Source organism: Paramacrobiotus metropolitanus, unplaced genomic scaffold, assembly GCF_019649055.1.
Source record: "Paramacrobiotus metropolitanus isolate TYO unplaced genomic scaffold, Prichtersi_v1.0 Parri_scaffold0000118, whole genome shotgun sequence".
Classification (NCBI taxonomy): Eukaryota; Metazoa; Tardigrada; class Eutardigrada; order Parachela; family Macrobiotidae; genus Paramacrobiotus; species Paramacrobiotus metropolitanus.
The window spans coordinates 1-58,668 of NW_026570338.1; the positions used below are offsets into that span (position 1 = coordinate 1).

General features: G+C 44.7%; 4 protein-coding genes and 1 long non-coding RNA gene across 6 annotated transcripts; 1 reads left to right on the top strand and 4 right to left on the bottom strand.

Annotated features, from left to right (window-relative positions):
- Window positions 1-26,655: 26,655 nt before the first annotated feature.
- Window positions 26,656-30,265, bottom strand: LOC129598234 (uncharacterized). Of its 2 annotated transcripts, none has more exons than XM_055496054.1 (4): window positions 29,778-30,265; window positions 28,800-29,267; window positions 28,031-28,459; window positions 26,656-27,334 (listed from the first exon to the last, which is right to left on the bottom strand). In XM_055496054.1, the coding sequence occupies exons 1-4, from the start codon at window positions 30,030-30,032 to the stop codon at window positions 26,735-26,737; spliced, it is 1,752 nt and encodes a 583-aa protein (XP_055352029.1). In that variant the 5' UTR covers window positions 30,033-30,265; the 3' UTR covers window positions 26,656-26,734. The 2 variants fall into 2 exon arrangements, with proteins under 2 accessions (XP_055352029.1, XP_055352030.1); XM_055496055.1 differs by having other exon boundaries at window positions 27,194-27,334; window positions 28,128-28,459.
- A 6,885-nt stretch (window positions 30,266-37,150) lies between these two features.
- On the bottom strand, window positions 37,151-37,887 carry LOC129598266 (uncharacterized). Its single transcript, XR_008691679.1, has 2 exons — window positions 37,659-37,887; window positions 37,151-37,600 (listed from the first exon to the last, which is right to left on the bottom strand). It is a non-coding gene; the product is annotated as an uncharacterized LOC129598266 (long non-coding RNA).
- Window positions 37,888-43,790: 5,903 nt separating this feature from the next.
- Window positions 43,791-45,463, bottom strand: LOC129598241 (uncharacterized). The gene is made up of 4 exons (XM_055496062.1): window positions 45,372-45,463; window positions 44,933-45,042; window positions 44,604-44,856; window positions 43,791-44,482 (listed from the first exon to the last, which is right to left on the bottom strand). The coding sequence occupies exons 1-4, from the start codon at window positions 45,403-45,405 to the stop codon at window positions 44,028-44,030; spliced, it is 852 nt and encodes a 283-aa protein (XP_055352037.1). The 5' UTR covers window positions 45,406-45,463; the 3' UTR covers window positions 43,791-44,027.
- Window positions 45,464-46,105: 642 nt separating this feature from the next.
- LOC129598237 (uncharacterized) lies at window positions 46,106-48,686 on the bottom strand. The gene is made up of 3 exons (XM_055496058.1): window positions 48,303-48,686; window positions 46,868-47,120; window positions 46,106-46,797 (listed from the first exon to the last, which is right to left on the bottom strand). The coding sequence occupies exons 1-3, from the start codon at window positions 48,438-48,440 to the stop codon at window positions 46,379-46,381; spliced, it is 810 nt and encodes a 269-aa protein (XP_055352033.1). The 5' UTR covers window positions 48,441-48,686; the 3' UTR covers window positions 46,106-46,378.
- Window positions 48,687-51,306: 2,620 nt separating this feature from the next.
- Window positions 51,307-55,531, top strand: LOC129598244 (uncharacterized). The gene is made up of 4 exons (XM_055496066.1): window positions 51,307-51,413; window positions 51,537-52,650; window positions 52,794-53,452; window positions 55,411-55,531. The coding sequence occupies exons 2-4, from the start codon at window positions 51,541-51,543 to the stop codon at window positions 55,529-55,531; spliced, it is 1,890 nt and encodes a 629-aa protein (XP_055352041.1). The 5' UTR covers window positions 51,307-51,413; window positions 51,537-51,540.
- The last annotated feature ends 3,137 nt before the right edge of the window (window positions 55,532-58,668 follow it).

Here is a 58,668-nt window from a genome sequence, read left to right on the forward strand (position 1 = left end):
GACTTCGGTCTTACTTAACGACCCGGAATGCCGACAAATCTGGAATTACTGAACGCAATCCGGAACAGGATACGGAATGCTCAGAACCGAGCTAACCTGTATCCACAGCTTGCCCAGAACTTTGACGCATGAACGTCGGTCAGAAGCTGTACAAATGCCCACATTGGCAGAGGTACAGGCCGCTATCCGAACGGGAGATCGAATCCTCGACGAAGTGAGGATGACGCAAGGCGGAGACTTGATCGCCGTAACCAACAGAGCAGCATTGGTAAACGACCTTTACCGAAGTTTACGGATCGCCCGCAGACTTGCCGAACAGGACGGCGGCATAACCACAGATGATCAGGCCATTCGACTAAACATGCACTACCGGAGGATTCGACAGATAATCCAGAGCCAAACAGGAGGAGCCGGACAACAGGTTCCCCAGCCCCGGTATCATGCGATGGCATTTCAGATCGGACAGGATGATCAGACGACAGAAGTCTGGAAAACCATCCTTGACGGCAAAGACGCTCTCCAAGGAATCTACGGACGTATAGCTGACGGAATCCGGGATTCTACCGAACTAGATCCAGTTCGGAAAATTAATGATCTCATAGCCCACATAGGACTAACTGAAGATCTTACTCGGTATGGTTTGCCCACCACAGAGGTGGACAAACACCGACTCCGAACAGTTATGGATCAGGTGAAGACGGCTATCTCGGCGGAGAAACTTCCGTCCTTACTGACGGATAACGTCCAACCGACGACGTTACTACCGGGAGCCGTTATGACTTCACCGATATCATCGCCTCCGCCGACGACCACACAGGTCGTAACGGCGAAATCTCCATCATCCGACCGGATAATCCTCTACGGCGGATCCGCTATACAGGAGGCGGAAGACATCCTTAAACGGATTCAGCAACGCGCCGAAAGAGGACTTGAGCCGAACGTGCAGAGGATAACTTCCGAGTTCGCCACTCACATACAACTTGTGAGGAACCTGATACAACCAGGCACGGTCGAACCGGGAGTTCATTTCCAATTCGTAATGAACGGCATAAACCAGCTGCGGGAATATAGCCGAAGCCAGCGCCGACCAGAGTCACGGGGTCAACACCGACCACCGGACTCCGACACGGAAACCTCGGACGCATTACCGTCGACCTCATCGGCGGCGGAGACGCACTCGGCAATGCGGAAAAGCCGCAGAGAAAAGATGTCCTCCATAATCAGCGATGGATGGGACTTACTGGAAGACCTCCAGCGAACGTTCGTACAAAATACGCCAACGGACGGCGAAACTCTGAGAGTGGCACGGCAGAAGATGAACGACTTGACAGCCTACTTGAAAAAGGCAGACGACTTACCCTGCAAGAAGAACCGACCGAAGTCGACGAACGACAACTTAGGTCGGTAGTTGAGCGGATCACAGAGATCCTCAACGCGGAACCCGAGTACACTCGGATCGCCACGCCGTCGCCACTCGCCGAGCAGCACCGACTACGACAGCGGTGATGACTCTAGTCGGCACGACACCAATGGAAAACTTGCCGGTAACTTGGACATAATTACAAGCCGGACAGGATTTAGCCGACATCTTTCACCACCGACTTAGTGGAACCCTAACGGAACAAGAGGAAACCGACCTCACCCGGATCGACCGAGCACTACGACTCGAGTTGGATTGGGCCGATACTCTAGGCTCATGGGGAATTCCACCGCCGGGTCCGAACCGGGACCGGCTAATTGAAGCACTTCAGTCGGTGATTGACCATGTCAAACAGTACTTGGCAAACCCGAACAAAGCGGGAGCGCCAGTACCAGCTCGTGAGAAAATACCCTCTCCAGTCCCATCACCTGGACTTGACGTCGAACTTCCATTCGCCGAGGCAGCCGAACCAAAGGCAGTCGACATCGGTGAAGTTGAGAACCAGTACCGAGAAGCGGTCGACGTCATGGAGAAGCTCGGAAGACAACTCCGAGAACTCGACCCGAATAACGCCATGGAGAAGCAAATGCGCGACGCCTTGGACCAGCAGTATAGCATCTGCTCAAGGCGGGTCGAAGATTTATGGAAAATTTTGGAGGCTAACCCACAAAGGGTCCAGCCGACCTCTAGTCAGCCGCAGCCGACTGCTTCGCAACAACCGCTCGAGCCCACATTGGCAGAAAAGCGCGAAGTCCTCAACGACAAGTTGGCTCGTACACAAAGGATTGCCGATAGCTTGCAACGCCAAGTCGACAACATGGACGGAACAGATCCGACCATCCGTAACATCCGGACGGCAATCGAAGACCAAATAAGAGTCTCTCAGATGCACATTCAGGACGTGCAAACCGAACTCGAAATCTTACGGCGAAAGGAACTCGAGGAACAACGGAAAGCGGAACAACACGCACCCGGTTCGCAACAGCCGAACACCTCGAGTCAGCCGACTTCGACAACAGCTCGGATTCAACCTCAGCCGACCTCAACAGCAGGCTTGGCCCAACCGAAACCGATGGAAATGGCCGATCGGCCCATGTCTCCGGCCACGGAAGCCCGAATCATGGAAGCCATACCGGACACGGACGAACTGCCGAGTACGGTCGCGCCACATATAGTCAAACTATTGGCTAGAGTAGCGGAACTCATCACAGAGATGAGGGCCCGCAGAAACTTCTGCGTCGACAACAGCCAAGAAGCGAACGACTTGGATCGAGACATCTTGGCGTGGGGAAACAATGCCCGGTTCATACGACGACTTTGTCATCCGGACGCCCCACAAACGATGAGGACTCGACAACACTTAATCCGAACGACCTCATGGTTGGAAACAAGGGTAAACGAGTACGAGGAAGAGAAGGAACGGGACAAAGAACAGGAATCGACCAACCTGGCAACAAACGCCATGACTGAAGGTCGACCGTCTCGGACCACAAAGATCCAGTCGGCTCGGAAACCGAGTTTCGATTCTGTCCGACTTCCACCTCCAGCCCCACCAGCCAAACCCGACCTTGAATGGGTAAAAGCAGTTAACACACAGTTACTGCGAGCGGACGCTGTCATCGTCGAACTTCGAAAGATGATGGACGAGACCGACCAACGGAGTCCGCAATACTGTCAGATCGATATCAATCTCGGACACTTGGAGAACAACGCCAAGGAAGCCCGATTTATCCTCCGACCAACAACAGTGTGGTCGGTAAAGAATCAGGAACGGCTGCAAACCCTGACGGCCATGATTCAGTCCTTCGTAGACGACTTCTACAAGCGGAAGGAAGCGGAAGCGCAACGTAAGCCGAAGAGGCCGCCCTCCGCTAAAAAGCCAAAGGTACAACCTGTCAAACCGACACAGGTAGTCCCACCGGCGAGTCACCAAGACGAGCCGATGGACGAAGTACCGGTACCTGGACTTGAAGGCGAGGATGAACCGATGGATACTTCGGAGGAAGTCGGAACAACAGAAGTAGCCCGACCTAAACCTTTTGGAACGACCTACAACTTTACCTGGGCTCTCACAAAGAGAACCGCAGAGTGAACGAACACCCGACGGTCGACTCGTTCTCCAACCTGGCGGATCAAACTCACCGAAATTCGCTAGGAAGCCGAAACTGACGGACAACATTGAAGAGCACGGTCCACGCAGGCGTCTCTTCCCGTCAAAGTCGCCATCACCAGTCAGGACCAAGGAACGACTCTTGGAAATCCTGAAGGCGACTCCGTCTTCTCTACCACCGGCTGAAGAGAAGCCGAGCCCGTCACGGAAAGTGATGGGAGCGAAGGCCTTATTCACTCCCGGCATCCACAAGAAGTTGGTCAGCCAAGCCAAAACATTGGATCTTCAACGGATACTTTACGAAGCACAACTTCAAGGAGGTATCCGAGATCGGACCATGACGGACGAGCAACAGACTCAGACGGCCCAGAAGATTCATGCTACGATCCAGGATAGGGACAAAGTCCTGCGACGGTTGGTGACTCTAAGATGCGGAAAGCAGGAGTTACGACAACTCCCGCTGGACTCTAACATGATCCAGACGATCCAACGTCTCCGTAATCCGAGCATCAACCCGGGCGCCTACACACTGGAGATTCAACCTCGGCCCGGAGAAGAGGTAACCGAGAAGATTCCGATAACAATGTCGGATAGTAGTGAAGATGAGGAGAACGCGGACGACGTTGACTCCGATGACTCCATTCAACGGAAGGCAGAGGCACCACCGAAGGGATCCACGCCGAAACGAGGCAGATCGCCGGTAAAACAAATTTCGCCGACCCGATCAGCATCCCAGCCGACTAAGCTGCCGAGTCAACCGATAGTGGAGAAACCACTTAGGTTTACACCACGGAATACTCCGACGAAACCGAAGAAAACCGAAGACGCGATGGACACAACATCCCCTTCGGAAGCGCGAGTCGAAACGACGGTCGAAACGTCACCACAAAGGGACGAACCGACCTCGATACACTCCGGCCCACGTCTAACAATTGACGAGTCTCGAACGAACGAGTCGGCAAAGGAATCGGTAAACATACCGACCAAACGGAGTACGGCTAAGGAAAAACCACCGCAGGACTCATCGCGCGAATTCCATGATGACCCAGCCTTACAACATGTGAAGGACCTGACAAGGTCGGAACAGGATGCCTGCATCGACATGGCATATCCGGAGGATAGGGAACTCTGGCACTCGTTGAGAATCCGACGTGCCAGCATACTCGGAAACACCACGGAAGCTCGGCGCGACCACGACCGGCTTACCGAGAAGATGGCCGACGTTATGAAACGTATGGGAGAACATTACCGAGCGGAAAAGAGTCGACCTAAAGCCCTACAAGCGGCTACGCCGACTCGACATAAAGTCACCGCCCCGGAACCCAAGTCGACCAAGAAGACGGCACAGCAACCCGTCAAGATGAAAGTCCCCTCCAACCAGACAACCTTCCGTCCAGATCAACGATGATCTGGACACACGGGTCATCAACTCGGCCAATTCCGCGAAATCCCACAAGGATAAACGGAAGGCCAAGAAGGAAGCAGCGAAACAATCCGCTAAGCCGCAACCGACGGAAACCCAGAAGAAACCAGTAAAGCCGGAGGCCAAAGAGACGACCAAACCGAAGTCGGACTCTACGGTGAAGACGCCGAAGCCTAACCCGGCCAAGCGGCATAAGTCATCCGATGATCTGGATATTTCGATGCCGGCCCACAAAGGACCGAGCAGAAGGAAAAGGCTCAACAACCGCACGACAAGGATGCGGTGGAGCGTAAATTTAGAGAAGTCATGGAGCGAACCGGCACAAAGCCGGCTAAGACTTCAGGAGGTCGGCTACGGAACCCACCAAAACCGCCGACTCCGACCGAACAACCCCAGCCCTCCACATCCAAGCAACAGTCTGATGTGGAATCCGACCAGATCTCGGACATTGAAGAAAAGGACTCAATCTCCGACCATGGAGAAGGTGATCCCTATGAAGGATTCAAAGGCGACCTGAAAGAAATGTTCGACCATGGAGCGGACACTGACGAATCACAGTGGCCAGCCCCAGACGATGTACGCGAACGCCTTCCGGACGAACAGCCGGATGACCCGGTCGATACATTAATCCGTACCGTCCGAGTACACGTCGAAGTCGTCAGGAGCATCGAAAACGCCAGGAAAAACGGCGTGGACATTTACCAGTCCTTGGTCCGAGACCTGTCCAATAACATCCAAGTCGGAGGCGAAACCGGAAAATGGTTGACGCATCAACTCATGATGCAGATCGTCGCCTGGACTTTGGATTTCGGATTAGCAGTAGCCGTTCACCGACAATGGGGACGGATGGCCGAACTGCTTCCACCGGACCTCATCAAAGCACTTAAAAGTGCAGCCGCAAGAAATGCGGACGACACACCGACTAGAATTGCACGGTGCATCGGATACAGTAGGAATCCCCGCGGATCAACGTTGGTCCAAATCGCCCGTGTATATAACGTGATGTACATGGACAAGAAGGGGAACATCGACGAAATCATCACGAATAGGATAAGCGACCGGATTACGTCCTTGGTCGAACAACACACTCTTCAGACGACTAACGCGGAACGCGACGTACCTGTACGGTACACCGTGCCTAACTTCATACCGGAACAACATCGGCGTGAGTTTAACCTCCGGATGTCTTATGTCAACACGGACAAGCCTCCGGCCGGCACGGAACCTATCGAAGAATATAGTGACTCCAACGAACAACCGTCGGAGGATGCAGCCGCCTTGCTGCATATAGCTCGTACGGCTGGACAGTCGTCACAAAGACGAGTCCAAGTCTTACCCCGACCTCGAGCACCCCATGAACCGACAACATATGTCGGCACGGCAGCAGCTCCAGGGGGACGAGCAAGTACGGCAAAACCGACTCGAAGCGCGAAAGGACGGTTCATTCCGAGGGACGTACAATCACTCCCGCCGTCCTCGCCCATGGAAATTTCCCCGGAACCGGAAGACTTGACCCAACAGAAAGGAAAGTCAAAGTCGACCAAGACGAAGTCGACTAAGCCGGCCAAGAAAAAGGAGCCGAAGTCATCGGAACCGACCTCGTCATCCGAGGAAGAAACCGAGGATGATGACGACGACGACGATTTCCAAACACCTGGGAACGGATCGCCGAAAGACGATGACGATGACGACGACGAAAATGGTAAACCACCACCACCGTCGAACCCGGCACCCCAACAGCAGGGCGAACCGGAGATACCGGATAGACAACCGGAGGAGAAGGACGGCAGCGACAAAGCTGAAGAATCCAAAGGAAATGAAGACGATGGTGGAGTGTATATCCCTCGTCAGTACGGTAAACGGATACCGATAACCCCTGATACTGACGAGCGGCCACTTCTCTCCGAATGGAACGAAGACACCATGGAAGTGTTGCCGGACGACATCCCTCCGTTGACCAACGTTAGGGTCAAGTATACGGGAATTAAATCGGCTTCAAAACCGAAGCCGAGTGTATCGGAATACGATGCGGGATGGATGTACACATTCGCCGCCCTGAAGGCCTTGGCTACCCGTGGACCGAAATTTGCCACACCAAGAATCGCCTTCAAACTCCTCCAACATTGGAAGGTAGACGAGACGGGCGACTGGCGACAACTGAGCCAGAATAATGTGCGACATTACTGCGACCTGGGATACCATGCCGGGAAGATAATACGTACGTACACCAGCACAAAGCGGATGTACTACGAGTTCCCACCGGCTAAAAAGGATCCGGCCCCTTCAACATATGAAGGATGGACACACGCCATCGAAGCGTGCATGGAAATGTCCTGGCATCCCGATGGACTTACCCGTGGAGAAATACTCCACCAACTTACAGCACGGTTTGAGTTCGAGTGGACAGCAGTAGAACCGCAGTTGGTCGACCCTAAATACAAGGCCAAACCGGACGTAATCGCCGGACGCAAGAAGTATTCCCTGGAAGACGAATTAGAATTCGTCCTATCGAAGGCACTCTACCAACAAAGATTTGCCACGGACACCGATAAAGCCCAGGGCGGCCAACGGTTCATCGCCTTAAATCCATCAACTCACCGGCACGGACACTTACCGAAGGAACGATCCACCTCGGCACAACCAACCGAGCTGACCGACTCGCACCAAGCAAGTCGGCCGGAGCCGACAGAAGCACCTACACGGGAGTGAGGGAACGCAGAACGCGTTGGAGGAGAGGCATAACCGACCTCCCTCCAGTGACACCACATAGGCGTCACCGACCAACAGAAGTCGATTTACCTCATTAGACGACCACAAAGGCGTCTTGGACCAGTTCGAGGACCGACTTGGCCCGACCGTAGTAACTATAGGGTGTAAATTATAGGATGCAACCGAGAAACGGTTTGCTTACTTTTGTTTTGACAGAACCGAACGGAAGCTTACACGGTGGACTGCCAACAGTGCAGGGATAACGCGACGAGGGACAACAACAGATTGCCTTGCGCGCAATGTATCGTATCCTTCACGAACGAACGAGTTACCGGCACAGGACCACAACACCGAGCTCAGGCGGCGGCACTTTACATTAATGTTGTCGCTGGTAACTTGAGCGCATATCGGTACCTGGCCGGCAGAGAATACCTTGTCGACCAACTAGAGTCGCATGAACAGGATAACCTGGCTACACTCCAGCGGCAACGAACCCGCGACCCGAGATGGGAAGGAACCCGACCACCAGTCTTAACGGACAGACTGTGGGAGTATCGCCAGCTGCAAGACGCTAACCGTCAATTGGAGGACCAAAGGAAGATCAGAGAGGTCGACAAACGAATTGCCTCGATGAAGGTCCATCCACCACCGACCGACTATGAACCAGAAATAAAAATTCGGTTACCGGCACCCACACAGGGTCGCTCGGATAGCGAACAGCTGATCCACGACGTGCGCGACGTCTTCGTCGGAGACCCACACCGACCATTGACGAGTGCATCGGTAACAATGATAATGAACATGCCGGACGGAACCCAACAACCGGTTACCTTTACACCGGCATCTCAGGAACAGTTGATGGCAATCCCACATAGGGCAACGCCAGTAGTCACACAGGCTCGTCCAACTGTTTCCCAGCAGATTCCCCAACACGGAACCCATGGAACTCGGACTCAACCGGCAACTCAACAGCAGCAGCGCCGACCGAGCAAAAACTTAGCGGGACACGACCTCCGACACAGGATTGGTCCTGTTGATCTTCGGGACAGAATCGAAGAACAACGTGCAGTCATTCGACAAGTCGGAAAAGAGCCGACCAGACCTCCACCGGGAAAACGGACTGGATCTGGAGAAACGGGAATCGGACTTACGGTAGACTTAACAAATTAGTCGAAACGTAACTTTGTCCCACCCGAACAGCAGCCGGAAGCCCATCAGGCGGAACCGGCGGCTGAAGTCCTAGCTGAACTGGCAGCCCAACCGGAACAAATGGACGTCGAAGTAGCCGACCAGATGGCGCAACTACCACAAGTAGAAGTGCCGATCCGAGAAGACCCTCGCTACGACCGCGCTCGACAACAAGGAATCGAGGTCGTCATGCTACATCCCACCGAACGGACAAACCACATTATGAACGTCATGAATTACGAGGAACGGAATCGACCACAAGTTTGGCGCATGGTAGAAAACCTTCGTCAATTCCTCGTCCGATCTGGATACCAGACGTTACTGGAACAACATCAGTGGCAACCGGACTTCAACATGTCTGCGCACACAGCACAGAATGTTGAACATCCGTACACCAGATCGAATGCGTTACCGTCGATGACCGACCCGGTCTTGCTGAACGTACCACTTTATAGTCCGGACGGAACGCGTGCAAGCCAACTAGGAGCTCGGGAATACCCCCACGACGAGATGGAAAGTATTGCCCAGTTCGTCATCACGGACGCCCACCCAGCCTTTGTAATAACCGCGGCTCGGGCAGCACTGGACTTGACTCAGTACCTCCCAGAAGGGGAAGTTGACATGGCCCAGGACGGAGTCACCGCATTCCTGCGATTCATCTTCGCAGCTCGGCTCGGCAATTACTTTTGCCACTACACCCTGTACGGCCTATACCAGAACGAGATGATACCAGCGGCTGTGGAGACCCTCGTAGCCCAACTTGGCACACCAATGAGAAGTGTTATCCTCGCCGTCTGGATGCGCGACTTGCTGTACACCCACGAACGGTATGCGACAAAGTATGCCTTTCGTGAGGATCACATAGATCCCAGCGACGACGCGACCAGATTTATCAGCTGGTACCGACAAAAGAAGACTTTGCCCAGCGGATTCAACTCATCGCCCTACGAACCTTGGATGGCGGACGACATAGCACCCGGCGCACGACCGTATGCGCTGCGGCTCCGCAAACAGGCGGCCAGGGAATCGAGGAAAGGCAGAGCGGATCGCCTCGGCCAAGAAACGGATGAGACTGACGAGATGTCTCAACGGAGTGGCCCGGCGACTTGTAAACCCAAGGATCCGACTATCCGGCCACATAACCGACCTGGCCCGGATGATGAAGATGAAGATGATTACTTCGGCGGCGACAAACCCGTCGAAGTCCCACTCAGTTAAGATCGAGTTCCCACATTGGAACTCGATCCCCCACTCGGAACAAACCGAGGGGACTTAACGCCGAGAAACGGCACGGTCGAGAACCGACCTGACTGAGAACCAGTCTAACGGACAAATGGCACCGTCGAGAAACGACCCCGGAATGGACATTTTTCTTCAGTTTTCTCTCCCCCAGAAACCGATCAAACCATGTATACAGCGGAAGTCAACGATGACTTTGCCAGAATGCTGACTACACAAGTCAGCCGGATTCTTCGGTTTTGACCCGGACATGGATGGTTAGACCTGACAAACCGGTTTTTCCACCGTTCCGGTACGTCTCCCGAGGAATCCCCTGGACAGAACTGAGCAAACCGACCTCAGTTCCCCAGCATGGCATGAACAGATCGTGAACCACATCTGCTAACATAGCAGATCGACAACCACGTTCTGCGACCATCGGAGCCAACAGAAGCCCCAATCCGCGTTACATGGAGCCGACCGATAGTTACATGGTACAGATCACACCATTAACCACGACCGGCTATGAAGATTACTCCGGCCAACCGACTCCGGAGCATAGACCGAGAGGATTACGCTAACGTGGCGCTGAATACGTCGCTGCGTGTTCACCGCCATGTTTGCCGAGCACCCGTGGCCAACTTCGGAACCGGGTAGCCGAGCAGCTTTCACCAGTGTAAACAACGGATATCCCTCGGCCGAGTTGCCAACAGCGCAAGAAAACTCGGATTTGACTATATGTACTTGAGCCGACCACAAAGGTCAACTTTGTACTTCATCCATAACTTGGAGACATAACGGATATCGTGGCACTAACCGACCACAAAGGTCGGTTGTGTAAGCCGATCACAGAGACCGGTTTTGGGAAACTCGGAACGAATTGTTCAGAGAGTTGAAGTCGGAATCGCAACGATGCAGATCGCCGGACCACGACTCGCTACCTCAGCCGATCACACAGATCGACTAAGTATATGGTAGCCGACTAATGAGAAATCGACATTATGGCCGACCACACAGGTCGACCATAACGGCCAACAGAAGTCGACCATGAAGAATGGACGGAAGCTAGCACTAGCCACGTGGTAACTTAACCGGATTCTCCGTTTGAACCCAGATCTACAGGAACTCAACTAGGAACCTGTACCCGGAGTCCAACCGCAGTCTCCCCCGGACGATATCGGGTAAACCAGCCGATTCACCGGTGACCACGACTACGCGCGTCTCGAACGTGCTGCCATTACCTGAAGAGGAACAGCGACGGTGATTTGGCCACCACACCAACGACTCCGCCGCGACCTGCTTCCCCATGTCTTCAATGGAACATCCTAGGCAGACCGAGTTAGAATACTCGGCCGGCACCCTTTCAACAAACCCCCGATGACGATGACCGCCTGCCCGCAACAGTACCGGCCAGTTGGCCAGCGTCACCGGCAAAGAAAAATCCTCCGTGGACGTGAGTTGTCTACCCCAACAGAAGCGGCTAGGCGTCTCAGGTTCGCGACAAAACAAAACGGAAGAACCGGATCTGATGACCTCAGGGACTTGCATGTGCATGAAGTTTCAAACCAAAGAGCTCGACAACCGGGGCCACAAAGACCCTTCGTGTTGTAGGCGAGCACATTTGCATGATGAAGCGCCAGTCACTCGGCCAACAGACGCCAAGGAAACTTTTACCTCGCAGGACTCGGCGACCCAGAGGCAAGTCACTCGGATAAACCAGCCAACAGTAGCTTGGATCCGACCCAGAGTTCATGTCAGCAACCACAGAAGGAACGGAGTTGGGCTGCCGAACATCCTTCTGCCAGTCAAAACTGACCGAAGGATGTCCGAACAACGGAGACCCGGTCAACTGTAGCCGTAGGCACAGAACTTGTAAGTCGGAAATCGACCTCCCAGCCGAAGAACTTTATCTCTCCGACGGACGAACACACAGTCCATCCGTTTCGAAGAAGTCGGAAATCAGCCGACCTTGGGATTCCGACATGGATAACCGATCTCGAACGGAAGTCGGAAGTCATCAGATGGAGGTCGGAAGTATACGACAACAGGTCGGAAAATACACCGGAAGTAGAAAATCGACCTCTTAGCCGAAGAATTTTGCTTTTTCGACGGACGAACACACAGTTCATCCGACCCGAAGAAGTCGGAAATTAGCCGACCTCAAATGAAGGTCGGAAGTGACCGAACAGAAGTCGGAAGGACGCGACAACAAGTCGGCAAAGGCATTTGGAAGTCGAGAACCGACCTCCTGACGGAAAAACTTATCCTTCGGACGGATGAGCACACAGTTCATCCGACCTTCCGAAGCCGACCATAACCGACCACAAGTCGGAAGTCGGAAACCCAGTCAACATGACCGAAGACGATTGATCACAGTTTGCGGTGGATGAATTCGACCTGAAGGCACTTGTTTAGCCCCACATGGGCATGTTATTGCAGGTTAACCCTAGTCGACCACCGACGGATAGGATGACCGACCTCAACAGAAGGTCGGATAACGACGGGATATACCGGATGGAAGTCGACTGGACACTTCCATCGAACAAACCCACGATTTCCGATCGGACCTTCGAGCCAGTTCGACTCGGATTACTTCAAACCAGGCTCGTGGTAGCAGATTAAACGGTTGTAACCGACCACTTTTAAACGGAACTGCTGTACATGACGACCACAAAGGCCGCATGACTTACATACAGCTTTTTCCGACCTGAACTTTAAGAATTCGGAACATAGCCGAATTCCTTTTAGCCGCCGATCGACTTATCGGTAGGCCGACCTTGGTCAAACCGACCTCGGTCCTATTCCCCATTTAGAGAGGATGCCTCGGCATTTGCATCTGCAACAGTGCCTCTCCATCCCGAACGGACGGATACGAGTCGGAAGTAAGTGTTTAACCGTGCTTACCCGACCTCGGAGAATGTAACCGGTTACGACGGGTAACCCGGGAACCGATGCCCCGGACCCAACCTGACCGGATGAAAGTGGACAGGAGACCCCGTGGACGTCATCCTAGTCGGAATAGGACCCCCGGACAAATTTTTACATTTTTTTTTTAGCATTTTTTCCTAACAAACGGAATTGTATTTTTCTAGTACGATCTCTTTGACAGATCTGTCTTGTAACCCCTTTTGCTCACTGGAATTGTGATTAAACTTTAATTACTTTCTTTCGCGCTGCATAAACTTCCATTACATTTTTCTTTTTACATTGTTCTCCGCTGCCAACAGACGCAAGAAGCCAGCCAACAGAAGCATCACCGGTCCAACGAAACGCCCGAGCGGCTTCCGGATTTCTCGGCCGTGAGTGGTTTCCACTCATGGGTTCGGAAGTGAAGAAGGGACGGTCGACCAGACACCGGACTCCCACTGCCAGAGGACGCGTACCGGCGACCCCACATTGGGTCCGACCGGAGAGTTGTGCGGTACTGGTGCGGTACCGAGTCGGAGCATCCTTCGCGGGAGCTCGGATTCCCGCCCAGAGGCATGTCAGAGGCGTACGACTGCGCCTGGTGCGTACGGTCCACACAGGACGTACTTGCACCATTGCTTGCCGTTACCACCTCTCTCGCTGTACATACGTGTGCTGCTGCACTGCACTCATCCGCTGAAGCGGATATACGCAGCGCATACACTGAGCCACACTTGCTCTCTCGTTCCTCTCTCGCAGTATGACTCAGCGTTCATACGCTCGCGTTGGATAGAGTCCAGTCTGCGCATCATCACACAGCTGATGGCACACAGCACGTGCTGGCCGGCAGTTGCTTTTTTCACGCCTTGACGGACGCTCAAGAGCTTTTTCTAGCACACACTTGCTTGGCCATCACGGCTATGTTCTTGCTTTCCTGCTATTACGCAGCATTGTTCCCCCTTTATTTTGTACAATAAAGCATCACTCGTGATCTCCTCGTGCACATCTGTTACAGGCTGTTTATCTGTTTCAACTTGCTCCTCAAATGAAACATTTAAAATCTTCGTCCCCTCACAAGCATTTCACCATGTCCAAAGTGCTTCTAATCGCAGTACTGGTCAACATTTCGCCCGCTGTTTTATCGACTAATCGGACCAATGATCAACTGTACAAACCGGTGAGTAAACACACTTATTAAGCAGTATACTGATGGTGATGAGACACAGTATACTGACACAGTATACTGATGGTGATGAGACTTGTTAGTTGTGGTACGTGTGTAATGTAAATGGCAGATATCTATCTACATAATTATAATGATGCGAGGTATCCATATAAACTGTGAAATATTAACTGTTCTCCTCTGTAATCATCTTAAATCGTGAGAGGAGTAGATTTGTCATTGTTGTAGACGTAGTGTAGGTAATGGTAATCGTTCATAACGCTACCTTCGCGCTAAATACATATAGGGGGAAAAATGTGTCTAGCCGAACCAATCCCCTATACTGCTGCCGTCAGCCGGCTGGATTTTTACGTTGTGGCTAAACATGGAGCTTATGTACCGCGCCTGATTTAGCCGCATGTACTGCCGTAACGTCACACTCCAGCCGGATGACGGCAGCAGTGCCGTGAATTGGTTCGACTGACATGGTTTTTCCCCTTATATTACCTCTACCTTTACGATAGAAATCACAGGATAATTTTGTACCGCAGACCGATGGATCCCGTCACTAGTAGTAAAAGTTTATTATATGTATTTCAAATTTATTATGCATCTTTAGTACCGCTTACTTTGTTTTTCTTGACAGAATTTAATTTTTATAGTTGACACGGACAACCAAAATACTGCCGCAACTAGGGATCGACTATTCTGTCGACAGTAATGCAGATTACGAAGATGAAGGCAAGGTTAAGAATTTGAGTTTTGTTACCTATTCTTTTTCATATAGTTTGGAAGTGATTTTAAAAGGCAGTTAGATCATACTGCGTAGTTTGAACTGTATTTGCTAAAAATTCGTGTTCGAAATCCCGGTTTCTGTGTACCATAAACAAAAGAACTAAATACAAGACGGAGCTGCAGAATATTCCAATGAATCCAATCGACCATTAATTTTGTCATCTAAAGACTAAAAGTGTGCCGGTACTTTGCGCTGAATTCAGTTTATGAGCGATCTTCATGCGTAAGTGCGTTTATGCGCATAATTTATAGAGAAAATCGGTTCATAATAAGCCTCTTGGTCCACTTAAATGCATTCCAAAGTTCTGGGATTTTTCTTACAGCCATTTTTCCTCAGCCGGAAGTTACGTGCACAAACGGTTGTGCCTAAGTATACAAATCTTCTGGTTACTGAATATCATAAAGAAATGCAAAAAAGCGCTTGGGAGGGCGCAAAAGCGAAAGCTTTCGTGCATGTATACGAATTAGTGCCATGTACCGGGTCACTCTTCTTAATCGCAAGTTGAACTCTGTGCTCAGATTACTCCAGATTTTGTCGTAGATATGCCAGGTTGCGGTGATAATTCAACCGGGGGCTTTTGTCTATCCTTTGCCGGAGTTTCCCGACACTACCTTCACCAAGCAGCAGTGTGAGTGGCAGTTTTCAGCACACTGCAACGACTCCTGGGTCCACTTTAATCATAACTGAAGAAATGATCGTCCGTTTTACACCGTACGCTGTCCAAGCACCGCGGCAACATCCGAAGAGCTCTCGTTCATGTTTAACCGTCTGTCGCAGCCACCAGTTCGTTATACTGCTGTCGCGGTTTGCGATTCGCTTCACATCACTTCCTCCATGTTTCATCCCATCCGCACCCAGATCCTGGTGTTCTTCCTCACCTTTGCTCAGACCGAGCGCACGACCGGAAAACTGCGAGGGGCGGCTTTGACCAACCTCCTGGGTTTTACCGTCATCGGCTCCCGCGTACAGCTAATAATTAAGAGAAACGACTTTACGACGTCGCCAAAACTGCGGCAGATCTACTTCTGTGACTGCTCTTTCCAGTCCATCGACGCTGATAGCTTCTTCTGTCTGGTTGATTTACGCATTCTGGCGTTGGATGTCGGTGCAACGGCGGCTGATGCTGCCCGCCTCCAGACTGACCCGGTTTTTGCCGGTTTCCGAGATTGGTTCTCCACGCGCACTTACTTGCGGCAGCCTCGCGAACCCGGGAGCGTCTATATAATTGGACCTTACTTGCACAACTGGGCATTTCCCGTACCAGAAGCCAATGGCCTTGATCTACTCTCCTTCCAGTGCGAATAACGGAGAACTTCGACAAGTCAATATCTGATTGTCATTCTGACTGTTTAAAAATATTTAATTACTTTGTGTGCTAAATCATGTCGTTTTAATGTCTTGCATGCTCCCCACATCATTAAAAGCCAGAAAAGCTGATTCTGAAACGATAGATAATACCTAAATTTTTGACACAACACAACCGGTATTTCGTTTCTGTATTTGACCAAAATAATTTTTATCGCAGCTTATACGTACGTACAGCAGTTTCAAGCGACCAGCTTTTCTTATGCGCACAATGCAACGGAATAAAATTGGTTTGATTACTGCTGACGATCCAAGGAAGCGCCATTCATCATCATAGTTTCCAAAAGCGTCAAATAATTCGCATTAAAGTGATTGTACGCGTCGTCCAAAAGAAGGTATGTCTCGGCGGAATCATGGTCAACCACAACTCGCAGAGCATGGGTTAGTTGAGTAAAATTGGTACGGTCATCCGGTGAGAATTCCCAGCATCGCGACATCAAACTGTATCTGCCAGAGAACGTGTGATTAATGGCTACTGCATGGGCATGCTTGATCGGTTTTCCCACCATAAACCTTTTCGAACTCGGAGTGTGCTTTGTACAGCAAGGTTAAAATCTCAAAACAAACGGCACTTACATGGAAATAGGACAGAACGTCGGCCGCTCCAAACGTAATCCGTTTTTCAGGGACATCACAAATTCGGAGATGGGCTGGCGCATAATGTCGCTCCCACCATATGGAAGTTTACCCAGACTGAACGTTTCCCACATCACCACACCAAATGACCATACATCCGATTTGTGGGAAAATATCCTGTGAGTGATGGCTTCGGGCGGCATCCAACGCACTGGTAACGCCTCCTGTGGTTGAAATTTCTGTGTCATTCCTTGATTTCCGAGCACACTACTGAACGCTATCGCTCGACTTATACATGGAGTACTAGCAGTGAAATAAATTTACTGTCCGTTTATACGGTTTTGAAGACTTGTAATGATTGATTCTAACGAAGTTTTAGACGTAAACATCGTACTTTGTGATGTAGCAGCCCAATAAAAGACCGGCAAATTTGCTGGCCTTTGGATCAAACGGAACGTCTCTGGTACCGGCTTGTGCCATTCCGAAATCAGCAATTTTTACCACGTTTCGATCACAAATCAGGATATTACGGGCTGCGAGATCCTTGTGGATGATGGATTTTGTGCCGAGATACTCCATACCGCGGCTAATTTGGTATACACAACTGAGCAGAGATTTTGAGGATAGACACGGTGGATAGAGTCCATGCTCCTCCGGATCGCCAGCATGCAGCAGTCGCTCGATGCGTTCGGCTTTGGCCTCGTTGTATGGCAGGATGTCTCCGTTCTCATCAGTGTGATTGTAGAAATGCTCCGGGTTGTACAACTGCAGATAGCTCAGTAAAGATCCATACTGTGCGTACTCCAGCAACAACGCCACTTCACCTTTTTAAAGCGGAGCACTGAAGTGCTGTGTGAGTACCAATAAGTGCACTTCGCTTTTTCTCATATTCCGGTCACTTTAACTATACAGTTTCATATTCCGGTCACCAGGTAGAAAAATGACCTAACAGAACAAAATTCACAGAAATTGTTAGTTTTCATAAAAACGACCTCTCATTAAATTTGAACCGTACACATGGCAAAATAAAAAGTAAGTTATGCGATCAGCAGCTATTCATGTAGTGCTCAACATGTGCCGTCGTACCAGTGACCGGAATTTGAAACCATTCACTCAAGGTGACCGGAATATGAGAAACAGCGAAGTTCAAGACGAACAGGATTATTGCTGTATTACCTTTTGTTACAACTCCCAATAAATTCACAATGTTCAAATCGCGACCGGTGTGCGTCATGATTTTTAACTCCTGGATTAGTTGACGAACTTGACCGTTGTCATGTTTTCTTCTCGCTCTTTTAATAGCAACATCCACTTTACTGGGATTGCCGTAAACGCCGTCGACGGTGCCTTTCCATACTATACCGGTCGCTCCTTTGCCAAGAAGCGTATTTGCTGTAAAGACTCATTCTTACCTCCAGATAATGCATTGTAGCCTCCCGCACACCTTGAACCACAAAGGGTAACCAGCAAACAGGCAGCGTGTATGCCCGTGCATTTTACACGCACCGCAACGCGTACCGATTTCCCGCCCAGAAACTCTGTGATTCTTGGTGTGTGAGCAGTTACAGTATTTGCTGTAACTGGCTGTTACAATGTTAAGGCGGTTTTTCTTGATTCTTACAGATAGTCAATTTGGCCAGAGGAATCTCCAGGAGCTTAACATGGCCATGCAGCGTCGGATCATTCAGAATGAAATCAGCGTGAACGGAGGACAAATCATATAGTGGCAAAGATTTTACCAGCGAATGCGGACGCCAGCGAGCCTTGCGTATAGTCCTCTGTCCCAGATGCTGCTTCTCGTGACGCAACCAGCATAGTGCCGCTAATGCGATCATGGCATTAATCGGAATCAGAGTTCCCAAAGTAGCCGGCAACGCGATTTTGATGCCGGTAGTATCCAAGAGCAAAGACGAGGTTGCATTAAGACTGTCGACACCTAAAACAATACTCGTACGGATTTATATAGTTTTAGCTTTTGTCGATAACTTTAAACTTATGTCAAAAAATATATGAAGTTATTGCTATACCTAAATATGGTAGTACCGAATCTGTCTGATATGAGGTCTTGTTACAGTTCGCCATTTGCACAAAACAAAGTAAGGCTTATGTTTCCAAGTACACCTTGGCTCACCAGTCGTCGAATTTACTGCTAACCAGGCTATACTGTTTGCGCTAGTCTGCAACGGTTTGCTGGCTTCATTGCGGAAGGCCCGTGGATTCTGTACTGTTGGTCCTGGAGTGACCGGAGCTGTCGAAGGCGCTTGCGAACGTACGGATAAGGGCGTATCTAAGAGAAGCGCCGAATATCACCCCCCGCGGCACCATAAAACTTTAATTACTCTGTAAACGGAAATATTTCGAATTATTTTGTACAAATACAATACCCGGCCCGTAAAGAAGGACGCTGCCGCTACACCACAGTTATATCGCTTTTGGATTCGCTCAACATCCAGAGGGCTTAAATTATCTTCTTGCTTTAACCGTCTTCCCTTGGGTTTCGGAATTATTGTTGGCATACTCGGGTCAATGGCAAAAAGCATTGAACACGAAATGCGTAATTGAGTCATAATCGTATGGCAGCGCGTAGGTTTCCATTCCTCTACGTATAAAGAAGCTTTCGTTTCCTAAATATAGCAAACAAGGTTACTCATTTGTAATGTTCCACATTTTCGGGAGCAGTCGTGCTTCGAATTCCTTATTATAAACCGTTAGTCTCTCCCACTAACACAGTAAAACTAGTAACACTACCGTTAGTCAGGTTATTCCCACTTCCCTTTAGATTTCTCCTAATACAGGCATAAAATGCTCCCTTTACCGTGCGGGATAATATTGCTCCATATGATTTCGATATGCTCATCCCGATCGGGCCTCTGGTGTTCATGATAAAAGCCCAGAGTGTGCATGAGTGCATGTTGCACGCTTCCATAACGGTGCAGACACGCTCTCTACACTGATAAGAGCAGCGCCCCGCCCTTTCGTCCTACTTGAGTTAGGCAACTAAGAACAACAGATTGCGAGTATGGAAGATTCCGGAAAAGTAAGGTATGAGGCAGACAACGTTTTCCTTACCCTGTAGGGATTATAAAAAGATAGTCTGATTCAGTTGTGCGTTCCACAAACTTAACACAATTTCCGGTCATACGGCTGATAATTTGCATGGATTCCAGCACTCGATCCCTGTTCGCCGTGTCTGAGAATTTGACAGCAGACACTGATGAATCCCCATTAAGACAACCATCAACCAAATCTTACCTTGGAGATAATCGACGCCAAAAGTGTATGGAATGGTGTTATTAGGCCAAAGCGTGTGGTCTTCTGCCTCCTGCAAGGATCCAGTTATCAGTATAACCGGACAAATCGCGGCGAAGAAAATTATCGTGGTGTATAGGGGCATGGCATTCTAACATTTGGCTTGACCTGGTAGTTGCATTCCTGTCTTGGTTTATCAAAGCAATTTTGCTACTGGAGTATCTGTACTGACTGCCGACCAGCCTGTAATTCAAGTACAGTACGAGCATGACTAGCAGTAATGAGTACAGTACATTGGCGAATTAAGTCTTAACAAGCAGAATATTTCAATTTATCGTGTCAATCCGCGGAACCGTTACCGACGTGTTCGGCACTTAACTCTGCACAAAAACGACAGGAAATATTAACAACATCAAGATTATGATCGAGATAAGAATCTCTACTTCGTCAACTACGTATTTTTGAACAAAAACAAGATATTGTCAAATGTCATGAAAAGTTTCAATTTAAACGTCATGCCGGCAGCAAAGCGCCAGTCTCTCAGTAAGCAGCAATGAGCTCAACATAAACTGCTGCAGATTTCTGCCATTTCTGGTATCATTGTATGCGCTGTTGCGCCAATATTATAGCCTTGTATTAATTTATCACAACTCATAGTCTCGTACGCCTAAAGTTAATAGGTATGCTTTAAAACCGAATCGGAAGACTTAGAGAAGAATTAGGCATTTTCGTTAGTACCTGTCTAAATTGCCGGTTGTCACCACGCTTCCCTCAGACTTTTGTTTTTCTACAAATGTCGGGGATATTGGCAAATCAAAACTACCGTAATTTATTTTTATCGGAATCGTACGACTGGTGCCACGAAAGCGAATTTACATACGGTACTGGTACTGTGTATTCAACCTGTTCGATATAAGCAGTCCCAATATTAACGTAAAGAGTTCAGAGGGGCAACAATGACACCGCCTACAATTCATACATGAAATGGCGCTATTATAGTGTGTGTGTGACCTAATCCGCCTAATAATCCTGGTGTGACCTAATCCGCCTAATCGCACGGAGCTCGGGATTGAGAACAACTTGTCGCACGGACACTCCTGCATAATCCCCGCCAATATTTTTATATAGAAACTAGAAGACGGTATATTAATTTTGATCGACGAATGCCCTAATATTAATCACCATCTACAAGATTTGTGGAAGTGAGAATTACGAGTAGGTAATAAAAATTATAACCACCACTGATAACTACATGACCGGCAAAACGTTTTTGCTTCCGGCTTCTCAAAAAGGCTTCAACTTATAAACTGTGGCAAATGAACAGTCACAATTATAATTGTACAGAATCTGCACCGCAGTGCAGCTAGAAAATATATAATCACGCAAACGTTTACAGCAGTGGCAGAACTCGATATGCAGCAATTTTTGTCAAATTCGTCACGGACTCACGGATTGCTGCTGATTTAGCGTTTAGATTGAATTTTTTCATGATAATATCTTGTTTTGTTCGGAAATGATTGGCGTTTTTGAAGATTCTTATCGCGATAGCACATTCATTCTACGCTTTCGTGTTTAAAGAGTTCTTGTGCGGCACAAGAACTCTTTAAACACCTGTAGAGCTGTATCTGTCAGTATACTATGCCGGAAAGCTGGTAAACGCGTTGCTGGCGGTCCTAACTCGATAAAAGTTTACTAACCTTATCATGAAAAGGCTTTGCTGATTCAGGACATGCTATTGTACTTACCAAAACACAGAATGGTTTGTGCTAAAAGAAAAGTTAAAGAAGCCAAGTGTTTTTCGATAAAATCAAGACGTGAATGCAGCTGGCTGGTCAAGCCGAATTCATGGATGCCATGCTCCAGCAGAGGACGCTGTTTCTTTTTACCATAATTTTTCAGAGAACAGACGAATCCGTACAAGATGGAGTAAACTTCTGGTACCACATTAACGTACAAAGTTCAGAGGGGCAACAGTGACATCGCCTACAATTCGTACTTGCAATGATGCTATTATCTTCTGGTGTGATCTAATCCGCCTAGTCTCATCGCTTTGACCCAATAACACTGCTCCATACACCTCTAGCGCGTGGTCCGTTAAAGGCCGCCTCTTAGTTAACCGAAAACGGCAGTTTCGATTAAAGTACTGTTCAGATTTCGAGTGGCTATGAGGACACCGTTCCGCGACTATCCGTTGCATTTTTACGGATAACTATGAAGGGACATGATCGTGTTGCAACCGAGTCGTCGAAGTTCGTGATTTCGGTGTCTTTGGTTTGTCTACAGTTGTACGGGACGACGTTCTATAAAACTAGCCTGCGATCTGACGGCACGATGAGCTGGTTTCAGTTGGTTCTGGTAATCATCATATCAGTAATCATATCATATCAGTAATCATCATATCAGTAGTCATATCAGATTTCGTGACCTTGCTTCCTTTTCTAAACAGAACAGCTGCTACGTCCATCGAAGCGCTAACCAGCCATTTCAACATGAGATGCTTTGAGAGCATCGTTGTGATACTGTATACAGCGCTTATGTTCAGTTGCGAACTTGGGATATCTTCAATTAAGCGGGAAGATAAGACAGCTAAAAGCTGACTACATAATTAATTTGAAAACAGTACCGCATATGCGTACTTTTCGAGCGATCAGGGATCAGATATTAAATACTTCGCAGACCATGCAAAAATATCAAATGTGTGCATGTTTGTTGTTCTAAATTTCGCCGCCATGATGTGGAAAAACTGACTAAAGCAAAGCAACGAAATGGCGACAATATGGAAACTGAAGCAAACCAACAGGTTTACGCTGCGGATAAGCACATCGACAAGTTCACCCCGTTTTCATAAAGACATCAATGTGGAGCGGTTTTTGCGGTGTTTGACACTCGGTTATCCCGGACAGATCTTTTGGCGGCAGGGTTCGACGAAACAATGATGAGCATTGTCGCATTCAACCGAGGCTCTTGAGCCACCAAGAGATTAGGAAAGGGACCGTATCTCGATCAGACGGTCACAGTAGAGGCTGACATCCTGCCCGTTGAGGTACCAGCGCGCAACACAACCCCCGCAGTAGTCGGCGCGACATCTGGCGATAGGAAATGCGTTGCAGCTGCTCGTCTGACACGGGTCTACATAACAATACACTGGCCGCTGCCCGTTGGGGCAACCTGTGTCAAAAAGAAAAACGGCGTTCAGGCAAGCGCATGAAAATAACATTCTTTCGTTTGATTCCCAATTGCACCAGAAAAATGAAATTGGCTAAGCATAATAATTTAATAAAAATACAATTGAGTAAACATTATTTTGCGCAATCCTTTGGCAGTCTGCATTTATGATTAGGCTGCAGTCTACAGACACAACAATTAAAATTACATGTAGCGCTTCAACTTAATTTCTCATAATGACTTACGTCCAAAAGTGGCAGCAGCAACAAGTCCCGTGGACATGATTAGTAGAACAAATGCGACTGAAAAATGCATTTTCTGTCACTCGAGAAAGACCAAAAAATAACCTGCCTTTGAAAACTTTAGCAGAAGTCAAACACAATCCTGAATACGAGCGGTATACCACATAAATTATAAGCACATAGAAAACCACGAACGAAGTAATACCTTACTGTGCAAGCATTTTGTCGCAGGAAAGTGATTTTATATCAGATGAAATTACGACCGTCAGGATGAGAAACCATTTTACTATGCGCGGTGTTGTGGCATTTACTGCAAAGACAATCACAGCCGTAAGTGCCCAATCACCACTTCAAACAAGCGTACTGGAACCAAACACTTCCCTTCGCCTTTACGAGCGTGTTTTCAGTTTTACTGTGAATACCTATCTGCGGCAAAAATATTTTATAGTCTAATGTTTACTAAGCAATAATTAAACCAATATTTCAGCGAAGCGGAGGCATCGCACCTTTCTGACGCTGACTTTTATCAGTGTAATATAATATTACAGTATCCGCTTTGGGCATAGAAGTATTTACAACATAGTGGCAGATCGACAAACAAACCTATTAATGGCGCAAAATGAAACCTGCAATAAAATTAGTAACTTTTATATTGAAAGTTATCGTAATATTATGTCCGTAAGTTCTTGGCAGCCGTCCTTTTTCATGCACACTTATATTTCACCACATCGCTTAAGGATACTGCGTTTCAATCGTAGAAATAACTTTTGTGCGACAATTGAACGAAAGGTCATTGACAATTCGGGGAAGTTGCCAGTTTCTATTACAGAGTAATAAACAAATTCACGGGAGTTTCCCTACCCTTTGCGAGACTGATGGGTATTAGGCACAAGTTCCGACTGAATGCACAGATTTCCGGTTTCTGACTGATTTCTAAATATTTTTTTTCTGAAATTTACTGTCGCTTTATTCTTGATTACAGGATGCCGAGATTTCAACGTAGCGATTGATAGCAGAGTATTGCACATTGGGCATTATTGCCTCTTATTCGTACATCTTTTCCAGTTGTAACCTTTTATTGCATTAACTTCTTATGTCTGCAAACATCATACAATTTTATTCACATTTTGCGTACGGGTGTTATTAGCGAGAGCAAGCAGACGAATCTGAGAAGCGCACTTAGCGAAGATTCTTGTGCGAAACGCAAACAGCAACACAACAACAGACGCATTCGTTCTGTACGAATTCCGGTCAGACTGGTAAACGTTAAAGCTAATGAAGTACAGCGTACAATCGTTACACTAAACAAAAAGTATATCTTTATATATTAATGGCCCAGTGTTGTGGCTGATACTGAGTGATATATAGTAGCTACTGAAAAATTCAAAGACAGAAGAGCTGTCGCGGTATGTGACTCCCCTCTCATCACGTCCACCACTTTCCATGCCATCCGCACCCAGATCTTGGAGTTCTTCCTCACGTTCCCTCAGACCGCGCGAAGCGCCGCGAACGACCGGAAAACTGCGCCTTGACCAACCTGGTGGCTTTTAGCGTCATCGGCTGCCGCGTGCAGTTGATTATTAGTGTAAGAAAAATGACTTTCCGACTCTCAGGCACCCGGGAGTGTCTACGATTGGTCCGTATTTGCATCTGACTGTTACTTTAAAACATTTAATTACAGTACGTTTTTCTGGGTCGTTTTACTTGGAATATGGTGTAATCTGCTCGTAGCCTTAAAAGCGAAGCAATCGACTCTAATGAACTCCATAAGAACACAACCGTTTGTTATAGTGTTTAATTTACATAATTATTCATTCCAACTTTACATATGTTTTAGCAAGGCGTGTTTGCACATAATGCACCAAAATAATCCACCGAGTTAACAGAATCGAAGTCAGCTCTCCAGTATTATGATTTATGCACAAGAGATTAGCAGGCATTCGACACGTTCATCCCGTTTTCATAGAAGGCATAATTGCATCCACCGCAGTAGTTATTGCAGCACTTAGCTCCCGGCCGTCCTGGGCAAGTCTTTCCGCGGCAAGGCTCGACGAAACACGCAACAGGATTTGCGCATTTGACCCAGGGACAGTTAATAGCCCGCTTCGCGCGCCTGTTGCACCGGCTAGTGACGTCCCGTCCGTTGAGGTAGAAGCGCGCATTGCAGCCACCGCAGTAGTTAGCCTGACAGGTGGCAGTGGGGTAGGCGGGACAGCTGTTAAAGGAACACGGGTTGGCGTAGCAATTGACCGGCCATTGTCCGTTTGGGCAACCTGGAATTGTATCAAGTAAACACTGGCATTCGTATAAGCAAGCAGAAATTGCAATTCTTTCGGTTGATTTCAAATCAAGTGATTGCATAGCGAACAATATAAAGTGCAAAAAATAATTGTCCTGTTAGCGATTAGAGACAAAAAAATTGGACCTAAAGCTGCGAAACTTTAGAATTTATCTTTTCTGACTTACGTCCGGAGCTAGCGGCAGCAGCGAGTCCAACGCACACGAGCATTAAAGTAAATGCGACTGAGAAATACATCTTTTGGCAATATAGCAAGATCAGTATTAAGAATCTGTCCGAAAATCGACAAGCGTCAAAAAATTAACCTAAATTACATGTGGTGCTAAATAAATTTAAAGCTCAAGAGAGCGATTAAAATAGGTAATTATTCTGCAAAGTATTTCGCCGCGGCAAAATGATTTTATATCGGCTGAAGTTACGAGTTCCATGCTACGTTTTATAGGTGCGTTTTACAATGTGCCGCGTTGTGTTATTTTCTAAGGACAGTTGCCGACGAAGTGCTGAATCGACACTTTATACAAGCGGACAGAAACCACAAAATCCGCCTCGCCTTTATGAGCGTGTTGTTGGTTTCGCCGTAAATACCGGTATGCGGTATAAATATTTTGTAGTTTCCCGTTTACTTAGCAATCGCTGTATCAATATTTTAGCGGAACTGAAGGTGGCGCGCCGCGGTGGCGTTAAGTTTTCTCGGCGTAGAATATCCTCACATCCGCTTTAAACATATTTCAGTAGAAGTACATCGGCATGTCAACAAACAAATCGTTCAGTTACGCCACAAAAAAATAAAATTACCGTTTTTGTTTTACCATTTGCCCATCACGCACCAAGGAGTCTTTTATCCTGATCGTTAAATAAAGTTAGGTATGGTATATTTTAGCAAATAAATGCAGTTGCATCGATAATCAATTCTGTGCGACAATTGTCGGAAGAAATTGAGAAAGGTCGCCTACATTATAGGGCGTGTTGCCAACTGGTAGCATAGAGTAACAAATAAAATTCCGACAGTCTCCTTCCGCCTCCCGAAAGTGGTTGCCACTAGGCGCCGGTGGCGGCACACTTTCTGCAAGTTTCCGATCTTCTATGGCTTTGTCGCAGGATTTTGAGGTTTTGACATCGCCATCGGCAGCAGTAGACACAGGACACATTGAAACACTGTATTTTATTTCATGAGCCGGCTTCACTGCGTCACATGCAGCAGTGTCACTTTGACAACTTCTCAACGAATACAGTGATTTGGCCTTCCGGAGCACCGCCAGCCACTCATCGCGTTCATCCGATGAAGGCGTCAGCACACCAATGTCTTCTTCGTTGTCCCGGCTTTTGATGACGAAACGCCGGTTGGATTTGCATGACCGTGAGCCGAACGACGGCATTACTGGAGCTTCGTGGCGAGGAAGGTCACGTTTAGTCGCTCGCGACCAGGGGACGACGAAGGAGCTGGTGGAGAGATCGGGTAAAGGCTGCAAAGGTTCAACGGGTTTTCCTATAACAGCCTGGTGTAGCTACAAAACAAAATCATATGTAAAACTGCTAATTTATTTAGCAATGAGACATCGGTACTTTACCGTACGCGTCCGCTGGCAACAGTTTCAGTACGAGGACAATTGGGTGCTGTGAACATACCCTGCACGATTAGGCTGCGATGAACAGCCGGCTAAATTTAAGCCGTTTGCATTCAGACTGTGATATCAGTAGCGTTGCGAGCTACGGGCTGTTCATCGCAGCCTAATCGTGCAGGGTATGTTCACAGCACCCAGTTGTCCTCGTATAATCATATAAAACGTATTGTTAACATAACTAACAACATTTACTACTGTAATAAGCTCATACGGACACAAAGAAATGGGACACAGCAGATTTATTAAGCAAAACAATAAAGTTGTCAATTTATTTCTTAAAAATTAAGATAATGCTAACACGAGTAATAATTAAAATAATAACTTACATAATAAGGTTAATACACAGCAACAAATAAAAATTATAAATTTATTAGAATTACAATTCATTTAAATTATTATTTAATAAAACTATAAGATAATAATAGATTATTTATTTAAAAATTTACGTATTTCAACTTTTGAATATTTATAAAAATATAAACTTTGTTCTTTGCCATGGGCGGTCGACATAGAGACACCGTTTCCTGCGGACGCGCACAGTAAAAATGTCGCAAAAATTAATGTTAAGGGAACAGTTACCGCTGTGTGATATCTTCTCCTTATGCCGTACTGCTCATCGTACTCCCACACTACACTGACCCACAGCGGGACAACCACGCCGAAAATGTCAACTAACCGCTTTTCCTTCAGAATGGATACTTTGGCGGGGAAGCGGGTCGGCTCGGACGCCGTGGCTTTGATCATAACAGGGGTAGTGCGTCGCGGTGACGTGCTGAAGGATAAATTGGTCAGTACGGCTAACCACTGTATCTGGAGGAGTTTGTTAGGGGTGCGGTAAAGGTCAACACGACCGGTCAGTTTCTTGTATAACTCTAGCGCCAAGTTATGGTTGCTGATGCAGAGATAGTTGTCCGGGTTGACGAAGACAGAGGGTGTTTGGTAGGGAAGAGGGACGGAACGGATGGAGCAGTCGGATAAACGGTAGGCACTCAGCAGTTCGTGATTGTGCTACAGGAGGCAACAAAATTATTTTTCCAAATTCAAAAATGAAATTATTAATAAGCACAACAACCACAATCGACGCTTCCTGCAAATATTTGTAATAGTAATACCGTATTGCATGTCTTCATTAAATATTAACCGCTTCAAAAATCTGTTCTATTTTTGAAAGCTGTGTCACACGCTCTTGTAATTTTTTCAATGTAATGTCACTATAATTCCTTGTAATGTGCTGATTATTACCAGCAGCACACCTTATGATTATAATTATCGAACTATGAAATATAAACAACAAAAATTGCATAATAATTTAACTGTTTAAATACAAAAATTGTGGGTAACAACTGACCTTACTTTTGGCGTATTCTTCTAGCGTCCCGTCACTATAGGCCACCCACGTAACCGGCACCCACTTCCGCCACGTTCGATCACGGAACCGGTGGCTGTGTTTCCGTTCCACCGTGCCACGCAGCACCACCGTACGCCGAGTGGGAAAGGGCCTTGGAGAGGCGGTACCACAGGGAAGGGAGGCGGAAACTCGCGGAAGCGGAAGTAGTTCCAGCAGAGAACGGACTCGGGGTGGGGCGACGACCGGTGGTGGAAGTCGTACGGGAGAGGGTTGGAAGGAGCGGTGGATTAACTGCAGAATATTGTACCAGTTCTCCGCTTCCTCCTGGCTAGCGAAACGTGTCGACCATGTGACCTTTCGAAGAAGTAATGTCGAATCATCGAAGATATCCTCGATTAAATTAAATTTGTTTTGCTTTAAATTGCTGATGGTAAGGGATTTAACATCATGTGAAGGAAGCTGGCTGGCCTGGAAAATGCAAATATGTGCGTTAATAATTATCATAATTCTCTCATAAATTATTGTAAAAAAATCTAATAATTATTAATCTAATAAACCATTCAGTTAATTAATGATGATCATAATTAGCGTGCAGCAATAAACTGAATCAATCATAGTTGGCACTTCCTTAGCCAGTGAAACCTACTGGCAAAAAGGAATCTTGAGATTGACTGAACATTTACCGAAATTAGCATGACTCAAGTGATTGTTATCTTTAGATAAGACTTTCCGGAAGATCGGAACAAAGCCATTGTACTACGCTATGATACAAATTAAATCCAGAAACATGAAGCAATAGTTGTAAATTTCGTGGACCAGTTAAATGCAGTATTGTTACTGCACTGCAGATCATTTCCAAAAGTAATTAATTTTGTTCGATAACATATCGCGTCCGCAATAGGTTGTGTATTATAATTTGTACTCCACACAGTACCAAATATTATAATTCAATTTTTATGAGACGTGGGCATGATCTACCTGGGTATCGTCACAGTTGCGAATTAAAGTCCTGTGAATAGAAGCATTCGGAAGTAAAGTCCAGCCCACTTGGCGGCGTTCTAGCTTGATATTCTCACAGATTCGTGTCTCGTTGACATTCGCTTGCAAGAGGAATCCCTGGTGCACATGCTGCAGGGGAATATGTGAGCCTGGCGGTTCGTTACTGGCTTCCCCACAGGAAATATCCAGCAATTCCGGATGTATGGGAATCACAAATTCAGTGTCCTCTACCATCTTTTGACGAGTTCTCCGAGCGCAGAGGTGCTCACAAATTCTTCAACAATCTGCTAAACGGAAAGCGAAAGAATTCGGACAAAATTTGCCTTGGTGCTTAAAAGCAGAATTTCCTCCGTGACGGGAATTATGAAGTTACTAACGTTGCTGATTTAAAATTTAAATAAAAATCCCTTACAAAGAAATATATAACTGTATGCTTTTAACTGAATTTTAGCGCTATTGAAAGTGAGTAAGTACTTACAGTAATTATCGATAAAATCCTCATAATGTTGTACATATGAGATGCTTGGCAACTGCGTTAGTGCTTAGTACTGCTTACAGTATTGCAACGGCAACTTCTATAAGCTGCCACTAGTGGAGTGGGTTACACACCCGTACCACGATAAAACGAGGTTTGATGGTTCGTCGATGGCCGTCGGTGATGTTACGAGTTAGCGAATTACCCAAAAATCAATTATGCAATTGCGAACATGTTAACCGATACGGGCGCGATTGTCAAAGTGCACAAACATTTTTAATCAGCTGAAAAGTCATTGGGGAAGAGCAAGGGCAAGGGCAAGAGGAAGGACGATTTTAGAACATTCAGACAATCTCAGAAGTCTAGCAAATCCACGTTAGGACTGGTCATCTCGCACAAGTACACATTCAGATGTCTCCGGTTGAACTAGCACCAATGAGATGTACATCTTCACTACAGATCTCATTTGTACGGCTACAGTATGTTGTCATTGCTGCTGTTATTGCTGCTGTTATTGCTGCTGTTTAACACTTAACGTGTGATCGCAGAAGCTTTACGTGCGATCGCAGGTTTTGACGTTTTGTTACCCTGTACAACGACTTCCTGCGACATCGCTACAATCATCGTCTTTTTCTGTTGTCGGTTGAGGCTGTGGAATAAGTACATCTTTATTATGATAGAAAAATAGTGTGAGTTTTATATACCGCCAAATAAAAAGCATGTCGCTACAATTATTATAATAAAGCTGAGCACGGATGAATATTGGCTTGTACGACTATTATTAACTGCAATGCTTTAATTTCTAGTTTTATGTATTATGCCGGTAAAACGAAAGAAACAATCAGAATGAGCGATATTATAGTTTTCAGTGACCTGCCTAGTGCCTACATACTTTACGTACTATCAGTATTACACACAAAGATGCTTTGCTTTTCGTTTTCTTACATACTCGTAATGAACATATGTTTATCGCAACACGGACTGGCTAAATAGTGTACAGAAGTTATTTACACATAGTTTACGCTGATACTTTGTACTGTACTAAAATACGAGCAAAGATATTGCTAGTGTTCCGCTGGGTCAGGTCGGGTTAGATGTGTATGCATTTCTTATCGTGACCATGGTAACAAGCTTATGACTGACCACTGGACGTAGCCAAATGATTTTAGCAAAAAATCAACAATCTATGATCCACCGCCACATTGAGAGAATTCTGATGTACTTTAAAGCAGCAAAATTGGTAAAGTAGAAGCCGAGATCCTTTGCCTCAAAGGAGAGGGGCCAAAGTCCTGGCACAGATGATTAGTATTCATATTCATATAATTCATATTCATATAATGAATACTAATCATCTAGACGGCCCTCTCCTTGAGGCAAAGGATCTCGGCTTACTTACCAATTTTGCTGCTTTAAAGTACATCAAATCTCTCAATGTGATCATTTGATTTTGCTAAAATCATTTGGCTACGTCCAGTGGTCAGTCGTAAGCTTGTTACCATGGACACGATAAGAAATACCTGCTAGCATTCTAGCAGTATCTTTGCTCGTATTTTAGTACAGTACAAAGTATCAGCGTAAACTATGTGTAAATAACTTCTGTACACTATTTAGCCAGTCCGTGTTGCGATAAACATAAGTATGTTCATTACGAGTATGTAAGAAAACGAAAAGCAAAGCATCTTTGTGTGTAATATTGATAGTACTTACGTAAAGTATGTAGGCAGGTCACTGAAAACTATAATATCGCTCATTCTGATTGTTTCTTTAGTTTTACCGGCATAATACATAAAACTGTAGAAATTAAAGCATTGCAGTTAATAATGGTCGTACAAGCCAATATTCATCCGTGCTCAGCACACTGCTTACCTACTCGTATCTAGTATCTGTACAGCCAGCGAAACGCCAGGAATCCAATCGATAATCAAGTGAGTCCTCCGGCTGGCACCCTTCACCCAACTACACAGGCTGCCAACAACGCCAAGTGCATCCCCACAAGTACAATCGCTATTCAACAGTCACGCCAAGTCGCGAGATGCACTCGCACAGCTTCAGTAGATACTTCGATGTGTGTTCCAGTTTCTGCAAAGGCATACAATATTGAAACGACAGTAAGTCAACAATTTAATCCGCTGATTCGTTAAATGTAGCACATACAAATACAAATTCCTTTTTCAACGATTAACTTAACATGTACCGGCCTGACATCAACAACGAATATCCCTGTATAATTCTATCAAATAAAATAATAGTGCTATTTTATTTGTGCATATAACAGTATAAATGGGCGTACAAAGCCAAAATGGGTACTATGTAGTATGTACATAACTACGATATACAAGCCCAGCACGGATGAATATTGGCCGATGACTATTAAAAAATAAGTAATTCCAAGGATGTGTTGATTTGTGGTCGCTTACAGACTGTCATAATAAACCCGTACGTATGTTTAGTAATATTATGACTGACTGTTTACTTGTACATACAGTACATAACTTGCAATGATGACTGACGTGTTAAGTTACATGAATTAGTCCTGGTTACATGAAGTCCTGGCACAGATGATTAGTATTCATATAATTTATGCACGTACAGTGTTTTGCCCGTAAATTTGTAAAAATAGTGCGCCCTAAGCGGTATCTTAATTCTCAATGTGCCCTAAGTGTGCCCTAAGCGTCACGAGCTCTGTGTAGCCACACAGCTCGTGACGTCACGAACCGATAAAAAAGCCGAACCGTGGCAAAACCGACAGCGAATTTACCCGAAGCGCCAACAGAATTAATCAACTGCAGCAAATATAGGCATTTTCAAACGGAAATGCGCGGCAGTATATATGGGTATCCACGAAATTTGCTTGTGGATATGGCTTTGGTGCCGCAAAAATCTGCGTTTCTACGCTCCCCTCTTGCAAATTATCCCTGTATGTTCATTATTTTGGCACAATCTGCTTGTCAAAACTCTACTTGCAGTTGGTGAGAAGTGAAGGTACGAACATGGGCTGAATAGCGTTTTAGTTTACGGGCGAAACCGCTTCCGCTCCACCAGGCCATGTCACGTGATCAAAAGTCACCTGCGGCAACACTTCTGTATAACACTTCTGTATAACACTTAAATTTATAACTTAAATGTACACTTAAATTTCTGTACAACACTTCTGTATAACACTTCTGCGGCAACAGATACTGTATAATCTGCCATCGTACTTATTGCACTTTAAAAAACGCACAACCGTACAGCCGGTTTCTAAGTAAAAAAATTCAAGATAAAACCGAAGTATGGGTGGATATTTTTTATTAGGCTTGATATTGGCTTGATACAATATTTCCGCGGCCGTATCTTGCTTGTCTTGGGCGAGGAGCATTTAATGAGCTGCAAAGCGAACTGGATGAAATGAAACGGTTGACGGATGAACATAGGACTTCTTGCGGAAACGTGTCTTTGGCGAATGCAGTGCGCGAAGCGGTCAAACGACCCCGTGCCGCTCGTCTCAATCCACACGTCAAATTGCCGGAGACCAGCGCCCGCCCAGTGGTCGATCCTTCGGCCGGTGTGCAGCGTCCTTTTGTGGGCGACACCGTCAGTCTTGCCTGCCCCCTGGTTCACACCGACGGTCAGCCGCCCGTGGCCGGCGATGTTGTCTGGCGCGTTAATGGCCAGTTACTTTACAACAACGAGACGTCCGTGGGCGGACGCCAATACACCCACGTCCGCACCGGTCAAGTGGCCGTGCTAATGCTGCATAATGTCGGCTACGCCGTCGCCGGGAGCATCGAGTGTCTGCGGCCTTGCCTTGCCTGGATACCGGCGGACACCGCCAACTCTGTCTCCTGAAGGAGTACCTAGTACTCCCGCAACCGCGTCACATCAGCCAGGTCTTCCGCCACCCCATGTCCAATGTTACCGTCCCCGCGCAAACCTCGCTCTCCATCACCTGCACCCGGGACCTGCAGTTTCCGTGTCGACCGGATCCCGCTCAGCATTTCGCTTGGAAATACCAGGGCAAGTGGGTCTCCGCACCACCCGGTCATTACATCAACACGTTAGGCTGCTTTCAGAATTACATCGTGCTCACCCTGCCGTCGTCCACCCGTGCGGAGAACGTCGTGCTGCCCAATGGAGAGACATACTGTCAGAAAACATTGACGCTGCTCGTGGCCTCGCCCAAAGTGCACCGCAGCGGGGAGATCGAGTACTGGGCCCGCTCCGACCCGACCAAGGAGGAGTGGTTCACCCAGTCGGCCTTTGTCACCTTCACCTAAGCAACACCATCGCATGATCTTTAACACTCTCCACAAAGCCGCTGACGGAAGTGTCGTTAATTGTCACGCGCATACGACGTCCCGCACTCGATGCGGTCCACGTGGTCAACTGCGACCAGGACGTGGAGGGTATGCCACTTTCATCCCCGGAAGCGCATTGATTACTACGGTCTATTGCGTATTCTGGCCGATGGAGCAGTTTGCATATGCTCCCTGTATTCTGTTGTTCACTTAATTTAATGCTAATCATTCGACTTCATTGAGAAAATGGCTCGCGTCCTGCATGGTTTTATGGTTTATTGCATTAACGGTTTCATTTTTTGATTATGCTGCGTTTTTTGTTTATTGTCCCGTTTAATATGTTCACTTGTTTGGGCCGCGGCTTTGCTTTTGGGGCCTGGTCGATCGAGGATGCTTGCACAAGCAGTACTTAGCTATATAGTATAGACTGACCAGCTTGGCCTTCGGGTGCCAGGCGCAGACATCGGTTTGTGGTTTACCACCTGCGCACCTGTACTGGCTAACCCAATTTCCGGCACACTATTATGGCCCGAAGATTGCATTAATGCGTTAATTTTAAGTTAGTGCAGGTGTGTACTACTGAGAAGGCCGATAGCTCCGCCTTCATGATTGAACATTCGCCGTTGTGTTTTGCTGTTCTGGGGATTTCCATCCCACACATTTCTGCGGTGTTTTGACGGATCTACAGCACAGCTGCGCGGGCTGTAGGATCCGATTTCATTTGTCTGGTGTTTGCTGCGCCACGGTGCGCACATTAGATTTCGGCATTAAGTACCTGCACATACATACCTGCACCTGTTAGTATTTATACTTCTATACTCGTACATAGTTTTCGATTCACAAAAGAAACATCACATCCTAATATTAACAAACAGCAGAAACATGCGGCCGGATTACAGAGAACATTTGATCTAAATTAGCCGAGGCCGGTGCCGTTCCCAGGATGGATGCCGCGTTTCCACGTTGAATTTCGATGCTGAACCTCTGGCGCAAAAACTCCGTTGCACGTTTCTCGCCTGTTTCCTGCCAAATCATCTTGCCCACTTCGCTAATCAGCCGGGAGGCTTCCGGTCCGAGTGGCCCTACTGTCTCCACGCCGACCGCTCGGAACAGGTAATCGTGAGTGATGCTCTGGTACTTCTCGGCTTTTTTCCGTTCGGCCGTTCTTACCCTTTTTACCTGTTAGTACATACTTGTACCTGTTAGTACATACCTGCACTAACTGAAGTAGCTGGCATTGCACGTACTCGTAGGACAGTAAGATAATTACGCATGTACAGCACGTATGATTGTATTCTTTGATATTACGTATGCAACTACACAATGTGCAGCTAACCCTTATTATTAACCAATGAAACAAAATTACCTTATTATCCTTATTTGCCATTAAAATTAGTTCCGGATAATAATATACAAAATTTGCAATAAAATATGGTTATGTTGCTGATTTTGTCTAATGTAATACTTGTATAATTCGATATTGTACATGTACATGCTCGCAACTCGCAAGTACTGCCCTTTATTTGTGCATCGTGCCACTATTGACAGTAATGATCATATTCTGATTTTTTTCCTGGGATGATTTTGATGCCGTTTTGTTAACACGCAGATGGGTGTATGTACATATAAAATTCTCAACGCCAGAGAAAAAACCATGCGCAACCAGCAGGTATCTTCGAGTGTAGGTATCTCAAGACCTAAACTAGCTGACAAAGTGGCGCAATAGCATGTATCTTATTCTTATCCTGGACCGAACGGCATCATATTGGCCATGGGCGACATCCATGGACCCGGCGGATTCCAACCCTTATTGAACGCAGACGGATGGTTTCCGCCGGGCATCGCATTGCTTAAACGGACTGGTCGGGTCGTTATTCAAAGAGTTGACTGGGCTGTATCAACGCGGGGCAGTCCGTCGGCTGTGCCGGTGTACGCCCCCGCAGATTGTCGTCGAACCCGGTCAGAGTCATGTTGCTCGTGGACATACAGAAACCGGACAGGATATTGTCCACAGTGGCGTTAACGTACTTTTCCGTCGCTTCGTTGTCGCGGCGTCTTATATATACTTTACTGCATCTAATAACGTTGGTTTGGGGCGCATGTACGCCCAGAAGTACGGAGAATCGCAAACGCCGTTGGTCGGTAGTGGTTTTTGGTTGCAGAGACTTAGACCCTGACACATACTTCTACGAATTTTGACAGCTTTCACACTCTTTTATTATAAAGAACTGTTCAAGGATCAGCTTGGTCACCGCATTATGAAAATTAGTGACGGTTGCAAGTAAGTAATCTGTGAATGAATCATCATCATATAGATTTGCATAGGTACTGTACGCTGTGGAAAGACTTCAGACAAGCATGACTGTATTGACATTGTCCTATACTGTATAGAGAGTTATTGATCTAAGATCAAGGAAGTGGTTCAAGGGACGCGTTAACAAATTACGATTGAGTTCAGTGATATTTAATCAACGTCCCCCCCATACCCCCCATCGAAATAACAAGCAATAAACAGATTTCATGTTTGCCGATGAGCAGAAGACGTGTTGTGGCATCTTAGCAATCTGTACTGAAAACCGCGTGTGAATGGCTTAGAATAATTCTGCACAGCATGCAGCTCTTTAATAGCTGATCTTGGATCGTATTCTCTAGAATGTCTTTTACGCTCCGATCTTGTTGTAGTGTTACATTGCTCAGCCAGTAAAAAATCAAGGTCGGTTAGTTTGAATATTATCAACTTAGAGTTCATGATACAGCATTAAGTGCGCACCACCACAAACATCAATTGCACCCTGACCCAAAGCAGTTGCCGCCCACAGCACCTGTACCTTCTCCGTACTGCGCATTACCACCACCACCTACGATTTCTTGACCTTGACCAGGAAGGGGTGGAGGTACACCTTGTCCAGAGAGGCCTCCACTAGAACCACTGGAACCAGGTCCAACCCCTGGCGCACCACCTGGGCCGCCTTGTTGGGGTGGAACAGGTCCTTGTTGGGGTGGAATAGGTCCTTGTTGGATTCCTTGGGCATGCATCACGGCAACAAGGCCTACAAAGTTAGAGGTTGTTGCAAGTTAGGAATGCCGTGACAGTGTATATTAACCTACCGGCTACGGCAAGGAAAACGAGGATTGACTTCATAATTATTGTCGCGTTAAGGAATAACGGCAAAAGAATCAGTTGGGAAAAGATAAGATGATCGATACTATCAATGCTGTCATGCCCGACTTCTTTTATATTAACGGCGATGTTCGTTACAACCACGTCGTTCCCGAATGTCCTGAGTAATCATTTATCAAATGTCGAAAATATTGCAGTTATCAAGTACGGAACCGGTAAGAATTCGCCGTGCCAGCAAGTCGTGATTGGAAAATTTGGAGCTTAATGCAATAACAATTGCCCTGGATTTTTCATACACTGAATTCTCTGAAAACTTGTCCAAAATTTCCGGTTAATTTTCCATCAGCGCCATAGCCACTCGTCCAAGTAAAGTGGTGTCTGCTGCAACGCTGCACTTTCGAAATGCACAACGTAGAAATGTCCTACTTGGCAGGCTGGCTGTGTACAACAGTGTAAAATTTTGCACTACCTGTTTCACGAAGGGTTCCAGATCTGCAGAAGTTTGTTGGATGAATGGTAAAGGTCAACATGACCGGTTAATTTCCTGTGAAACTACAGCGCCAAGTTCTAACTGCTTCTGATCATGAAGAGATCATTGTCCGGGTTGACAAATACGGGGGGTGTTCTGATAAAGAACGAAACGGATGGAGCAATCGGATAAACAGAAGGTATGCCGCAGTTTGTGCTGCAGGGTAACAAAAATTATTAATCATAGTATATAAATGGAGTTATTACAGTATATACTTATGATAACTTATCCCAGTCATTACAATCTGTATGTTTACTCGATCTCATGTAATAATGTTGAATTGCCTCTAATAATGTTTAATAATTATTAAATCACAATTTCATAATTTTTTTCTTCTGGTGCTGCGTCTTAAGTCGCCCGTAGTACCGTGCTTTTGTGAAATGTGTTGATAACATTATATACTCACAAGTATCGGTCGCGCTAGCGCGCGACCAGTTGTGTTCGAGGTATGGAAGAATTTAAAAAAAAATACAAAATACACATCGTACAGCAATAAAAATGATTTTGAGAAATATATCTGTATTTCAATTATGAAACCCCCAGCGAGGCCAGCTACGAAAATATTTTAACATGTAGAAATGAGGACAGTTTTCAAGCTTTCCGGTTAAATTCGACCAGTGGTATAAAAACTGTGAAAGCCTCCGCAATTTTTCTTTTTGTTTGCATTTTTCACGGTTCTTTTTCACGTTTTTAATAGTTTTTAATATTGAAAATTCCATTGAAAAAATGGGCGTAAATCAAATTATGGCGCATTTTGTATTTTGTCACGAGCGGCAGATTGTCATCGCACGCACTCTAATGTAACTTTATATTGCCGATCTAACGAACTGAAAACTTGAATTTTTTTGTACGACCGATAATAATTATTTAAACGGTGATTAAATGAATGGAGTGGGATCATTTACACGATGCCCACAAAAACCATTCAACCGATATTTTAGCGCAGAATAACGGTTGCCCAAGGTGACCTGGGAGGCTGCATCTTTAGCTACTAATTGTAAGATCTTCAGCCATTCAGTCAAGCTCTTGAGTATTTATAAAAATAAAATAAATACATATTTATTAAATTTTGAGGTTAATGAATACCCAAGCTACCGCCAGTATTACAGAGCAACGTATGACTTAGTGAATACCCAAGCTACCAGTATCACAGAGCCGCTATGTGAGTGAATACGGTAAACGGGCCGCGGGCTGGCTTTTAGATATTTAGAAATTACATATAAATCAGACAATTTAGACCGTGAGATATTGAAGTACTTAGATTTCTAGATATTTTTAAATTTCGAAACTTTGGAGGCTCAAAAAATTAGAGGTAACGGCCCCGCTGCGCGGGGCCGAGTCGAAATATTTAGAAATATTTAGAAATTCTTGAAATGTAAAAGCTTTGGAGCCGACTTTCAAAACATTTATAGTTATTTTGAGGTATTCAAACAGATTTAAAAACATCTTAAAGGTTTCAAGAATTTAAAAAAATTATAACTTTGATAGGATTGTCAATTTCAAATAACTATAGTTTAGGTTGCTAAGTTGCGAAACTTGTATTTGCTCATTCGAGACTTTTGTAGAATTTACTGGAAATTTCTATGAACTTTAAACGCCAAGTACGGAAAGTTTGAAAGGGTTTTTGAAAACGTTCCGGAAACCAAAATTTTTTTCGAAGCAGCAGATAGGAAGCTTTAGAAGATGCTGGATTTTATAAAATAATCAAAAGCTTCACCAATGGAATCTCGAATTAGGAGATAATTTCCAAAACTAACAACCTTTAAGTACTAACAACCTTTAAGTACTACAGCTTCTAAAAATTTTGTTAGACCTTCTCCAAAACTTGAGATTTTTTTAAAGATAAAGGTAGGAACGTTTGCGCGATGCTCTATTTTATAAAATTATCACCTTATTAAAAAAATCAATCTTGATTTAGAAGATAATTTCCAAAAAATAAGGACGTAAGGATATATGAATCTATTGATAACAAGCACTAATGCAGGACACATTGTGCTTGTAACTACCGTATCTTTATCTTTATCTTAAGAGTTATACGAGTACATTATTATGTCTTGATATTTTTGCAAGTCGAGAAATAATTCAGTATCCATGCGTTCAGCTTAGAATTTTTTTTGATAACTCAGGCGCAGGGCAGAATAGATTACGACGCTTTTGAAAAAATTATTGCAGTTCCGAAAAGTTTTGAAAAATCTTCAAAAGATCTGTCAGTACTTAAGCTGATGTTACTAGAATAGAACTATGCTTCTATAATTATAGTATTAATTTGTAATATTTTACGGACATTATTAGCTTAGCAAATACACGTCCACACACATATAATATGTGTAGAATACAGACTGTAGATTTGCAATCATAATGCCATACCTTAAGAGCAAGTCCGGTCCGGTGCAATCTAACGTAGCTGACCCGTGTACACAAACTTTAAAAAACCTTTTTTGTTTTAGTTAGCAGTTTCATCGGGATAGCAGGTAACCCATAAAACTGATGTTTTACATACACAGCATGGGAATTAAACCTGGCCGAACACAACACACGCTCATAATATACGAGTACTTATTAGAAAAGAGGTTAACGTAAGCAAGCTAGTTTGGTGCAGCAGGCTCACTACTTTTATATTTTAGTATTTCTACACTTTGAAAACAATTTTAATATTTGGAAATATTTTAAAAGTACATTCGTGGAAAGAGAAAAATGAATGGAAAAATTCTGCAAAGTTTTGCAAAGGTATTTTGCAGTTTACTTATAAATTATTACTGAAACTGTAGATTCAGTTTTAATAATGTTTAATAAGTTATAATGACAACTTCGACATGCTGTTATGTTTTACCTAAAACGTTACTTACTGGTTTCTGGCTTACGCAACAGGCACTGTAAGCCAACAATTTCTTTATGTGCAAAGTACCGCGGTAATACGGTTCATAAACCCGATTAGAATAATTACGGGCCCGAAAAACACCCACAAATAATTCAGAACTGCCTAAGGAAAGAGAGTATCAAATTTTGCCGTAGCTTTCGATTTTAGATATTGGAAAAATTTGGTGAACTTATTTAATAAGATAATTTTAGAATAATTCGAAATTAGCAAAATCGATCATGCAATCAAACCAGTTTCAGAAAATCGAAAAGCCGTTAGAATTCATATTTCCCGATCTTCTATAAGAGACAATGGTTAATGAAAGCCCAACAATCGTCAACGCGTAGTCATTTTAAGTCCAGCTTGGTCTTAAAAATTTCCATATTTTTGATAGGTGTACCAATAGATTTTTGTTCGTTTTTCACAACCAGTGGTCAGAAGATGGTTTCACCAGGTCTTCAGTAGAGGAAACGTAAAGAGCGCTCAAAGAAGTAATCGCTGCACAGCAATAAAAAGTGCTTAACAAAATGACTGTAACCAGAGAGACTATAGCGGAAGCATGAATACTTTCTTTTTAGTGTAGATTTTGATGTGTAAACAGTAAATTAATTTAAACAGTATTTTAACGTCCATAAAAGGTAAAGTACAGCGCCCCTTATGTCGCATTATACCGTATCTGTCTGTATACATCAGAACATAAAAATATCAGAAGGTCAAAACGTGAGAAGGCAGAACGTCAGGTAATCAGAACGTGAAAAATTAATAACGTTAGAATGTCGGAAATTCAGAACGTGAGAACATGAGAACGTCAGAATATTAGAACGTCAGAACGTGAAAAATCAAGAACTTTAGAAGTTCAGAAATTCAGAGCTTCAGAACATCAGAACGTCAAAAATTAGAAAAGGTTAGAACGTCATTACGTCTTATAAAATACGACTATCAAAGCGTATATACGATTACAATCCTAGTCTTAAAAAACTGTTTTCCATACTTTTAGCTGTTTTACATCTATAATGACTTCGAAAATAACGCCAATACCAGTACCAATCCAGTACTCAAGTGCCGAGCGCGGATGGGTGAGGCTACCTTCTATAGTATTGAGGGGGAAAAAGCAAACGCGTTCCACCGTTCCCCAGTACTGCTGCCGTCACCCGGTTGAAGCGTGACGTTGTGGCTGAACATGGCGCTTATGTACCGCGCCAGATTTAGCATATGTATTGCCGTAACGTCACACTCCAGGCGGGTGACGGCAGCAGTTCAGGGGAACGGTGGAACGCGTTTACTTTTTCCCCCTATATAGTTATACCGTAATTACGATTATTATGTTTTGATGGGATGTTTTCGTAATTTAAATAGCCAAAGGTCATATTTTAAAGCATTAGCTAATATTTTGTAAATTTTATTGTTGATAATCACACTCACATTATGAAAAACGATTGCAGTGCTTTTTAAATTTTTTTGAATGCAGAAAATACAGGCAGTAAAATAAATGACCGACCTTGCTTTTGGCATATTTTTTTAGCGTGCCGTCACCATAGGCGAACCACATGGTTGACACCTTTCCGCCAGGATCGATTGAACGGAACCGATGATTCGCCTTTCAGTTTCAAAGCGTCCCACAGTATCAGCGCTCGCGCCGAATCGGAGGTGGTTTTGTATATGCTTTACCACACGGCCGGAAGGGATACGGAGACTCTGGAGGTGAAATAGTGTCAGCCGAAAACAGAGTCGGGGTTTTGCGATAACTGCTGGGATGGAGGTCGTAAAGGATGCCTGCAAAATTATGGATCGGTGAAATTAACTGCAGAATATTGATATTATCGCGCACCAGCTGTTCTCCGCTTGCATTGTTCATGGTTCGCGAAGCGTACAGGCCATGTGACCTTTCCCAGAAGTATTTTTGAATCTTCGATTACCACGCGTTACTTCCAAACTTCCACGCTAGAACTAGCTGTGGAGCGACTCTAGCCCGTGCTAATAAAGGGTTTCTTTCCGTTCTTCGGCAATAAAATAACAGCGGCATCGCAGCAAGTGACAGTTGTATCGCCTGCGATAAAAACAAAATAAACAGCGATCACTTTACTAACAATACTTCTCCTTCTTGACGACAAAAGAAAGTTAGGCGGTCGTAACAATGCAAGTGCGTTCTTCTGCAGCATGAAGAGTTAGTAGTGGTACGCGTACGCCCCGCGCAGTACTTAAAAAAAATTGCATACATACAGTAATTATCTGTATTTAACTATTATTCGTTGTTACGGGCTTTACGGTTATTTTGCATTTTGATCATGACAATAGCCACCAAATCGACATAAAACAGCGTCCGCGGTCATACTATCTAAATTTAAATGAACAGCTGGTATAAATAAATAGCTGCTAGATGGAATAAATATAGCTGGTATTGTACTTATGATACAATTGTACATGTACATTTTACATAATTGTGCATTTTACATTGAACTTGTACATGTGGTGTATAGAAAATACGATAACTGCAGGTCGTACTGGATCGTACTGGATGTTTCGATGATGCCTCTTAATTTCTTATACTAATTTTGTAGCAGTAGTGTTTGGTTGTGGCCTGCTAATCATGAACTGAAATAAAGAACATGGCAGTTATAATGTTTGTCGTATGCGTACCAGGTATCCTTGAGTAAAGCATATGCAACCACACAATTTCATGTTTTATTTGTGACTTAATGTTTCATTTTTCATGTACCTCGTATTAAGCTGTATTTTATTTTGTGCGAACTCAATTATCTAGCAACTGCAACACAAGTTTTCTTATTATTCCTTAGAAAATTCTGTTTGGGTAACACCAACACACTATCACACATGCATGAAGGTACAAAAGATGCCTAAATTATTCCCAATGCCTGAATGGAGAACATGCAGGACCAGGTGATTTCTAGGGTAGACATTTCAGAACTTGGACGTTAACTCGGCGAAGTATTCAGTTTTATATGCATAATCTTATCCATGGCCAAATGGCATCATACCGGCCATGGGCGACATCCACGGACCCGGTGGATTCCAGCCGTTATTGAATGGAGACGGATGGTTTCCGCCGGGCATCCCATTATTAAACGGACTGGTCGGGCCGTTATTCGATGAGTTGGCTGGGCGCACCGACTGCATCAACGCGGTGCAGTCCGTTGGCCATGCCGGTGTACACCCCGGCAGATTATCATCGAACCCGGTAAGGGTCATGTTGCGTGTGGACATACACAAACCCGAGAGGACATTGTCGACGGTGGCGTTAACGTACTTTTTCGTCGCTGCATCCAATAATGTCGGTTTGATGCGGGTGTACGCCCAGAAGTACGGAGAATCGCAGATGCCGTTGGTCGGGGGTGGTTGTTGGTTGCACAAATATTTGATTTGCACGGAGTGGTAATCGGTAAAGATGGTGTTGTAGACAACATTACCTACAATATAGGCACTGGATAAAAAAATAAAGAATACGAAAACATTGCTGGGAAGTATACGAAAACATTGTTGATGTTGTTGTTTTTTAAAAAATTCCCGTAAAAAAGTAGTGGAAATTACTTTTGATGGGTGCGCCTCCCGGAGTCGGATTGGGGAACCATCCCGTGGTGGCTTCCCGACCGTCCGTGCCGATGTTGGACACCAGACAGATCCCGACACACACCGGTGCTGGGGTTCGTAAAAGAAAGGAGATGGTTCGGTTGTACGTTACATAACCGGGGTTCTGGGTGTTCAGCGGGATCAAGACGTTGTAGACGTTGTCGCCGATGGTGCCGGGTGTGTATACGAGATATTCATACCATACACCGGACATCTGTAATACAACATCCAGAAATTTATTTTTAGGCAGCATTTTGGCGAATTGATTGTACGAGGAATTCTTGGCGTGCCTGATAGGGATCCACCGGCTGCGTACGAGGATTTAGTGGGATGGAACAGGCATTCCGATTCACATTCTGGCAGCGCACTGCTGTGCACAGCGCCAGGATTAAGACCAGCGCTGGAACAAGAGCAACATAAAAAGTGTAATAGAACTCCGAACTTACTCTTTCAAAAATATTTTACGGTATGTTGGTAAATTTGGAACTTATTGAAGAAAAATTATTTGTTTATAATTTTCCATAGTACGTATTTACGTACCCATGTATTTATTTCAATTTACGCTGTACAGAATGTGTTCAACTAGACGATTTGGTATTAACGAATTTTGTTTACTTGAGTGCAGAATTAAAGCCTTTTCTGTTAGTTATAATTTCACATAATAATGAAAATATTCAAAATACAGTATATAAATGCAGACTATCATTCTCACAACGGGAGACAACTTACCGGAAAGCGCACCGTAATCACCCGAGGATTTCATGACCGCAGACGTGGATGTCACGTTTCTCTGTACGGTATAAGGGAAACCTTCCGGTAATAATAACTATGTTGTAACAATGAACAGACTTCCAAGACATAGCGGCTTATATACATAGTTTTGTAAAGCAAGACTGTCTAGTAATAAGTGTTACCGTTTATTCCGTGAAACACTTATGGAAAAACAATAATCAGGGAATTGTTAAGTGCAGAACAGGTTGGGCAGCTGCTTATGCATGTGCATTTTTGTAATCCTTCATTTTTATAGGGCGCTCGCTGCCGATACCTTTCTGTCATAGTGCAGATATATTACTGTATCACGAAATGCTAGTCATCGTTTCGTCAATCGGCAGCAATTTTTGGATGATCGGCAGAGAGTAAAATAATGATCGTCGATTAAATGAACAATTGTCCAATAAATTCATTCACAGTATATAATAAAAAATTGAAGTATGCTGCATCAGAATGTAATTCGTAATTAGAAACTTTTTTGTATTTCAACGAAGCTACTGTACATATAGAAGTATTCTAGTCGGCTTTAGCTTTAATCAAAGTAATGTTTCATATATCAGTTTGAGAACGGGTGTTGCACTGTTTTTTTCTTGGTTCGGAATTAAATCTTTTATTTACATATGTTTTGTACATGTTGTGCCTCTTATGTACATGTACCATTATGTACAAACATCTTGGGTAAGCTACCCACATTTCCTGTTTATTGTATACGAAATTCTAATCGATGTGCGTAAGTCAAGAATATCGAACGTTTTAAATAGCAGTCAGCAGACAAGCCCCACGCGCAGCACCGGAATCGGAAAAACACAAACCTAGCACGTTGCCAACCAATGTTCTAATTAAAATAAATGTGGCATTAGAAGCGCCTGAGCCACGTTCAGTCTGCGCAACAACATACCGAAGAGCATTCTAGTACGATAATATTAAGAATTTTCCCGCTTTATCGTCGTGTCTCAATCAAAATATTAAGCTGGTCTTCGTCCGGGAGGAAATCCAAAGAATCCGAAGTTTCCCCGCATCGTCACAGACGGCTGCATGACCGGCGACGAGGAATACATATTGCTGCTCATGGAATTACTGGTCTGCTTCACGGACTGCATTAACGCACTGCAATCTGCTGGTAATGTCGGCCGGCAAGATGGCAGACTATCATCCCAGCCGGTAAAGGTCAAGTTCCGTGTGGAGAAACAGAAAGGCGCTAAGACATTGCTGACGGTGTCATCGATGTAATTTTTAGTGGACTGGTCCAGCAGGGTCGGTTTCACCCGGGTGTACGCCCAGAAGTATGGTGCATCGCAGGTACCGGCTGCTGATGCCTGGTTGCAGATCATTTTGATTTGCAGGGAATGGTAATCCGTGAAAAGTGTGTTGTATACAACGTCGCCTGCGTTGGAAACAAAATTACCAAAAGTTTATTCAGCATGTCGTTTAAAACTGGCTGTGGATCGACGTACTTTTTACAGGCGGGCCTCCTGGAGTAGGATTGAGGAACCAGCCGGTGGTGGCTTCCTTGCCGTCCGTGCCGATGTTGCCCACAAGACAGATGACGACGCACTGCGGTGCCGGTGTACGTAATAAAAACGACAGCGTACGGTTGTACGTGATTATGCCCGGGGTTTGGGTGTTCAGCGGTATTAAGACATTGTAGACGTTGTCGCCAACAATCCCCGGTGTGTACACGAGATATTCGTACCATACCCCGGACATCTGTATGAGTATCAATAAAATAATAATTATTACATTATGGCTTCGTGCACGGGTAAACACGGGTTTTGGCTGCGTGCACGGGTGATATTTTTGGGTCCGCACGGGTGTTGGCTGGGTGCACGGAGTTTGTGAACGGTAAAAAAAAAAGATTAAAACGAGTAACATCATTGTGATCCTGTTGGTGTTTGTGCTGTGAGTGACCTTCGTTTAGGGAAAGCAGTAGTGTGTACCTAGGCGAAAGTTACTGTGTGGTATTCCTGTAGTGTGGTAGTGAGTGTGGTGAGAGTGTGTTTGTGGCATCTGTTGTCTACGGAAGTGGGCAACAGAACCAACACCAATCTCCAGAGTTCCTTCTCTGCTGACTGCGGTCAAGTTGGTAGTAGTACACGCGGTGCGTGTAGTATGTCAGTAGATTATGGCACATGAAAAATATGTCAGAAACCGGTCGAAAAACCTGTTGTGACTGATAAGACCTGGAAAATTATAAATCTTACGACTAAAATTTGAAATTATAAAAACTGAAATAGCCGTGCACACAGCTAACACCCGTGCGGATCCAAAAAGGTCACCCGTGCACACAGCCAACACCCGTGTCCAAACTCCGAGCACGCAGACAACACCCGTGCAAACACCCGTGCACGCAGCCAACACCCGTGTTTCCCCGTGCACGCAGCATCGACCTAATTATTATTTCGCGCAGTCTTAATAGTTTGTACAGACTGTAAATAGAGACGACGTGCAAGCGCCATTTTCTTTTTTATGTATTCGATTATGTAAGCGAAAGAAGATCACGTGCCAGCCTATCTGAAATAAAGTTACATAAATACATAATGCCGCTGCTAGCGAAAGAAAAGCACTATACCTATTTGCCGGCTGATGGTAACTACGGCCATGGCTTGTGGCAGTAACATCTGGTTAGATAGGCGTTAAAAATCCCGGTTGAATTAGAACTATGCTAATGTATTTTAAATTGGAATACTGTACGCAAAACGCTTCCGTCTATACGCGTTGTGCTAAAATTGATACATCAAGCAGCAAGCATATCCGGCTAGTTCGGATTTAGCCATAGGTAACAGCTTTCTGTCGATATCCACACAAAACGGCGACTATTGAAAGGTTAACACGTACGTGGTGATTTTTAAATTTTTATCCAAGACAAACCTATAACGGAACAAGACTTGCCTGCGCCGGGTCCACTGCTTGTGTCCGCGGTATGCTAGGTACAGCACAGCTGTTCCCGTTGCTTGTCTGCCCGTAAATGCTGCCCGGTAGCATTATCCATGCTACGGACAGCAAAACCGAGGTCAGCAAGATGTACATACTGCCTATTGGGAAAACTTGCGCGGAAGCTGGATCACGGAATCGACATTGAAAAGTCGAGTTGGGCCAGTGATATAACTCGATAAGTGGGAGGCTACGTTTAAATCTATGACAATGTAAGGGTGGAACAAAGATAAAGAAAACCAAGTTTACTTTTGCAGTTTTCGCCGTATAGGAAAACAGTCGCCGCGACAGTCAAAAAACCGTCTTTTTCAGCATACATCTAAATGATCTAATTGTAAAAACTAGTCTGTGGTGCAGCATGCAACAGGATCAGCTGCATCAACACATGAAGCATGCCATTGCACAAGAAATTCACAATGTGTAGATTAGCATGTTGGCTTAAAAGTTTGTCACAGCTATGCTGTTCCTTTGTTACATTCCCGGCAGAGAAATAGGCTAGTTTATTTTGCAGTTCAATACAATATGCTGAAACGTTTTCTTTCTTGTGCACTTGTCCAAACACGGGCGCTATTTTGACAAGTGAGAAGCACAATGGTATGCGAGAGCATCGCCATGGCCGCAAATTAGGATTTCGTGCAGTACTTACTTCTAGAATCTTTTAAATTTCAAGTCGATCTAATTACGTAGTATGCGTTATATAGTGGATGACAAAATTACATATAAATCAGCCGGCAGTTGCGCCCCATCTACTTACTTTTGTCGTCCATTATACCGTATGTACAAATCGCTCAATAACCTAGGCGTCAAACTTATTTAATTTTTTTCGACATCACCGCATCAGCCAGCATACAAATGCCTGCGCAAATTTACACCAATTAAACTGATGGCATTTTAAACATGGAAAAAGCTTCTGAAATCTTGTGTCATACGTGCACGCAGTGTGCCCAAAACAGCCGCTGCAACCCTTTCCTCTGAATATTGCAATTTGTTAAACGAACTTCGCGGATATTCCGACCGATCGACGAAACGAATCACAAAGCACAAAATAAGAAACTTGATGTCCAAACACCATGGCGAACTGCCGCCAACATGCATAATTTACATTCTTGTACGTAAAATGGAAAGGACGTAACATAAATGCTTTTATTCAGATTGACGATAGAATACAGTGATTACAGTCACAAGTTTCGTATAAAGTACAGGATTTACTTATTCTGACGATGATTACACACCTCAGCCGACTACGGAAACAGTCAGCCTAATTACACAGAACATTTTGTCCAAATTAGTCGACGATGGTGCTGTTCGCCCAGATTAGTCGACACAAAACAACGCTTGTCTTAACCCGGCAGTGCTCGGACTATCAAGGAATTTTTTGTTAGAGCTCAAATTGAAACTGTAAGATAACAAAAATGTGATGATCTTAACCTATTTTTTTGAGATTTTTTCAAACAGTAGTTTAAAATTTAAACGGTAGGTGAAAATTTCACCAGTTGGGCATTGATGGTGGTCGATTCCTACGGTCTGGATAAGGTGGTTGCCGGCGCGACAGAGCGAAAAAGCGCTTGCGATACATTTCCTGGGAATGTAATTCCTTTGAATCAACTTGCACTCAGTAGCTAGTTGATACAGGTAGCCTATGGCGTTTAAGATTTTGCGTTTCGCAGCGTCTCTGAATTATTAAAAAAATCTTTCTAAATGCCGGTCAGTATGTTACAGGACCAGAATGGTTTGCGCCATTTCACACATCCGCAAAACATCGCTGCCATAATTACGCCTAATTAGCAAGGAACAATGAAGCTAGGTACACATGTCCAACAAAAGAAGCAAATATAGTAGTACTGACAACCACTCGTGATTTCTCAAAGAGGATGTGGCAGAACTTATTGGAATCAATACACGGACAGACACGGTTTATTACGCAACGCAGGACGTGCTTGGCCTGCTATCATATTGCTCCGTTTGCTCCGTTTCCTATAACAGGCGAGCAAAACAGGGTAATAAAATCAAAGAACTGCTCCCTACTAATTGTTTGCTTTGATGGCTAGGTAAGATTCACATAATCATAATCATAAAACATAACACATAAAACATAAACATAAAACATAATTCATAAGCATAAACATAAACATAACTCATAAATATAATGTTGCTCATAAAATCTACTCATAAATCCCCATCTCCGGTTTATTTTCCGTAATGAAGAGTTGGTTTTTAAAGAATATTAAACTTCATATCGCACCGATTTCCAAATCCAACTTTTTCGTACAAGTGCATCAGGTGAGACTTGTGCAGTGCCTGATAACGCCAAAACCGTCACGTTCAAACTCAAATTATATATTACCGTATTCCGTACATAAATACCGGTATGTATATTGTACTGAGAGAATTCCATAAACATCAGTGACATTTTGCTATTCTCTACGGAACAATTAAACTCGCACTTCTGGGTATGTCGAGTTTCTCACAAATTCTCAAGAAAATATCAGGAGGCCAGGCAAGAATGTGAGAGCTTGTTGCACAAGCTTTTGTAAACGAAAACCGGACATCGGTTAGCGGTGCAATCCTAACTCGCACTGCAGGCTGCAGCTGAGAAAAAACTGACGGTCCTCATTCCGAGTGCTGTGTGCACAACACTGTTTGCTTGTAATCTTGCTTGACCTTTGAACTGCGTCTGACGTTTTCGTACTACTGTACATTATGGATGTCCCTGGCACCATGGATAACATTGCTCCAAATATCTCCGAAGATCAGTCGGCAAGAAAACGAAAAAGGTAAATTTTATGAATATACTTTTAATTAACTATAAACGTAGTACATGGCGTACTGTATTTGCAGGTCAACAGAATCGCGATCTCCTTCACCTGCCTTAAACGTTTCCGGCATGGACGTTTCGTTGGACTCCGTCCGTTCCGAGCACGACAACTCTGAAATATTATCAGTTGACGAGCAGTCCGAACATTCGGTCGTGGACCTAAATCCAGAGCCGTATATACTGTTTGCCAGGGGCAGTAAGGAGCGCATAAAATCGGGAACGGCTGAAACAGCCGTTGGAAAGATTTGGACAACGTAAGTTGGCTTTAAATTTGTTAGCGAACTAGCACACTTTAAATTTGATATTTAAATTTGCTAGTATTTTAGTCAGGCTAATAAAGGTGGTCTTTTCGAAGTCTAACCATTCGTTGCTTTCAGCAAAATGTACCACATGTTCCAGAGACCGAAAAACGAAAGCCTGGGAACCACCCATTCGTTGCTATTGACAGAAGCTGATCTTCAAGTACTGTTGAACCATTCCGTTCCACAGGAGTTCCAAGGGACAGGCTACTTTGCGGTTCGGATTGACGCAACTGTGCTTAATGAAGTGCAAGTCGTCCTAGAGCTTTTTAAAGAAGACGGCAACCGCACGTGGTCACAACGGACTAAATCATGGTGCCATTTCGAGCATGACGGGGATATTTTGTACGTGCTTGTCGTTTATTATGACCATTCGCATAATGGTTTCTGCAAAACTATCAGCTTTGTTGTGGACGGACCGAACTCAACCGAAATGGATCTCGCCATCAGCGATCTTGTGATTATCCGTTATTACTGGAAGGCCAATTTTAAGCCGATCAGTTTCGACCCGAAGCAGTATCCCGAAAGCCGACTTCCCTCGTATTTCAAGAGAAGGCTCGCTCCCAAGCTGAGCAACACTGGTCGCGGGCCGGTAGGAGCTCCACGTCACGCACTGAAAGAAGTTATTGAAGAAACTCCTGCTTCACTCATTCGCGCCAACCCTTCCTTCCAAATTTCATCTGTAAGGCAAATAAAAACAGCAAAAAATTCAATGAAGAACGAACGATTTGGAGGAGACAAACTGCAGTACATTCTGGATTCTAGAATTGTGGAATCTCATTTCTATCAGTCTTGGGATTTTCGTCCAGAAGCGCGCTTAGTTAAGCGACAGGTCCATTTTGTAACGCGAAAGTACCAGCTGGACTTGGTGGCGAAATATTGCTTCGGCCCGGCGTCTACGTCCGTAGACTTGGACGTGAAATTCAACCTCACAAATGCTTATACCGTTGTCTTGACATGCCGGCTACCCGGCATTTTTCACAAAGAGCGGCGAACACCCTTTGTACTAATAGGCATGACAGCGTTGTCCGAGAAGAAGGATGCTGCGGTGTTCGAAGAAGTTGCCCTTTGGCTTCATTCGCAGATGATCAGACGGGGCGTGCAGATAAAGAACACAGACGTATCACGGAATTTGAAGATTAAAACGGACGATGAAGCTGCCCTCTACAAACCTTTTATTGATGTCTTTGAGGTACATGGCTATCTCATTCTATATATAATACATGTAATACATGCTACATATAATACATGTTTCCGTTCTGTATCAAAAATGATAAACTGGCAGTAGTTCTTTTGTCGAGTTTATTCAACAAGTTCCTAATATTAGTGCTGCAGGCACCCCATACTCTATGTTGTAACCATTTTGCCAAATCGTGCGACCGAAACATGGCGAAACTTCGGGCAAGCCAAAGTCTTTCCCAAGCTTGGCAGCGTCGGATTTTTGGCGACATTGACAGGGAATCCAACACCTATACAAGAGGAACAGTCGACGAAGAGACGTTGGAGGAGATGCTGAAACACGTGAGAGAATTCGACCGCGCGGACGAAAATCCGGAAGTACTTAAATTTTTAACAGAATCGAGAAACGGAATCAAGAAACTTCACGCAAAAATGGGCCCGGCAATAAGAAGGATTTTTGGCATTTATCCAAATTTACCGCACACCAACGATGTAGAAGGTGTCAACAACCTACTTGGCCTCGAAGCTGGAAAGAAGCTGCAACAGTGCGAATTGATCGAAAGACTGGATAATCTACTTCAGTCGAAATGTGAAGATATATGCCGCGCGTTGATGGAACTTGGAGATTACTCAGTGATCGACAACGAGCTGTTGATTAGAAAAGCCGAACGGACCAATAAAAATGTCATGGAAAAAAAATTCAAAAAGTTTTTCGGAAGCGACCCAGATCCAGAGAAAACGCTCAGTGTATGGAAAGCAACTGTTGATGACCTTTCGGAAAATGATGTGGATTTAATCGACATCTATCAGCAACGGTATCACGACATTTCACAACGCGACATTTCACATCGTAACATTTCACCGAATCCATTTCATGACCACGACATTTCTCATCCGCAACATTTCACAACTGCAACGTTTCACAGCCACAACATTTCCCAAATGCAACGTTTCGCAACTGCAACATTTCGTAACCGTAACATTTCATGACTCGTACATTTGCCGCCCCGTAACAATGCATAAAGAACGTTGCGCACACTGGAACAACTCTATCCCGCTATTCCGTAACGAGATTCGATTGCTATAATTCAAAAACCGACAAACTTACTAAATATCCTGTTATTGGCAACTGCGATAACCCACGCCTAATATTCTGTAAAATTGTTTAAACTTATATCTAAAAGCCCCAAAAGTCAAAACCCATTACCAAAACCCATCTTTCACAATAAAAGTGACATAACTGATATACCTTTTATTGTTACTGGTTTACTCAAATGTAGCCAGTTTTAGGCACACCATTGCGTTGGCATAACTGGCATGGGTAAATTATTACAAATTTACAATCATAACAATCATTTAAAATCATGCAATACGTCTATTTAGTGTTATTATACTTCGCCTCAGCGTTAAATTAGTACATTCAGTTATATCAAAGTTATTTAGTTATATAGATATCGAAATCAGTTATACGACTTACATCTATGTATCAGTTGTATCAAAGTTATTTAGTTACATCAAAATCTTTTACCGACACTTATCAATCGTTATTCTAAGATATTAATAAAAACTTTAAACCGAAGAAACAACATCATGGTTTTCGATACCGCTACTCGACGTCCAGGCAATTTTTTTCGGACACCTGCAAGTTTCTACTGATGTTTACCAAATTAATATTCCATAGAAGTAAATTTCATGGTAAACCACAGCAAAGCGCATTAAGCGCTCAGTCAAGACCGAACATTCTCTGCGCCTCCAGGCCCTGCGCCTCCGGTTTCTCTCTTGCCGCTAATTTGTTTTGAAAGATTGTCAAAAGTAATTATACCTGCGCATCTAGATCGAAAAATGTATGCCGATGCCGACTGCAGCAATTTCAAAATACTTGGCCTGCATCCGGCTTAAATCCGAATTCGAAGCAAATCTAAAACATTGAGCTACTGTACGCCATTCAGTATAGGGCAGATCGTCGTACCCGGATTGTGCGTACCAGAGAGAAGGTTGAGAAATGTTACTATCATGAAAAGTTGCGGTTTCGAAACGTTGCGGATATGAAATGTTACGGTTTTGAAATGTTGTGTCGGCGAATTGTCCGGGATCTGAATCGTTACTGCGGTGAATTGTTACTCGGTGAAATGTCTGGTTGTGAAATGTCTGGCGGTGAAACGTCGCACAATCATCAGCAACATGGCTTTCAAGTTCACCATCGACCAGAGTTTGTAAAAGCAGGTCATTATATCACGCATCCGGAGAAGATTGTGAAGTGGCCGACTTCGAAAACAGCTAGCGACGGATCTATCCAGCACTTTGGAGTTTTATCCGAAGCCGATTTCATGCAGCAGTACCATGTTTCCATCGATTCAGTGACCGGGAAGTTTGAATGCCGCTGTCCGTGGTCGAATACCAATCAAAACCGGCTATGCAAACACGTAATCGCAACAACTGCTATGAATGGGTTGATTGTGTGCCTGGCTGATTTCGTAAAGCGGAGGGATATTTTAGAACCCTTACGTTTTCCTACGGTTTCGGGAGGTGGAAAGAAGATAGGGCAGAAGACCAAGAGGACTGGTCGAGGTTACACTACCCGGGATAACTTAAGCCAACTGCCGTCGACAGGTTCAGCTGGTTTTAATGTTGACCATCCGCAGGCAGACTTGTTAAACCAAATTGTTGTGGCTGAGCCTCTTCGTAACTCTTCTCCAGGTAAACAGTTGGTAAATTACTTGTTTTAAGATTATTCATATCCAGTGAATACATTTGCGGCATGGTACCGTTTCAGAGCGTTGTCCCTGTTGCAAGACCGCTCCAAAACCACTAAAGCCGTGGCAGCAAGGAGCGAGTCCATTCGTTATTTCGAAAGAAGAGCAGGTCCACGCTTTATGTTGCTGCCCGGGCTGTAAAATTATACTGAGAAATAGAAAAGGCTCACAGTTATTCATCGCGAGAGAGGAGTTTGACTACCAGAATGGAACGGGAGGGAAGTCCATAATCAGTGCACCGCGAAAACGAAGATACTGTATGTTGGTGGCTTGTGTGCGAGATCGCCATCCAAAATTCTCTCCGAAACAGTGCCAAATGGACAAAGCAGTTTTGTTTTCGCAAGTTGAGTTGCAGGAAATTGCCGAATTTTTTGCTGCTTTGTGAGTATGTGTATTAAACTCGTCAGCTAAATAGCGTCGAGTTTATATTTTGCATTAATATCCTTTGCATAAAAAAACACTGTCAGTGTAACTTCTTTTTGGGCACATCATATTCATGTTAGCGTACAAGAGCAACTCCATACCAGCTTCCATGCTTTTCGATTTTGTATTTTTTGTTGTTCGTAATAATATATCTTTGTACTGATGCTTTTATTCTGCTTGTATGAGTACTGTCTTACATTTAACCTGTGCTTACTGCTTAATATTCATGTTCAGTGAATGTTTAGCATACATAATTAAGACGTGTTTCTGTACAACCATAGTATTGCATCGTAGTTACCGTGGTAGCTTGCTGGTACAAGTATTAATCAATAAAACTACCGTTCTTCCATTTTGTGTAACTATCGACTGCATCACGCAAGATGTATGCGATGTTAATGTGGTACTAAAAATCTTTATACAAAATGCCCAGAATTGCGTTGGAAGAGCCAAATGTTTTTTTGCGGTACTTAAAAGATTTTCATCGTGCTGCAGCCCAGTCCCCCAGTAATTTCACCAACTATAATTCTGCTACAGATTTTTTGGAGTCATTATCAACTGCAGATCAGATACGCATGGTAAAATGAATTGGTTCTTGTAAGAAAGAATTTAAAGGTCAACTTGCTAATGCTCACTTGTTATTAATGCTGACCAGGGCGCTGTACATGAATTAATGGGCAATTTTCACCGAAACCTCATACAGCTTGATGGAGATATGCTGATAAATTTGCGGGAACTGCAGAAAGTCTTGAAAGAGTTTTCACAAGAAGTGGAGAATAGGATTCAGGAGCTGGAGAAAGCCAGTCAAACAGCAAGCCTGTGCTCATTGCAACCAACATGCAGAGATGTCACTAGCCGCAGTTTGTCACTAGCCCCACTCGACCGAAAGCGAAAGAGCGGACATCGGGCACATTAAAAGAGCGAAAACCGGAAGAAATAAGAATGCAACAAAACGTGCAAACACGTACGGAGACTGCTATCGCGGATTGTTCAATATTTACTGGGGGCGAGAAAAACTGGATAAACTGTGGTTACGCCATGAAAATTTTACGCGCTACACAGATCGCCTTCACGAAATGCAGACTGAATTCGAATGCCATGACCAGCGTTACGAATCAGTGCAAGAGTACCTTAAAAGCGCGATCAAAGCTTATCCTGCTGTAAGCATTGGTGCTATAACGTTTCAAGAAGCTGCAAACCAAATCCAGGACGCCCGGGACTTCGTAGTAGAACTTGTCTGAACTCGTAAAATGCTTCAGCTGCATCTGTGACATATTCCTGAAGTTTAACATAATTTGTTCACCTCGATTACAATGCACAGCGTTATAAAAAAACACAATCAGTAAAATCTCACTAGCGCTGTATTGCCTGTTTTATGGTCAAGGTGCAACATTTTTTATCGTGCACAGTGTGCACGATAAAACAACACGTTAACGAAACCGCATGCTAGTAGAAAAAAAATCTTAATTTTATTTTAAGTAGAATACTTAATTACGGAAAATAAACCGGAGATGGTGATTTATGAGTAGATTTTATGAGCAACGTTATATTTATGAGTTATGTTTATGCTTATGCTTATGAATTATGTTTTATGTTTATGTTTTATGTGTTATGTTTTATGATTATGATTATGTGAATCTTACCTAGCCTGCTTTGATTGCGTTAATTAGTTTTACACGAGTCAGCTGGGATCGGCATAGCTTTGACCAGCGGGCAGCCGCCAGATAACACGAATTGAGCGGAGCTGGTTATTCTGTCTGTACAGGCAGCCGTTACCGTTCTCCTTCAATGCCCAAGTGGTGCAATTTTCACCTATGGTTTTCAAAAATTCTCTGAACGTTCTCCACAAAAAAAGTAATTGTTCAAACTGGTGGAACTCTATCATGTGGATACAACGTTACGACTGATTAAATTTCAATTTTTTCGCATTACATACGATTCAGTTTCACTTCGTAGAACTTTTCGATAATTTTGCAACGTTTTTTAAGCAGTATGGTTTTTTTCTGGTGTGTTTTAACAAAAAACTAAAATACTGTGTGGAAAGAGCCATCTTCGCTTTATCTAATGAATATTTTGTTGTGTTGATAACAATTGTGCTAATTTTGCAAAAATTGGCGAACTTTACTGGTGCTTTTTTCACCTAGCAGACGCTGCCGAGTTAATAAGTTTACGTAGGCGAAGTGATCCGGTACATGGTAGCAAATAGATACATGCGGACGTATACATGAACGAGAAGTTTCGCTTCGCGTACTCCGAACCATTTGCTGAATTTTTTTGACGTTTTGTAGTATAGCGTGCAATTCGTTAATGCACATGAATACCGTCTGTGTGCGTAATGTCCCGTTTGGGAACTCTATGGAGGTGAATCACTACGATTCTAAAGCAGTGTAGTAAAACTCTCATCAGAGGCTAATTTCCTTTAAAGGAAATTAGCCTCTGATGAGATTCACATGCATGACTTAAATTTAAATCATGCATGTGAACATACCGACCTGTAAATGGGTTACCATGTACTTGTAGGTTTCTGGGACGCACTTTTTCTACTGTTTCGTACCTACAACTTCTTGCAGGTACTTGTTTACTAAGTCTTGTGCTACTGTTGGCTGATACCACTACTTCCATACTAGCTTGTTACCTTTCCACATTAGCAAATGGTCATCTACATAGCTACTTGTACGAGTTGTTACGTGTAGCTGTGTATTCACTACAAAGTTTTTGTCAGATGTTCCCGATTTTTCATGGGAATCACCAGAAAATTTCATGGGAACATTGTATTACATGAACGTTGAGAAAATACTATCGGTAATAAGAAATGAATTCCGAGAAAATCTCGCCGAACGCGTGTGAGGCTGTGAGCT

What these genes read in the sequence shown, in the direction of transcription:
- LOC129598234 (XM_055496054.1), bottom strand. Translation starts at nt 30,032, where the DNA reads ATGGTAGAGGACACTGAATTTGTGATTCCCATACATCCGGAATTGCTG. An exon ending in GCAACTGTGACGATACCCAG is followed by an intron (nt 29,268 to 29,777) that starts GTAGATCATGCC and finishes TGCATTTTCCAG; the next exon opens with GCCAGCCAGCTTCCTTCACA. An exon ending in GGAGAAGATATCACACAGCG is followed by an intron (nt 27,335 to 28,030) that starts GTAACTGTTCCC and finishes TTTGTTTTGTAG; the next exon opens with CTACACCAGGCTGTTATAGG.
- LOC129598241 (XM_055496062.1), bottom strand. Translation starts at nt 45,405, where the DNA reads ATGAAATCCTCGGGTGATTACGGTGCGCTTTCCG. An exon ending in TGATTACGGTGCGCTTTCCG is followed by an intron (nt 45,043 to 45,371) that starts GTAAGTTGTCTC and finishes CTCTTGTTCCAG; the next exon opens with CGCTGGTCTTAATCCTGGCG. An exon ending in AGCCGGTGGATCCCTATCAG is followed by an intron (nt 44,857 to 44,932) that starts GCACGCCAAGAA and finishes GTTGTATTACAG; the next exon opens with ATGTCCGGTGTATGGTATGA.
- LOC129598237 (XM_055496058.1), bottom strand. Translation starts at nt 48,440, where the DNA reads ATGTACATCTTGCTGACCTCGGTTTTGCTGTCCGTAGCATGGATAATG. An exon ending in AAGCAGTGGACCCGGCGCAG is followed by an intron (nt 47,121 to 48,302) that starts GCAAGTCTTGTT and finishes ATACTCATACAG; the next exon opens with ATGTCCGGGGTATGGTACGA. An exon ending in AGGAGGCCCGCCTGTAAAAA is followed by an intron (nt 46,798 to 46,867) that starts GTACGTCGATCC and finishes TTTCCAACGCAG; the next exon opens with GCGACGTTGTATACAACACA.
- LOC129598244 (XM_055496066.1), top strand. Translation starts at nt 51,541, where the DNA reads ATGTACCACATGTTCCAGAGACCGAAAAACGAAAGCCTGGGAACCACC. An exon ending in CTTTTATTGATGTCTTTGAG is followed by an intron (nt 52,651 to 52,793) that starts GTACATGGCTAT and finishes TTAGTGCTGCAG; the next exon opens with GCACCCCATACTCTATGTTG. An exon ending in ATCGACATCTATCAGCAACG is followed by an intron (nt 53,453 to 55,410) that starts GTATCACGACAT and finishes GTACCGTTTCAG; the next exon opens with AGCGTTGTCCCTGTTGCAAG.